At 44.3% G+C, this 72,089-nt stretch overlaps 1 protein-coding gene across 1 annotated transcript; it reads left to right on the top strand.

Annotated features, from left to right (window-relative positions):
- The first annotated feature begins 21,083 nt into the window (after nt 1-21,083).
- cdon (cell adhesion associated, oncogene regulated) lies at nt 21,084-67,757 on the top strand. The gene is made up of 19 exons (XM_083886037.1): nt 21,084-21,214; nt 41,499-41,638; nt 42,763-43,041; nt 43,534-43,680; nt 44,532-44,675; nt 44,762-45,052; nt 45,139-45,408; nt 49,547-49,803; nt 50,260-50,434; nt 52,577-52,693; nt 53,882-54,085; nt 55,315-55,496; nt 56,736-56,841; nt 58,475-58,597; nt 58,736-58,927; nt 60,917-61,215; nt 62,169-62,248; nt 64,196-64,467; nt 67,153-67,757. Exons 2-19 carry the CDS (start codon nt 41,566-41,568, stop codon nt 67,329-67,331), a joined length of 3,390 nt encoding a protein of 1,129 aa, XP_083742163.1. The 5' UTR covers nt 21,084-21,214; nt 41,499-41,565; the 3' UTR covers nt 67,332-67,757.
- Nucleotides 67,758-72,089: the final 4,332 nt, after the last annotated feature.

Here is a 72,089-nt window from a genome sequence, read left to right as displayed (position 1 = left end):
CATTTCATTCTCAGCAACTTCTCACAAAACACGGGATTGTCTTACGAGGTTACACAATAACAACAACAACCGAATGTCACGCACATGCCCCCCCCCCCAAGATGACTTTAATCACATTTCTTTATTTGCTATAAAGAATTTCCCTTTTTTTTAATATTATTATTATTATTCAATCTTGTGTTCCTAACACGCCAGATTCCAGAGGATAACACAAATGATGAACCAGGTGGGGTTTGTGGAGTTCTGGATCTGTGCATAGGCCACGTTATACTTCTCCGACTGCGTAACCACGGAGACCCCTCGAGCCTTCATACTTCTGCGTCGTGGTGACGGATATGCGCTGCAATTTCCCGCCCCGATCAGTAGGGGTCGCTGCGCAAGGTTGTTGTGCTTTTGGCTACAGTGAGCAATGGCGTCCGACAGAGAAAGACTGTTGTTGTTGTTGAAACAGTGGCCGTTTCACACTTTTCTGCTTCACCGAACGCAGTTTTAAGATAATTTGAGGCGAGAAATTGGCCATTTAGAGTCTAAACGTGTGCTGTGTGTGTTAAGATATGACGTATTTATAGTTTGGCAGCGACGTTGTCGGCGGTGATCAGCTCCGCCTCTGTGGACGCTCAGTGCGCACTGTGAGCCGGCACAGAGCAGCGTTATCTCGGCCTCGTCCTGAGGACCAATCGCAGCTCTTGCCGTCTCCGTTGTCCTTTGACGGAGTGACGGACACTTTTGTGCAGTCGGAGACGACGGACAGGCTCTTCGACAGGCTCTGCGTAACCTACGTAGAGCACGTTACGCAGGAGTATAAGTTGGGTCTGTGTGGTGAAAGCAGCCTTTGGACGGAGTGTGAATGTTGGCCTGTGGTTGATTGGGGGGGGGGGGTTCAGTCTGCGGGGGTGATAAGGCCCTGAAGAGAGCTCTTTCACACCCACACTGCTTCATAATCCACACTGCGCCACCCAAACCACCAAGCCCAATATTAGCTTTCCTGCAGCTGGCCAGTCCAGGTAATGAATATGAGGGTGTTTGTTTGATTGCGTGTGTGTGTGTGTGTGTGTGAGCGAGCTCACAGAGGCTCGTGGTTACAGACATTTTACTCTTGCGCAGATTTGGGAATTTAACTGGTTAACCAGTACTTAAAGCTCCCATAGACCCGGAAGTTCCAATTAACGCTGTTTTTTGGTGCGTATCTGTGCCATTACCTCGTTTATGAAGCCCTAAAGTTTGGAAACAAACAGATCAGCAGCTGCTGAGAACGCTAGGTTTTATTGTATTCTCGGGCTCTGCAAGCGCTCTGACGTAAGGACCGCGTCTCCTGAACAGCAGATCCTCCTGCCTCCGGGCACTTTTCAGTGATTTTGGTGTCAAATGATAGGTAAAATTTCCTTCTTATATCTCTTTCTGCCATTTATTGCCATATTTTCCTAAGATAACGTGCAAAAATATGCACAAATACAACATTTTTCCAGCAAAATGTTTATTACAAATGTACAAAAATGGTCAATGTATTTGCTCATGAGGAGCTCAATCCTTTGCTTACTACTGTATATATCATGTTATAACCTGAACATCACAGTCGATGTACAATTTTCACATTCACCTCTTTAATGCGAATAAAACTTTTGTTCATTATTTGAGGAAATATTCTGAGCTTTGAAAAGCGCTCTAGAAATGTAATGAATAATAATAATAATTTAAAAAATGGCAGAAAGTGATATAAAAATGATTTCTGATTTATTCATTAGAATTTTTACCTATCATTTGACACCAAAATCACTGAAATCGACCCAGGAAATGAAATTCTGATGTAAAAGATGGTTGGAAATGACCCAAAAGGTACATTCAGTCAAGTTTTGGTGCTTCTTTCCAGTTGTGAATGATTGTTTTGGGCTAATCTGCTCTACTAATGGGCTGATGTTGACATGATCCAGGCATTTGATTGATGAACTGGCAGGAGAATTTCTATAAAAAAAAAAAAAGAAGACATTTGAGGATGTTGTGTCACATACAGGCCTAAAGAAAATGTCCAGACTTCACTGTACGTCTGAAAGCATGATATATTTCCTTTTGTCCCCTTTTTAATAATCAAATTAAGTGTTGGCTGAGTCTCAGTGCAAAGCCCAAACAAAACCCCACGACAAGACCGTGGAGAAGCAGAAATGTGTTTGACATTTTTTTTGCTTCGTGATTAACTTGTTTTTAAAACTGTGGCTCAGCCAGTTTGTCAGTTGATTAAATATTCATTAAAGTAATGGTGAAGAACAACTATTAGCAAACACAGATGTTTAGAAAAGCCAGTCCAGAGTTTTTGAGTTGTTCACATTATGAAGACGGCAGAATTAGGACAAGTTATTCTTGGGGTTAGGGTTAGGGGTAGGGGTAGGGTTGGGGTTAGGGGTAAGGAGGTTAAAGTTCTGTTGCACAGGCCTACAGATCCGGCGTGTGGTGATGGTGGTCCAGTCCAGGTTTACCAGGGGACCAGCAGGACTCTGGGTTAGGGTTGGGGTTACGGTTGGGGTTAGGGTTAGGCACACACCAGGCGCAAGAGCAGTGGGCAGCACTTTTCTGCACTCAGGAAGCAGTCAGGGATTGAGTGCTTTGCTCAGGGGCACCCTAACCCTTGACCCTTCCCGGGAATTTTACCGGTGGCCCTCCGGTAACAAGCCCAACCATTCCTCTTGGCCATGGGCTGCCCCCATTGTGTTGGGGTCAGATATAAGTTAGCCAGAAATTTGAAAGAAGTGGTCCATTTTCTGAATATTTGAGCTGGGGTTTGGCAGGAAAAGTTGTGGAATGTGTGTGCGGAATAACAATCGAGGACATTTGCATTCTTCCATACAGCATCTCTAGACGATTTGAGAGAAAAATGTGCGGACTTCAGTGCAGATTTTTTTCACCGTCTGAGTCAAGTCCACGGCGTTTTTTCCATAAACACCTTCCTTGTGAAGATTTATTTGTCACGTTGATGAATTGCGACGGCAGCGTTTCAATCAAACAAAAACCAAAATCCCATTAAAACGGCCGAGGCCGCTGTGGTTCTCTGTGACATTTAAAAGCATATAGACACCGAGGCGAGGCAAAACTCGGCACTCTGTCGGGCTGTGAAGCTAAGACTAATGAAATAAAGGACCATTAAAAACGTGAGATATGAGATTGCGGTGCCTATTGTGGCTGTGAACTATTTTACGACTGCTGTAGTCTGCAGTTAAGCGTTTGTTAACACTCCATCTACCCTTTTTCCTAATCATTGACCATTAGTAAAGTCCAACAGGCCTCTCTTATTAACTGCATCAGGCTGACAGGTACGAGCCTTTCATTCTCTCCACATTTATTACTGCCCATACCTTAATGGGCACTTAAGAGGCATCACCGCCACGCTGTGATTTATAGCATCTTTAGCAGAGATCAGAGACTCGGAGCCTGTTAGATGCCGGCAGCCTTTCCTGACACCCTGGACTGGAGGGGGGGGGGGGGGGGCACAGCTGGACCCAACATGACGAGAGGTGTGAACTTCCTCGACTTAATGAGTCGATGGCCGGAGCAGATTACAGAGGAGGTCAGAGGTGATGGGACCAGGTCCGGAGGCTGGTCTTAATGTCCATGAGCTGAGATTAAAATGAAAGAGATTACTTCCATCCGTGTTTAGCTGAAAAAGAATTCCCATAAAGCACAATTCCATATATACTATATCAGGGATAATCAACTAAAATTCTAATAGGTCCACTTTTTTGGAAATTTCCTCAAGCAAAGGTCCGGAACATCATAATGTCTAACTTGTGTTATTATTTAGTAGTGGGATATATATACTGAAGTAGCCTAGTAGTCTACATGTAATCAACAACTGACTGTCAGATCAAATACAGAAAGAACAATTCAAAAACATTTCATAACACACAACATAACAACAACATAACACTGAAAATATGTATTATTTTCTTCTCTCTTAAAGGAAAAGAAGCTCTGAGAGTGCTTATTTCTGTGACCTTACCCATATTAACTTCGTCTCTGTCTTCTCTCGCTGTAAACGCACTTTTCTCCCTGTCTTCTCTCGCTGTAAACGCACTTTTCTCCCCGTCTTCTCTCGCTGTAAACGCACTTTTCTCCCCGTCTTCTCTCGCTGTATCTTCTCTCGCTGAACGTCGACGCCGTTAACGCACATTAACCGCAGCTAACAGCGCTAACATGCTTAAGACTAATTTATATACATATATATATATATATATATATATGTATATAAATGTGGTCATCAGTGCGTATGAAATCCCTGTCAAAAAAGGCACAAACATGAAATCACGTCACTTCTTTTCGCAATATCAAAACAGTGTAATCCACTTACGAGACGTTGGCGTATAAAGCCCGAGTCCAAGTGTATACAGTTCTGCCATCGCTCAGTCTGAAATGCTTGGATTCCACCTGTCTCTTTCTCCTTGGCTGCTCATATTTTCCTTCATGTCTTCGTATCAAAACAAAATCATTCTTCAGTGTTTCTTATTCTAAACAAGCGCATTCCTTTTTTCCCCTTCACCTGATCATGTGTCCTGCAGCCTGCTCGTGGTGCAGTAACGTGATATGTAGTAAGTTTTATATGTTAAACAAATAATACACATAAAGTATACTATGTCCTACTTGCTCTATCAGGTGATCAATTGCACTTTTTGGTTGCTTTATATGCACAACGAGCCCTTTTTTATATATATTTGGACATATAAACACGTGTAACTCTGCAAAATCCATTCACTGGCCAGTCTGCACACATCTGTAGCAACAGAGACAAACTTTAAATTCTTATGAACCCCACCGTCTTCACATGCGTACACACCAAATTACACCGCTCCGTTCCACTGCACCCCATTTCATTCCGAGTATACAACTCCGACTCGCGGTGACCTCAGTCCATCAGGGCACGGAACAGGCAGAACGAGGGAGGAAGACATTAACTGTGCGAGCACACAGGCCGTGAAATATACGGCTCTTTAGAGAAAGAGAGCGTGTTTTTATTCACCTTTAACTGGGCTGTAAAGTCATGTTCAGGGCCCTGATCAGGAGAGCACAGCAACACAGACACCAGCCTCAATCACAGCACTGACGCTCAACCAAATATCTGTCTCCGCCCCAAGATACAGGAATTAGACGTGAATTCAATGTTGAGGTCCGGGGGACTTTTGTCCACCAAGCCTAATTTGAAACAGGAGTGTTTTCAGACAGCTCTATCTGGCTCCCACTTGCACTGTCTTCCCAGTTTCCCCCCCCCCTCCCCCAGGGAGAACAACGATTTATGGAGCGAGGAGGCAGAACGCAGAATGGAGCAGATTGTTCATGGATTTGAGCTCAACTCTCCGGCATGAGGGGGAGACGGAGGCAGGAGCTGGGTGAGATGAGCATGAGTTACAGAGGCAACAGGGGGAAAAAACAGGGGGGGGGGGGGTTGTTATGAAGACATCAGTGTCTTCACTTCACATCTGCCGGAGATTTCCCCACGCGGCCCCGTCCTGTTCCGACAGCGCGGGGGGGGGGGTTGTGATCGAACGCAACAAAAACTCTTGTCAGTGATTAGATAGCAGCAGTCATTATCGTGCGGTCGCAGAGGACAAAACATGAATCCATAATGGCAATATTGGGAAAACAAACACACAGACACAGGCGCAGGCGACTGCTTGGGGCCCCGAGTCCATAGGGGGGCCCCCAACACTCGGAGCCTGAGCGCTGTTTTTACTGAAATGGATCAAAAATGTGCAGTGACCAGCCGCATCCCCGTCCCCCTTAAACAACAATTTGCAATGACATCTCATTAGGAAACCCCCCTAAAGGGGCCCCCACGTCACCTCACGTGAACCTGTGTGAAGTCATCGTTCTGCAAGTTGTAAACGAAGCTGATGGAAAATCAAGACGAGTTATCAACCAGGTGGTGAGAAGAAAGACAGTTGTAAGTGGTGCTAAGATAATGATATAATGATAACATTAACAGTAAACGACTGCTGTTATTGAACTGTTACTTTGTGTAGCCAACGGGAAAACAGACTTGAACAGCAGCTAGCATTGGCGTCAGAATGCTAGCTGAGGCTAACGGGTGGGTTCTATGCGAGTTATTCACAGTGTAATGTATTTTTTGTAGTTTATATACTTTAAAAAAAAGTTATCTACAGTATTTTATTGTCCTTTACATTTATATTTTCGCATACTTTATTTATTTTGAAAATTTTCAAATTTACGAGATTATTTATAACACACTGGTCAGAAGGGCCCCCTGGGAATTTTTGCTTAGACTCTAGGGGTGAATTCCAATTCCTTGCTTAACCCTCAATCTCAAAAATTATGATTGTATTATCTTAGTTTAGGCCCATATTATGGATTACTTACGTCATTGTTGCGTAACATTTATTTTTTATTTTACGATCTTTTGTCAATAGCCGGCCGGTGTGGACAAGCGATGGTTTGCTATGGTTTACTTTTCAATAAGCCGTGGTGTGTGGTAACTGTCAGCTGAATATGTCCGTGGTTGCGGTATTTGTATGAGTATCATCTTATAACTAACTGATTATTACGGTATTGTTTTTTTCTTGCAACCTAATAACTTGACAGACTGGACGCAGCTTTCGCGTTATTCTGCCCCCTACAGTCTGAAGACATATCTGCATTTAAGGGGTGTCCCATTTCTAAGTGACAAAATAACAACTCAACACTTGGTTTTGAGGGCCAGTTAAGATTAAGGGTTGAGCTTGAGGGTTAAGATTGAGGTGATGGAATCACCTCTGCATAGACGTAGGGAAATGCACGAGCAAAGTGTAACACACACACAAACACAGAGACATAAAATCATTTCCCTGTGGCTCCACAGTGATGATCTGCTGATATCCTGCAGTGATTGTGAGCCCGGCCACTCGCTGACAAAGCGGAAGAGAGATAAATGATATCTTCCCCGGTTTGGATGGTGTTGTGTGACCAGCGCGACGCGCACACTAACAAAGAATAGAAAAGAAAAAAACGGAAGCAGAGGGCAGTGGATTCTTTGACATTCTGTCAATCATCCTCCCCATCTCTGCATTCCTGCTCAAATCCTTGAAAAAAACAAACAAACGCTGGCATGTTTTATGATCCTCGGCTCGTACCAAAGCGCTCTGTTTATGGATTATTTTAGCACCTGTGGGAATGCCGATAATGTCCAAAGGCCACGACGAGATAAGTTTAACCATCCAAACATTCGGGGTATGCGCTCACGTCAAGGTTGTCAAACGCACGCCCGCAGAAGCCCGCGCTCAGGATGTGTGCGTTGACAGCTTCCTGACCTTGTCTCACATGCAGTGGCAACATGACGGATGGCGTCCTCCTTGACAATGCCAGATGGTAGATGGCTGTGTGTTTGTGTAATGACATGTACAAGCATTTATGCGTGTGTGTGTGTGTGTGTGTGTGTGTGTGTGTGTGTGTGTGTGTGTGTGGAGGTGGGGATATTAGCAGAGATTCCTTCCCTTCAGCCACCTGTCCTTGTCTTTGACCTCATCTCATCCACACACTCTGTGTGTGTTTCATTATGTTGAGATGTTTACGTCAGGGTCATGTTGTGTATTATACATATTTTAATTAAAAAAAAGGGACAAAGGGAGTGAAAGAGGTTAGAGTTAATTTTCCAAAGTTTCTTTGTATTTCTAAGTATCAGGAGTTGGAGGAAGAGGAAAACAACTGTTTTTTTACGGACGTAAATTTACGTCAATATAAAATACACTTGTTTTTTGTGCTCCCGCTCTGTTATTTATAATTTATATAATTGTAAGTAAACGTTACTAACGATACTCTGGTCCATTGAGCTGTCGCTCCAAAACTCAGTAGCCAATCAGCAGGCATCTAAGGCCCCACCCATGGTCAGAATTGCAAACAAAACCATAAAATTAGTGATGGGCACCAACGTTAACGCATGACGCTTTTCCACAACGACTCAACGGAAAAAGACGCGTGTGACGATATGTTTACGCGATTCCCGAAAGAAACGCTGGTTATTTGTAGCGCTGCTCTTTTTGTATAATAAACAGACCGCTCCAGTTCCACTGTAGGTGCGCTAACATCGCTAAAGGAGCTAATGCAGCTAATGGCGCTAACTGGTAAACGTTTTCATTTTCTGACATTTTACGGACCAAACGATTGATCGTGAAAATAATCGACAGATTAATTGATTATGAAAATTAGTGCTGGGCACGTTAACATCGCCAACGTTAACACACATTAGCGCATAATGTGTTTCCATGGCGACTGACCGGGAAAAAGACGTGCGTGACGTCATGTTTACGTGACTCCCGATTGTTAAAATGAGTCTCTAAAGTAACACTAAAGTTTAAAAACAGAGGCACACATATACATATATACATATACATACACAGATACACTAGTTATTTGTAGCGCTGCTCTTTTCGTTTAATAAACAGACCGCTCCAGTTCGACTGTAGGCATGCTAAAGGAGCTAATGCAGCTAATGGAGCTAACTGGTAAACGGTGCCTGGACTGCGGTGCCGTGGCACGAAAAACTGCGCTACTTTAGACAATTTTAGTCTTTTTCCGGTCAATCATTTGTTAAAGTTGACGCCGTTAACGCTGTTAATGTGCACAGCACTAAAGAAAATACAATATTTTTGAATGATTCAATCAATATTTGATTTGCTTCTTCAAAAGCGTTGTGTTAAAAATAATTGACTTTCCTTGTCGAGTGACAAATCACTAAAGTATTTATTGCCACCGACTCGGCCAGAAGACGAACCTGCGTCTTAGCCGTTTCGCTGGAATTTGCATCGCTGCGGGAAATAAATGAAGCAGAGGAAGAAGAAATCAGTGCATTCACCTGGGACTGATGTCGGAGAGTCATTTGACCAGGGAGTGAATGCCAATTTAACATTCCACTGGTAAAAGAGAATAAACTCAAGATGTAAACATTTTCAAACTCAGTGGGAATGGGGTGTGACACAAATTACAGACCGTGGCTTTAATCCTTTTACTTCCTGATGACCACTTTACGTTTTTCCTCTCCAACTGCTACATACTGAACAATGTCCCACTCGGATGATAATGGCGTCCTGAATCCTTACATTGTGAGAAGAGCGCAAACAAAACAATGATTAGAGCTCATTGAGGGGAAAAAAACATGCTGAATGTGGAATCCTGTGTCAGTTTTGTGTGTGTGGAGCTTATATGACCAGACGGCCTGCAAGTGAAAGAGAGTGTGGTGACCTGTAACAGCTCCATGACTCCAGTCTGGGGGCTTTAAAAGTCCACACGCCGGGGTCCTGGATTGAACCCCGCTGCAGACCTCACTCCAGTACAGACGAGGCCGCGGCCCCAATGGGAAACCGATTGTTTATTTAACTACTGTTTTATGGAATACCTAGTGACAGGAAGTCCTTAAAACAGCAGCAGTTACTATTTATATAGTCCCCTTTTCAGAGTAAACTCACCCGCCCGCCCCTCCTCCCTCTGTCAGGCACCCTGCCGTCGAGGAATGCGCCCATTCACAAGCTGGTGGCCATCTTGGAAGGCTTGCTGCTCACTTCCTGTTTCCATGGCTACACTCTAGTGCTAGCGGGCGGAGATGATAAGCGCTCTCCCTAATCCGCTTCATCTCGCTAATTTTCTACATCGCTTCATGCCATTCGAAATGAGGGTGAAAAGCCACTTAGCCGCAATAAACATCGCGTTTTTACGCACGTAATCTCCGCTACGTTCACAGAGGCAAGGAAACACAAAGGGAGGGGAGGAAGTGCAGATATACACTACCGTTCAAAAGTGTGGGTTCACATTCACTGAAATGTCCTTATTTTTGAAGGAAAAGTACTATTTATTAAATGAATATAACATTAAAGCCCTAACCCTACATTTTGCGCGTTCATGTGTAGGGTGGCGCAAGGTGGAGTGCGATTTTCCCCTTATAATCAACCCTCAAAATGTAGTGAGCCCCGATGCTGGCTTAAAATGAAGTGGAATATGAAATTACCCATAATGCTTTGCAAATTCAGCGAGCCGGGTGATATTTTTCAAAAAACATGGCGGCTACATCTGCCGAGGAACATTTACGTTACAATGTCGAATTGTGTTGGAATATGTTGCTTTGATATACATCCAAAGGACCTGCTAGCTAACTAGGTAGCTAGCGGCTGTTTTCCGAGTGCTTCAAGAGAGTATGGCCATCATGTAGAGCTACGTGACGAGCAAACGCGCTCGAAGCACTCGGCAAATAGCCGCTAGCTTGCTCTGCTACATCTGGGTAGTTGTGTCAGTGTTTGGATAGCGTTTACGAGGACGGAGAAAAACTGGCGTTGACGGAAAAACAAATACAGCATCAACGCAACAGGCAACAACAGAACAGCTGGATCCGCCGGCATTTTTCCTGATTGAATAGTAGCGCGCTCCACCGGTAGAGAGTAAAGCTCTCGAAGCACCATAATAACCGCTAGCTAGCTCTGCTAAATCTGGGTAGTTTTGTCGGTGTTTTGGATGTGTGTACCGGCGTTCACTTGAACGGAAAAAACGGCGTTGATGGAAAAACAAACACAGAATCAACGCAACAGCTGGATCTGCCGGCATTTTTCCTGAAATAAAATAGTAGCGCGCTCCACCGGTAGAATTGTCAACATGTGACGTAGCTTAGCACGTACGCTACGTTCGCTACGCTAATTTGCATGTAGTGGTGTCCCAATACCACTTCCCTCAACGAGGGGAATTTACGGTTGCCTTTGCGGAGCCTAAGTGAATCAGAAATACACACTTTATATATTGTTAATATGGGAAACAACTATTCTAGCTGCAAACGTCTGGTTTTTAATGGAATTGTAGGTGATCCCAAACGTTTGAACGCTAGCGTATTTGTTTTATTTCTTTTTCTGGAGCAGCTGGGAAACATTCAGCACACAACTGTGATCATTTGAGGATGTGGATTTCCAAGTGGCTGCGTACAGTGATACGTGGGTCGGCATGGAGCCGTGGGGCAGCTGTATTCTGATCCCGCTCCTCCATAAATCACACGGTCGCCATGAGCCTGTGGGACCAGAGGAAAGATCAGCGTTACACAGGAATGATATTTCACTTCGGCCTCTTCCTGCTCCGCGATTTCCCCAGACGCCCACTACGAGCGACTCCTGAGCGCTTCGTCGTGACAGCTCCACGTCAGTGCTGCTGTGGAGGTTTGGGGATGAGACCGGAACAGCACGTCCATGTGACCTGGAAATCCCAGACGTGATATAGTGCAGGAGTGGGGAGAGTTTTCATTGCTTCGCATCGAGATTACGGCTCATACAAGACCTATAGAGCGCAGAGGAAGTCGTTGACGTAGTTGCTGAAATGCGGTAGAGAGCGGCCTACTGTGTGTGTGTGTGTGTGTGTGTGTGTGTGTGTGTGTGTGTGTGTGTGTGTGTGTGTGTGTGTGTGTGTGTGTGCTTCCATTTCACCAGAACAAAGGATCCAACAGGTGGAATCTTCACCGCAAGCCAAGCAATCTTAGGATTCACTGCTGCAACAAGTGCAGAGGCTCAAAGTAACCATAGATGTAACGGGTGGAATGTGTTTGTGACACAAATAGAAATATCTATCTATCTATCTATCTATCTATCTATCTATCTATCTATCTATCTATCTATCTATAAGTTGGTGTGTGTGCTCCACGTCAAGCTCCGATCAACAGGACTATCTAAATTATTTATTTCTTGGTTGCTTGCTTTTTTGTTTGCTTGCTCTCTTGGTTGCTTACTCTCTTGATTTCTTGCTCTATTGCTTGCTTGCTCTCTTGGTTGCTTGTTTTCTTGGTTGCTTGCTTTTTTGGTTGCTTGCTTGGTTGCTTGCTCTCTTGGTTGCTTACTGTCTCTGTTGCTTGCTCTATTGCTTGCTTGCTCTCTTGGTTGCTTGCTCTCTTGGTTGCTTGCTCTATTGGTTGGTTGCTTTCTTGGTTGGTTGCTTTCTTGGTTGTTTGCTCTATTGGTTGCTTGCTTTCTGGGTTGCTTGCTTTCTGGGTTGCTTGCTTATTTGGTTGCTTGCTCTCTTGGTTGATTATTTTCTTGGCTGCTTTCTTACTTGGTTGCTTGCTTTTTTGGTTGCTTGCGATCTTGGTTGCTTTTTTTCTTAGTTACTTGCTTTCCTGGTTGCTTACTGTCTTGGTTGCTTACTTTCTTGCCAGGTTTCTTTCTTGGTTGCTTGCTCTCTTGGTTGCTCACTTTCTTGGCTGCTTTCTTTCTTGGTTGCTTGCTCTCTTGATTACTTGCTCGCCTGGTTGCTTGCTTGCTTACTGTCTTGGTTGCTTGCTCTCTTGGTTGCTTGCTCTATTGGTTGCTCGCTTTCTTGGTTGCTTGCTCTCTTGGTTGCTTGCTCTCTTGGTTGCTTGCTCTTTTAGTTGCTTGCTTTCTTCGTTGCTTGCACTCTTGGTTGATTGCACTCTTGGTTGATTGCTCTCTTGGTTGCTTACTTTCTTGGTTGCTTGCTCTTTTAGTTGCTTGCTTTCTTCGTTGCTTGCACTCTTGGTTGATTGCTCTCTTGGTTGCTTGCTTTCCTTCTTGCTCCTTGTGTGTAACTCTGTATTTGCGAAAGATTTGTGTGCAACATGTTGATATGCATTTATCTACGTATTAAACAGTAGTGTGTTTTTATTCACATTCACATACTGTACGTGTGGACCATATATATACAGTAGTTCTCAAATGAGAGGATATGGGGGGGGGGGGTGGCAGCTTCAGAGGTGACCAACAGATGTGCGGGGGTCACTGCAGTGTCAGGAGGGACGTCCGGGATTGTCGTACATGGTAAAGCCCGGGGAGACGTGTGAATAAGTGAGATGTTACAGACTGATGAAATTCCCAGAGAGCCTACGATGGATAATGTGATCCCACCACGGTGATGAAGAAACCAGATGGAGAGGAGCGCCTTCAACTTTCTCTTTCTCCCTCTCTCTCTCCGACATGTCTGTGCACACACACTCACACACTCACGCACACACACAACCGCAGCCATATACCCAAGAAAGACACAACACATACACACTGTACACACCTGTCCGAGTGGGAAGATATATCGCCCTCTGAGGGGAAATCCATTGTAAAATTGTGATTTTTCTCACTCGCGTATATAATTCTTCGCCCTGCGCAAAGTTTTCCTTGTCTTATAAAAACCAATAAAAGCTCGCAAACAAATGTCTGTCTCAGCTTTGTTGAAAAGAAAACAACATTGTGTGTATTTCCCCTCCCTTAATGCTTACAAAATCACAGTGGACAAGTGCTTTTCACGGCACTGCAATCAAAAAAAACAACATCTGCTTGTGGGTAAATTATGCAAATGTTAGTCATTACATCTGGAGCCTGAAAATAAAGCTGTTTTATTTCATCCTGCTGACCAATCCACAAAAAAAAAACCCTGACAAGGCCCAAAGAAAGGGATGGTACTCCTGTTATCTGAAAGTGCCTTTCAATAGTGCTGGGAGCCAGGCGTTGCTCGGGGGCCCCTGCTGACTTAGTCAACAGAACCTTGAGCTGCTTTGTTGGTCATAAAAAGTCTGTTGACTGTGGTCAAAGGCTTATTATCCTCAGCTCAGTGTACCAACTCCAAACAGCCCCCGCTCACAAAGACACAACACAGAACTCAGAAAGGCTATATCAAGTCTAAATTTGTGAAATTAAAATAGTTAACATAGGGGAGTAAAACAGATATTGATGATTGGTGACTCATCGCTAAACCCTTAGAACACACTTTTTTCACCACTATATTAAAACACATAGTCCTTTTTTTTCAGCACAACCCATTTTCACCAACTGTACAAACACAACCCTTTGTAAAACCTGAAGATGTGCCCTGTAAACACACCCCCAGGATGTCCATTTAAGGAATTGTGTGCTGTTCCCACAGCAATTCACCAAGGGTGCACCTGTGGCACTGATCCGTGCTGCGTGAGCTGTAGTTAAGGGTTAATAAAGTTGTCTTCTACTGCTGCTGCTGAAGAGCTTTTCTGCTTCGAGGTTTAACATCTTGCACATCTTAGGCATAACATTGTTGTGATGAGTGGTTATTGTCTCTGTTCTCCTTTGACCTCTGGCATCAACAATGCAAACCAACAATCTAGTTTTTCAAAGCCTAAAGCACGAAAAGTCATCTTTCTGCCCCATTCTGATGCTCGGTTTGAACCCAAGCAGCTTATCCTAACCACGACAAGTAGAACCATATAAGGTTCTTCGGCTTGTCCTCATCGGAGAACCCTTTCTGACTCCAGGTAGAACCTTTTTTTATAAAGGTTCCACCTGCAACCCTTTTGGAGGGTTCCACCAAGAACCCTTTTAAAACCCTTTATTCAGGAAAGGGGATTTAAAGGGTTCTCTGGATCAAAATGGTTCTGACTGGAACCATTAGTGTTACCAAGAACCCTTGAAAAGCCCTTTCTTCTGTAAAGGGTTTTTCAAGGGTCCTTGGAGGGTTCCACATAAAACCCTTATAAAACCTTTTTTCCGGAAAGGGGTTTTAAAGGGTTCTCTGGATCAAAATGGTTCTTACTATTACCAAGAACCCTTGAAAAACCCTTTATTCGGGGAAGGGGTTTTAATGGGTTCTCTGGATCAAAATAGTTCTTACTTTTACCAAGAAACCTTGAAAAACCCTTTCCAGAAGGAAGGGTTTTTCAAGGGTTCTTGGAGGGTTCCACCAAGAACCCTTTTAAAACCCTTTATTAAGGAAAGGTGTTTTAAAGGGTTCTCTGGATCAAAATGGTTCCTTTTTTATAAAAGTTCCACCTGGAACCCTTTTGAAGGGTTCCACCAAGAACCCCTTCAATATCCCATATTCAGGAAACGTGTTTTAAAGGGTTCTCATAATGGTTCTTACTGGAACCATTAGTGTTACCAAGAACCCTTGAAAAACCTTTTCTTCAGGAAAGGGTTTTTCCAAAGCAAATGGTTCCAGGTAGAACCTCAGCCCTTGTAGAAGGACCATTTTGGAACCCTTATTTCTAAGAGTGTACCATGTGATCGACTGTTTAAATATTTGCAAGCAGTTAAAAGTGTCATATTAATGAATTTGTAGAGTTTGGGGTTCTGAAGAAACAGTTAAAGAGCTGCTTCTTCAAACCGTCTAGTTCTGCAATTTACAGCCAGTATTTGATTTAAAACGACTTTGTTTTTAACAGCAACTGCTTAATCCCGTGTTGGGCTAAATGTGTCGTAATCTATTGATATTTGATAAAGGCTGATATGACGAAGGAAACAAGCGGCATATCAGTTAAATGTGGGACATAGGTCACCGCTTCATTGTGTACTCATTGTTTTCTGCAGCAGCAGCAGCAGCAGCAGCAGCTCTCTCTGAAGCTGCTCTGAAGATCAACAGTGTGGATCTGGCAGCTCCGCACAGATAAGTGAGTGTGTTACCCCAGGGGGCCAGAGACAGCCGAACCCTCGCTGGATAAGAAGTGTCTGTGCTGTCAGCTTTGGTTCCCAGCATGGCCTCTCCCCCTCGGTGGAATCGCCCTCCCGCCCCCACCGAGCCCCTCCCTGGCCCTTTGTGTGCGGACCCTGCTCCCTGTAGACTCACCGCTCGCTGGCCTTTCACATGCAACTGTGTCCAATCACCCTGCTCACCCTCCTCTGAACCCGGAGCCTCTGTCTCCATCTCCAACCAGCTCCTGACCCTGAGAGACAGAGGGACGGAGACACAGATGAATCAAAGGAAATCAGTCAATATAATCAAGGACGTTTTTGTTTTTTTTAAAGTGGGTAGTTTAAGGAAGGAAAACATACAACCATACAAGTCCTTTCTGGCTCCAGGTAGAATCTTTTTATAAAGGTTCCACCTGGAACCCTTTTGGAGGGTTCCACCAAGAACCCTTTTAAAAACCCTTTATTCAGGAAAGGGGATTTAAAGGGTTGTCTGGGTCAAAATGGTTCTTACTGGAACCATTAGTGTTACCAAGAACCCTTGAAAAACCCTTTCCTGAAGAAAGAGTTCTTGGAGGGTTTCACCAAGAACCCTTTTAAAACCTTTTTTTGGGAAAGGGGCTTTAAAGGGTTCTCTGGATCAAAATAGTTTAACTGTAACCAAGAACCATTGAAAAGCCCTTCTTTCTGTAAAGGGTTTTTCAAGGCTTCTTGGAGGGTTCCACCAAGAACCCTTGAAAAACCCTTTATTCGGGAAAGGGGATTTAAAGGGTTGTCTGGGTCAAAATGGTTCTTACTGGAACCATTAGTGTTACCAAGAACCCTTGAAAAACCCTTTCCTGAAGAAAGAGTTCTTGGAGGGTTTCACCAAGAACCCTTTTAAAACCTTTTTTTGGGAAAGGGGTTTTAAAGGGTTCTCTGGATCAAAATAGTATTACTGTAACCAAGAACCATTGAAAAGCCCTTTCTTCTGTAAAGGGTTTTTCAAGGCTTCTTGGAGGGTTCCACCAAGAACCCTTGAAAAACCCTTTATTCGGGAAAGGGGATTTAAAGGGTTGTCTGGGTCAAAATGGTTCTTACTGGAACCATAAGTGTTGCCAAGAACCCTTGAAAAACCCTTTCCTGAAGAAAGAGTTCTTGGAGGGTTTCACCAAGAACCCTTTTAAAACTTTTTTTTGGGAAAGGGGTTTTAAAGGGTTCTCTGGATCAAAATAGTTTTACTGTAACCAAGAACCATTGAAAAGCCCTTCTTTCTGTAAAGGGTTTTTCAAGGCTTCTTGGAGGGTTCCACCAAGAACCCTTGAAAAACCCTTTATTCGGGAAAGTGGTTTTAAAGGGTTCTCTGGATCAAAATAGTTCTTACTTTTACCAAGAAACCCTTTCCAGAAGGAAGGGTTTTTCAAGGGTTCTTGGAGGGTTCCACCAAGAACCAAACTGTTCCTCATGGTGCAAAACACTCTTATGGCCTTTCAATATCTGGCAGATATTCAACCGTTTAGTAATTACGGTAGCCTACTGAGAAGCTAACGCCACAAAGAGCTGGACGGTTCTTTCTGAGGGGCTACCGTAATGACAAGAATAGGGGCGCAACACTCTCTGCTCTCTGGTATCCATCCATCCATCTTCTACTGCTTGATCCTCCACACGTCAGATCGCCTGTCCATCGTTTTTTGATCTTCTATATATATATATCGCAAACGGTCTCGGAGTTATGGCGATGAGACGTGCGCGTGTCAAACAGAAAGGGTTAAACTGGCAAAAGTTCCGTTTCACGTCATTTAAACATTCTCGTACTGGAGTTGTTCAGCCCAGAGAGGGGAATTATAATCTGTTGCATTGTAAAAGCAAAGATGGCTGACGCTCTTGGCAGGCAACCAAAACCATCACCACCAGCGTCTGGCGGCACACCAGGGTCAGCAGCAGGGAAAATTGACTTACACCACCTTTAATAAATCGTGCACGAAAACTTTATAGCCAGTAATAAGACGTAAAGAAAAGCAACTTTTTATGTGGGGGGGGGGGGGGTTGTCTTGGTTTGTCAAAGGCCACTGTGTTGTCGTCCTCTGCCCTCAGGCCTCGCAGACACACTCACAGCCATAAATCTCCAAACAGCTCTATAGTAAGTCCATAATTGTCATAGCAATGATAGAAATGTTAAATGTATGGGGATGACTTGGTTCTCCTGAGGGGAAACTCAATAAGCATTCCCGTGTCCGTGATTAATTGATTTTGGGTTGAACTCCGAGCGCTGAGGTCAGACTTGTCTTCCTGCGTGATGAATTAAAGAGCTGGTTAAGTCCACACCTGCTTTATTAATGATTTATAAAGCGACGCGAGGATTTATCGTTATAGCAAAGACAGTTCATAAAGCCTTCATGTATGCGTGGTGAGACCTGTTGGTGTTGGGAATTGAGTTGAGAGAAAAACCGGACGGTCCATCTCTTGTTAAGGCCACGTTATGCTTCTCCGACTGCGTAACCACGGAGACCCCTCGAGCCTTCATATCGTGGTGCCGGATACGCACTGCAATTTGCCACCCGATCAGTAGGGGTCGCTACGCAAGGTTGTTGTGCTTTTGGCTACAGTGAGCAATGGCTTCCGAGAGAGATCGACTGTTGTTGTTGTTGTTGCAGCGGAATAACATTGAAAAAGTGACCGTTTCTCACCTGAAATAAATATTTTTCTTTTCGTGGAACGCAGTTTTAAGATGATTTGAGGCAAGAAATTGGCCATTTAGAGACTGAACATGTGGTGTGTGTATCAAGATCCATCCATCCATCCATTATCTGGATGGACGCGCTTCTGAGAGCGGGTGTGCTGAATATGTCATTTCCGGGGGAACTGACCAATCACAAGACAGTTGGGAAGCCGGGGTGAGAGTTGAGTCTGAAATATCGCGGCTGGGAAACAGCTTCAGAAAAGACAGATTTCTATCGGCTCGTTTACAGCAACTAGGAGGTTTTTGAGCATAAAAACAAGTTAATGTATGTAAGTCGACCTCCATAACTAACATATATGTGCAACTGGACCACTCTATGTGAGCTTTAAGATATGACGTATTTATAGTTTGGCAGCGACGTTGTCGGCGGTGATCGGCTCCGCCTCTGTGGACGCTCGGTGCGCACAGTGGCCGGCACAGAGCAGCGTTAGCTCAGCCCTTCCTGAGGACCAATCGTAGCCCTTGCCATCTCCGTTGTCCCTTTACGGCGTGACGGACACAGCCGGAGACGATGGAGAGGCTCTCCGGCGACGTAGAGGGGGTCTCCGTAAACCTACGTAGAGCACTTTACGCAGGAGTAAACTGTGGCCTTTAGTGAAAACAAAAGTTGAGGCATCCATCCATCGTCGGCCTCGTCTTCACCGATCCTCCTCCTCCTCCTCCTCATCCGTGTTGTTTTTCTTTTCTCCTCCTCCTCCAGTGTCAGAGGTTTGCTGGTTTGTTGGCTTTGGCCCTCACTGGGTCCCGAGCCGGGCCTTCGGGAGGATTGGATCACACCTTCCTTCCATCGGAGTCAGCTGTCAGATGGTTTGGAGCTGCACCTGCTGTCTGAAGCAGGGTGGGCCTGCCACCACCACCACCGCCGCCGCCGCCGCCCCAGCCAACGCTGGAGCACATAATTACTGCCTCAAAGATGATTACGCTGTTTACTCGTGCCCATACGCACAACAGATGACTGTTCCTCCTCACTCGCCCCCCCCCCCCCCCCCCCAAACGATGAGGAAACGGCTGCAGCCAACAACCAACATCCACGTCGTCCAACCAGCGAGCCCGATGCCAGAAATTACCCCGCTAGCTATTAGCTGTTCAAACACCCTCCCCTCACACATCACGTTAATTCAATTCAATGGGTCCAGTGAGAGCAGGATTAAGGTACAGTGTTTTCCACTGAAAAAAAAGTAGTAGAAGAAGAAGAAGAAGAAGCCTTTATAGCTTTAAGGTGAAGCTGGGATTAAGGTTTAAGGTTTGTGCTGTGGATAAATCTGAAAGACTTACACACTCTGACGCTTTCTCAAGACACAATATGGAGGTTTTTGGTTGACTGTATTTATGAGGTCATTAATAGAAATAGCTTCCGAGAAAATAATGTATATGATATATACTGTATATAATATATATATCTACAGCAGAACACATGCCATTCCATCTCACCTCTGCTTATACATACACATAAAAATTACTTTATGGAAAACATTATATATGACTATAATGTATGTAGTATACAATGTTCAAAAATAGCTTTCATGAAAATTATATATATATATGTATTTATGTATATATATACATATTTATATATATATACATATACATATATATAGATTATATATATATCTATATATAGATTTTTAAGACCTTTTTAAAATGTGTATTTAAAGGCGCCATATGTAAGAATGTGGCCAAAAACGGTTACTACATTCAAATTCAAAAATACCGAGGTCTTTTAGGTTTCGTTTTCTGACATAACTGGCAACCCGTGGTTGCTCGGCACCTGAGACTCTACTGACTGCAACGATTGGTAGACGGCGGTAGGTGGCTCCACATGACGCCAAAGCATGATTTCAAAACATAAACATGATTTGCAGTCTGCAAAATATATTCTTTAAAGGTGCCATATGTAAGAATGTGGCCAAAAACGGTTACTACATTCAAATTCAAAAATACCGAGGTCTTTTAGGTTTCGTTTTCTGACGTAACTGGCAACCTGTGGTTGCTCGGCACCTGAGACTCTACTGACTGGTAGACGGCGGTAGGTGGCGCCACATGCCAAAAACTTGATTTCAAAACATAAACATGATTTGCAGTCTGCAAAAAAATTTTTTTAATGAAAATATATTCGCTGTACTGTTGTTGTTGGTGAGTTCAGTTTGTTATATGAAGATTAATCCTGAGTCTCTGTGACATATTAGTAGGATTTTATGGCCAGTTGCTTTAGATTTATTACATAATGCACCTTTAAGACCTTTTATTGATTTTAGTAGAATTTTAGACATTTTAAGGCCTTAAATTCAAATTATTGGATTTTAGACTTTTTAAGACCCCGCGGATACCCTGGTATCATGCAGGATTATGCACTTGGAAATAAGGGGAAAAAAACTACAAAAAATAAACATGAGGAAACGTGTGGTGTGAATGTTAATTTCAAAAGATAATAATATATGAGTTGAGGTGGTTTGACCTGCAGTCTCTCAGGTAAAGTGTTGTGTGCTCAGAGGAGGAAGTTTTCCTTTTCTCTCCTCACTCTCTCCTTAGATTGTAAAAGTTGTTAATGCACAGTCTATATGGGGTAACACCCTCCTCCTCCTCCTCCTCCTCTCTCCTCCCTCCTCCCTCCTCCTCTCCCCAGGAGCAGAGCTCGGCTGCGGGGTTGGGACATTCCTGCTTTGACGAGCAGCCTCGCAGACTCTTCCATGATTTGCGGAGCAGCTCGACACAGACTGCCGTCAAAGATGCGAGTGTTTCACACGGAGAAGTTACAATAACGGAGCACACACACACACACACATAGACAGACAGAGTGTCAGTGAACGCAACACGCTCGGACTTCTTATTTTCTTTCTTTTTTTACGCGGAGCTCCAAACTTCCAGTGGAGACCAGACACAGAGAGAGGGGGGAAGTCGTCGCACCTTGGCCACCAGAAGCCGACGCTGCTCCGCGGCTCTAGGAAAACTCTCCTCCACAACTACCTCCACCGCCGCCGCCGCCGGCTGAGTTCATGTCCCCGCCGTCGCCTCGCACTTTTAGCCCGTGTCTAATGGAGGGCCCGGTGCGGATTCACCACCACCAGAAGAAGAATGCGTTTTGCTGCTAACTCAGCCGAGGACTCGCAGCGTTTGCGCTCCTGTACGAGAGGTAAGAGAGAGCGGGGAGGTGGGGTGGGCAGCCCCGGTCCTGGTCCCGGTCCCGGTCCTGGTCCCGGGGTTAGTGGAGGGTTTTACGGGGGAGGCTTCACCAGGCGAACCGAACACACTGAGAGAGAAAAGGTTGCGTTTAAAGACAAGAAACTTCGTGTTTCCTTGACTTTGTTTAGTGGATACAAAGCGGTCATTCTGACCGTGTATACGGATATTAATATTAATATTATTATTATGTGTGTTTTCATTCATAAATGAAGCTTTTTATCGTTCATGTTTCATTTAAACCTTCCTTTATTCCTTAAGATTCTCCTCCATGTGTCGGAATGTGTTGGGAATCTTTTTGTTTTGGTGCCTTCAGGGTTTTTAAGGAAAACGCTTATCACTTAATGCACGATATATTTATTTATATATCGATATAGGTATCGTCACTGCCGATACAGACACGATATAAACATTAAAGTAGCAGAAAATGTTTTCAAAGGATGTTGTGCTAATGGATATAATATATTAGATTTTTTAATATTCTAATTATTATTATTTCAATAATATTTGATTTATTGGCCTTGAAAATAATACGATATTGATATTATATAGAGCGGCAACTCACGATTATTTTCGCAAATCGATTAATCTGTCGATTATTTTCTCGATGAATCGCTTGTCAAACGTGGAAATGACGACGTCTTGTCAAAATGATTCAGTATTTAACGATTTCTTTGTTACGTGGAGCAAATAAACTAAGAAAATATTCAAGTTTAAGAAGCTAAAACGATCAGAAATCTTGTTTTAATCGTTAAAAAAAAGCTTCAAACCGATGAATCGATTATCAAAATCAGCTTCAGAATCAGATTTTATAGTATATACATGCAGGTGAATGCATTACTTATACAGTCGTAGGCTGACTGTCAGGGTCTATGTCATTGCCATATTCAACGGTATTTATCTGTTATCGTCTAATAATAATAATAATGATGATACTAATAATAGAAACGGTGCGTTTGTGTGGCAGCTGTCTGTCTCTGTTCTCTGCTCATGAGGAAGGAGAGCGCTCAATATTTGTTTGGTAAACTTCACATCCCAGTTGAAAACAGATGGCCTGCGGGCTGCATTTCTACTTTGAAACATGAAAGAGCTCTTTTTTCTTTGCTTCTTTCTTTCTTTTTCTTTTTTCTTCTTCTTTCTTTTTTTTTTTTTTTTTTAGAAATGGCAAACGCGTCCCTCGGTTGACACACACACACACACACACACACACACACAAAAGTGTCAAGTCAAAAATGGACTGGGACGACTTTGTTCCAAAGTTGTACTTTTTGTTTTGATTGCAGACGCTGGTTTAGGAACTTGGTGGCTAAGACTAATATTTGAAGTTTTTTTTTTTACCTCTAAAGACACAGAGAGCTGTGTCTTTATTGTTTTTCGATCAGTCGCCTGAGGGAGTGTCATAAAAGTAAGGGTTGGTAAAAAAAAAAATCTGTGTTAATATTCACCTAAAATCTACAGTACAGTCGTGACTTCACCTGTAGTATGAAAGTGTCACTGTTTACTAACCGGGAACATGTGTTTTTACATATATATATCTATACATATAGATATATATATTATATATATCTATATATATCTATATATATATAGATATATATAAGTCGCTTTATGAGATGATTCAAAACACGTCGTGGAATCTTTTTTGAAGTTGTGTGTGAACGATAGAGATCATCAAACAGCTCGGGCTTTGCTCCGACTTGCTCGGTTTCACGTTTCTTTGCTCGTCTGAAGCCCATTTTATACTTTATCCTGCGTAAAAGTGCTCTACGTCGGTTACGGAGACCCCTCTGCGTCGCCGCAGAGCCTCTGCGTCGTCTTCCGGCTGCACAAAATACTTTTTAAGTGTCCGTCACTCCCACGAGGGACTAGGGCTGGGCGATATATCGGAAAATGCATCGTTATCGAAATGCACGATGATAATCGACGTCATTTTGCCGTTATCGATATATTCGATAATAGAAAAAAAAAGAAATAATTATTTGTTTGTTTTTTTAAAGAAAACAAAATAAAAGTCGTTTTTGGCTGTGTGTGTGTAGGCAGGCAGGCTACCGGTATGTTCGTGTCCCTTTAAGACGCTCGGACGGGTTCAGCTTACACAAACATAACATATAGTACATACAGGGCTCAGAGGGCAGCGTGTGAGTGGGTATGAAAGATGAGTGATAGAAAAACGTATGCAAGTGTGAGTGAATGGGTGTGAATGGGAACTGTAGTGTAAAGCAGCTTTGAGTGGTCATCAAGACTGGAAAAAGCGCTATAAATACAAAACCATTTACCAAACCATATATATAACATATGTTATGTCTGATATGTGTCAGTACTGATATCTGTGTGTCACGGCGCACACGCTTATATCAGGCAAATTAGAATTTTAGAATTAAGAACCCTTTAAGTCCCGCAAGGGGAAATTTAATTCTGCAGTGAGTTAGTGAACACACACAGCGAGGTAGAGAACATGCTAACCCAGCGCAGTGAGCTGCCATGCCAGTGAGCGGCGCTCGGGGAGCAGTGAGGGGGTTAGGTGCCTTGCTCAACAGCACTTCAGCTGTGGACTGGTCGTGGATTGAACCGGCTACCTTCCGGTCTCGAGCTAGAAGCCCTAACCACTAGGCCACAGCTGCCTAATAAGGGTCAATAATGCAAATCAGGCGACCACATCGTCAGCAACTTCGTACTTATCGTTCATTTATCGTTATCGAGGTGAGCTGCTCAATATATCGCGATATTGATTTGTGCCATATCGCCCAGCACCTAACGGAGACGGCGAGGGCTGCGATTGGTCCTCGGGACAGGCCGAGATATCGCTGTGCCGGCCACTGTGCGCATGGCTAATTTCTCCTATTCCGGGAAGCAGAAAAATATTTATTTCAGGTGAGAAACGGCCACTGTTTCAATGTTATTCCGCTGCGAAAACAACAACAACGGTCTTTCTCTCTCAGACGCCATTGCTCACTGTAGCCAAAAGCACAACAACCTTGCGTGGCGACCCCTACTGATCCGGCGGGAAATTGCAGTGCGTATCCGGGCACCGCGACGGGGGAACTATGAAGGCTCGACGGGTCTCCGTGGTCACGCGGTCGGAGAAGTATAACATGGGCTTTACTCTCGATTTGGGGAAGAAAAAAAGTGTTTGATTCGTCGAAATAAACAACAACAACAAACAATGTCGGCGGAGCGCGCAGTTGTGTGAATGAGTTTATTTGCACAGGTTCTTTTCTCAGTTGTGATCTGCTCCGCTGCGTCTCAGGAACTCTGAGGATGAGATGTAAAAAACAACAACACAGATTTGGATTTTCAGGGACTGTAAATTGTCGTGAATCGGGTGAAATCGGGTGGATGACACCTTAAAAAAAGTAATGTAAAGTAATTTCCTCCTCCTCCTTCCTCCTCCTGTTCTTCACCCCCTTATCACCAGATCCTCACAGAGACTTCTGTTACATAGGGGTGACTCTCAGAAAAAAAAAAAACACTTAAAAGTTGTCGAGAACAAAGTCTCGAGTCGCTCTCGAATGCATGACATCCAGTGAGTGGGACACACATGGCCGCTCTCCGATAAAACACTTTCAAGTTCAAACAGTTACTCGTGCATTGTTGCGTGGGGGGGGGGGGGGAGTGGACACTTCCGACGGCTTCTTAAATCCTCACTCTCTCTCTCCAGTATTGGGTGAACTTTTTTTGACAGCGGCAGAAGGAGATTTGCTCTTTGTTAAGTGTAAACCAAAGGTTCTCCCTCAGCGTCTCATACTGCATTTTGTAGTGGAGGGTGGGGGGGGGGGGGGGGCGATTAGGCTTCGACCTCCCTAATTTTAACTTAATTCACTCCACAGTTTCTTTTTTTATTAGCCCCTTTTCCCTCTCTGTAACCACAATCTCTCTTGTGGCTGCTTTGAGTCTCCTGCCTCCCGATCGCTGCTTTTCTCCCCCGTAGCTTCGACTTTAGAGCTGTTAACAATTAATCGATTTGAAGCCTTTTCCATGATACACACCAAGAAAAAAGCAAAAGCAGCTTTTATTATTTTATTTACTCATGATAACAATAACGTGAAATTAGACCCTACAGCAAGGCTATTCAACTTAAGGCCCGGGGGGGGCCTTCAAGCACTTTGGACCGGCCCATGGCCCATTGAACTATAAATAATGAACGTATTATTGAAAAGCCAATAAAACTGTAGCTTCGCCCATTTCTGGCACTTTGCGACACCGCGAGTACCTTTTTGGAAAATACTAGTACAGCTGTAATTGTATGGATGGAGCCTATGCATGTACCACAACTATAGCAATTGTACCTGAATATTATTGTAACTGTTACTTATATTTCTGCAAAAATAGCCTATTGTGGCCATAATGCACCTTAATGTTGTTCATATTGTTACCTCTAATTCAATAAAGAGCCAATTGTGACTGTTATACCCAAATGTTGGTGGTTTTGTTACTTACCTTTTTTGCACAAAACTAGCAGCCATCTGTGCTAAAGTGCTAAATAAAACATTTTGTATCTATTTGTATCCGTAAGCTGTAAGCTGGCCCTCCGGAAATTTTAGTTGAATAGCCCTGCCCTACAGTATTTCAGATACAGGCCTCTACCAAACGGTTGAGACGTCTGTTCATAATAAACCTGGTTTGCATAATTCTGCATAATAATAAGTACAACATTCAGAATAAGTCACATTAAAGTGTCAGTGAGTTCAGCTTGATGCATTTTTCAATGACATATAGTGACTTAAAGTGTGGTCCACCAAACGGTTGAGTTGTACCTTAAAGCATTGGTTCTCAAAGTGCGGCCCGGGGGCCAATGGCGGCCCACAGAAACAATTCTGGCGACCCGCAATGAATTGCAGTTGATAGTTTTAATCCAGCAGCTACTAAGCTTTTTAAATGTTTGTTGGGCCTTACTGGATACAGACCAATAAGTGTAAACTGTAGAACTGCAATCTGGTCATTAAAATTAGTACAAATGGGATTTCCTTGTGGGTTTTTTTCTTCCTTTGGCGGCCCTCAATCCAATCTCGGGATTCTAAATTGGCCCTCAGGTATCAAAACTGTGAGAACCCCTGCCTTAAAGGGTTAAAACAAGATTTCTGATTGTTTTAGCTGAATATTTTCTTTGTTTCTTTGCTCCACGTAACAAAGAAATCATTAAAGGTGCATTATGTAATAAATCTAAGGCAACTGGCCATAAAATCCTCCTAAAATGTCACAGAGACTCAGGAATAATGTTCATATAACAAACTGAACTTTCATCAGTAGAGTCTCAGCTGCCGAGCAACCACGGGTTGCCAGTTACGTCAGGAAAACGAAACCTAAAAAGACCTCGGTATTTTGAATTTGAAAGTAGTAAGCGTTTTTGGCCACATTCTTACATATGGCACCTTTAAAAAACCAAATCATTTTGGTTTGCGGACAAAACAAGACGTTCGAGAACATCGTTTTATTTTTTTAGCGTTTTCTGACATTTTACGGACCAAACCATCGTTACTTGCAGCTCTAAAGAAAACATAAATATGCTAAACAGCTGTATGACCTTTTATTTTGAGCTCAGCATAAAGATCCGTGGAGTATTTTTAGCGTAACTGACTGTGTCGTTAGCGTGTGGGAATTTCTCCCCCGGCAGCCACTGTATGTATTAAGGATGTGATTGAATCGGACAACAACGAACAATCCCCCCCCCTCCCCTCCTCTACATTTAGTTTCTCTTGCAGGGAAATTAATAAACCATTAGCGCCACAGCTCTTATCAGAGCGGGCGACCCCGGCACAAAAGCGCATGCCATTAAGAGCCCGAGTTGGAATAATGTTTGAGCCATTAGCTTTGCCTGCGTAATGATAAACACATGTTGCTCCAGGAGAAAGAACTATGTTAAGTGGGGGCAATTTGAATGTAAGCATGTGTAATGATACCAGCCCCTGCTCTCGATAATAATGGCTCTCTTGATTTCTTGTGGTGCGGTATTTTTAATCATGCAACCGCACACACACACACACACATGCGCCGGCCACTGACAAATGAGTGAAGGTGAAACCAGGAAGTGAGGGTTGTGCGTAATTAGTCGATCCGCTGATTGACAGGCTATTAACTGTCATCATTTGTCAAACAATTACGAGTGTTATGTCACTGTTAATTCAATTTATTTGAGTTTTTGAGGGAAAACAAATCACTTTTTTTTATAGACTTAATGATAAATGACTTGATTAAAAATGAATGCAGCCTTACATCTGGACATGGATGAGTCTATGTGAGGTGAGTGCGGTGGGAGAGGGTGTGTCTCAATGGGTCGACTCAAGTGTATTTCGGGCACCTCCCACATTCTCTTCTCGCTTTCTAGCGAGTGCAGATTTGAGGCCAGGCAGCAAAAAAAAAAAAACCTCAGCCCTGGCCTTAAGCGAATGTAAGTGAATTTAAAACCCAAATCACAGTGTGGCTTGGTTGTTTATTTGGTTTTCGTGCTGTGATCCGTCATATTATCACTCCGAAAGATCAACCTTTGGCCGAGAAAAATGCACGGAGAGTCGTAAAACAAGAGGTGGGGAGCGGAGCGGAGCGGAAATGTGAATTTCAAGCAGCCACATTATTTTTCATCATCCTCAGTCAATATTTTGACCGTTGAGTCGTTGAGTCACACTCGTTCACTTTGTTCATCTCTGACGGTTTATGGTTGATGCTTGACCCACAAGCTAAAAACCTGGCTTGTTCTTGAACCCCTGAAACATAGCCATCCTTTTTTTTTTTTTTTTTTACTCTCATTGCTCAGGGATTGAGTCATACTGCGCTGCAGCGTTGGCCTTTTTACTCTGAACTTCGGCTCTCATTCGTCAAGGACAGAACGTGGTGCTCAGGCCCCCATTAGATGGACAGAAGCGAGTTTCAGGCAGAATGCCAAACAAACGGCCCCCGATGTTCAAGAAGCCTGGGTGGGGGGGGGGGGCGGGTGCTGAGTGACAACACCCAGCAGCCACGAGCAAAGGGGGTTGATGGGAAAGATGGCCAGGTCAGAGAAAGACTCTGGGTTGGTGAGTGCACCCTGCAGCTGCAGAGCTAACGGGGAAAAAAAGACTTTCCAGAGCTGCAACTAAAGGTTATTTTCATTAGTGCTGGACACGTGAGCGCATGACGTGTTTCCATGACGACTGACCGGAAAAGGACGCGCGCAACATCATGTTTACTTACCACGGCACCAGAGTCCAGGCACCATTAGCTGTGTTAGCTCCTTTAGCGCCGTTAGCGCGCATACAGTCGAACTGGAGCGGTCTGTTTATTACGAAAAAGAGCAGTGATACAAATTACTAGCATACTGCGTATGTTTTTAAAGTTTTGCGTTACTTTAAAGTAGGAGTGGGGAAATAGGAATCAATTCATTAACTTCAAAAATCTATTTATTTATTTATTTATTATTATCTTTTTAAAGTTTCTATTTTGAAAAACCACACAACACACCAGTTTGTGTTATTTGTGTACAGTTTATTTTCATAACTAAGCTAGCCTAAGCTTTTATTTATGCAAGTTATGTTTTTGTACAGTAAGTAAGTTTTTATTAAGTTTGCCTTTGATCACATCTTCGCATTATCTTATACAAACTGTATTTTTTGATGCCATAATTTGCCTCAACACACTATGCATTGTATACATTTTTGAATCGTATAATTCAAATCGGTTGAATCGAGAATCGGAATCGACTCGAATCGTGAGACACCCAAAGATTCAAATCCCTACTTTAAAGACTAATTTTAACAAACGGGAGTCACGTAAACACGACGTCGCGCGCGTCTTTTTTCCGGTCAGTCGCCATGGAAACTCGCCGTGCGTCAATGTGCGCTAACGTTGACGCCGTTAGCGTGATTTCTTTGTTATGTGAAGCAAAGAAACCAGAAAATATTCACATTTAAGAAGCTAAAACAATCACAAATCGGCTTCGAACGACTCACACTTCCCACCCTCTGTCTGCCTAAATGAACACAGTGGACGAGCTGTGAGTGAAGTAGCCGCTGCGGCAAACGCGCGGTAGCCGAACGCGTCAGCCCGTGTTTACGCGACGCTGTCATTAGCAGCGCTTTCTTATCTGCTCCGAGCTCACGCCGTCATTACTTTCACCGACTGTGACAGATGATCCAAACTCGCTGTGTACTCGGCAAGCATGTTCCTCCAGGAGGTTAGCGATCGGCTTCCTCCACCGCAGCTCCTTCTTTTTTTTTTGTAACGCCAAAGGTGAGGCCCGCTGTAACCCGACGCGTATGCCCCGGCCCGGCGTCTTTCAACAGATGCTGGCGTTGAGTTTTTTCGACAAATCAGAACCTTGAAGGACCTGAAACTGGATAATGACTTTCGAGAGATTTGAGAAATGAAATGAGAAACATCGGGGGGCTTAATTGTTAAGACAAACAAACAGTTTTGGGTGCAGCAGAAACAGATGTTCCAGCCAGCCACTGAAATGCAGCATGGGACAGAGCTGAGAGATGGGCAGAGGGTCTGCTTCTTGTTTTTCTCTTAAAGGGATAGTTCAGAATTTTGAAGCTCAGCCGGTGTGATGGAGACGTTTTCAAGAAATTTCATTCAGTTCTTCTAGTTGCCGATTTCGCTGGTGCTATGGCTAGCGCAAGTCAATGGTACGAGCTAGCATGGCATTAGACTCCACAGTGCACCCGAGGCAAATCAATTGTAACGGCAGACTATCGATGTACATATCTGTGTTGATAGAATGTTTGAAATGAAACCAACCTTGCAATTTGAAGGATTTATGTCTCAGCAGCAGCAGCAGTAGCAGCAGCAGCAGCAGCAGCGCGTCTTACTTCCTGTTAGCCTATGGCAGCGGCGGACTGATTCCGCTGCTGCTGAGAAAGTAGTCCCTCAAAAATTCACGCGATGCGAGGTTAGTTTTCTTTCAAATATTATTCTATCAACACAGACATGTACATCGATAGTTACAATCTGCCGTTACAATTGTTTCTAATGCCATGCTAGCTCGTACCATTGACTTGCGCTAGCCATAGCACCAGCGAACTCTGCAACTACAAGAACTGAATGAAATTTCTTGAAAACGTCTCCAGACGTCTCCATCACACCGGCTGAAAAATAAAATAGGAAAATAGGTCTTATGTCCAAAATTCCGAACTATCCCTTTAATGAAACTGAAATGCAATGTAAACCAATACCACACATGGTGCGGTGCCTTTTTCCCCCCCATTATTTTATTCTCCTTGTGATTCAAGGGAGTACGTATATGCCTCAAACATGATGTTTGAGAGAAAAGAACAACCAAAGTCTCTCCTGGAGGTTTTTGACGTGGAATTTAACACTCTCTTTTTTTGTCATCATTTTCAATTTTCATGAGACCCCTTGTCTTTAAATGATTCATCACAGCCTCGGGGAGGATTTCAGCGAATGAACTCCTGAACCGCAAACTTGCTGACAGCTCTCGAAAGCAAAGCATGCAAGGATGATTTTTTTTTTTTTTTTTTTTGGTGCATCCTCAACAGCGATTTCCTGTTTGCGAAGATTCATTTCTTTTTCCTTTCCTGAAATTGACCCGGCTAAATATGCTGTATGACTTTAGTCTGCCGCCTCAGCGCAGGCTCAAAGAGTTAATCGTCTTTTCTTCTCGGTAAAAACCACAGTTTTCTATTTCAAATGTTGAACCAATAAGTCACAGCTGACATGTTTTTTTTTTGTTTTTTTTTGCGAACTCCAATGTGAGCGCTGTTGAAAAGGTTCAGCGAAGACTATATTAAGGCAAAACTAGTGGCTGGCACTCCCCTCCGTCTGACAAACGGGCTTCTTGTTTGAAGGGCTGTTTTGCTCCCAGATCAGAGTCTAAGTCAGTGTGGGTACTGCTGCTGCTGCTGCTGCTGCTGCTGCTGCTGCTGCTGCTGCTGCTGCTGCTGCTGCTGCTGCTGCTGCTGCTGCTGCTGCTTGCCTACAGACTTGTGGTCATGGGTGCCATTTTGGGCCTTCCCTCCTCCAAGATGCGGCCCCTCGGGGAGCAAAAGGAACCCCTTATTTGTAAAAGATGTTCAAAGTGAGTGGAGGAATTCACGTCAGGAGGGACGGAACATATGGTTTGGTCCAGCCTTCTGCATTGTTCTGGGTTAGGGTTGCAAACTGTTGAATGAGTAAATAAACGATAAATTGTGGTTAGCTTAAATGTTAAGACATCGCGAGCATGCTTGAAAAGCTCTCCCCGTTGATAGTCGGATCTTCACGCGACTTCCACAAGGAACCGGAAAAGCTTTTGCCGTGTTTCCACCGGCTCTACTCGCCCCGCCTCGGCATGTCGCGGTAAAGTTGCGTTTCCACTAGCATAGCACCTGGTAGCGGGTACTTTTTTTAGTACCTGGTCTGGCGATGTTCCAAGCGAGCTGAGGCGATACTATGCGTGACGTCGCCAGATTGCCGGCCACTGATTGGCCAGAGTGCCGTCACAAGAAGAGACATCCGACACAAAAATTAAGCCCAACAATGCCAAACTGTAACGGCGTCAACGATAACGCACGTTACGCGCTTCCATGACGAATGACCGGCAAAAAGACGTCATGTGCGTGACGTCATGCTTACGTGCGGGAGTCCAGGCACCGTTTACCGGTTATCGCCGCTAGCTGCGTTAGCTCCTTAAGCGCCGTTCGCGTGCTTACAGTCGAACTAAAGCGGTCTGTAGGTACCTGTGTACTACGTATGTGTGCCTCTGGGTTTTTGTGTTACTTTAGAGACTAATTTTAACAATCGGGAGTCACGTAAACATGTTCCAACGTTCCCTCCTCACGTAAACATTCTTAAAGGTAAAAGTGCTAAGTAGAACCATATAAGGTTCTTCGGCTTGTCCTCATAGGAGAACCCTTTTTGGCTCCAGGTAGAACCATTTTATAAAGGTTCCACCTGTAACCCTTTTGGAGGGTTCCACCAAGAACCCATTTAAAACCCTTTATACAGGAAAGGGGTTTTAAAGGGTTCTCTGGATCAAAATGGTTCTTACTGAAACCATTGGTGTTACCAAGAACCCTTGAGAAACCCTTTCTTCTGGAAAGGGTTTTTCAGAAGCAAATGGTTCCAGGTAGAACCTCAGCCCTTGGAGAAGGACCCTTTTGGAACCCTTATTTCTAAGAGTGAAGAAGTACCCGCATTTTTTTTTTACAAATTTCATAGAATAAATTGTGGTTTTCCCGATAAGGCTCGGGTAGCCTGGGTAGCTTCGCTTCCTGCTAATTATGCTAGTGCTTTATCTGAAGTGGCGCCCTCTGCTGGTACATATACGTATGCGAGATGTAACCACACCATATGTGCGGTCCCTCGAAATGACGCGGCTAAAAAGAAACAGATGATGTCGGTTAATGAATTATTACATTCCTATCAGCCGAATTCTGAACAGCAATTAATCAGTTCATCGTTTACAGCTCCACGCTCTGAGTTCCTTGCTCAACACGTATTGAACAGACCTATAGGCACAAACCTACATTTTCTGTATCATCGCAATGTTTGCTGATCGTCAGAGCTCTAACGTCATTTACTTCTCACCTCCCTACCCTGCAGCAGCAGCAGCAGCAGCAGCAGCAGCGTCGCGCGGCCTTTAAAAACCCTCAACATGTTTTTATGATTTGACCGAGAGCCAGAAGTGGAAACTCGGGGGACGACGATGATGATGTGTGTCGTGTTGACGTATCGCCGCCGAGTTTGTTTTGCGATCACTCGAATTGCCACACAACAAGCGCCGAGTGTTACAAGGCGAGACGGATAAACATTTAGACAAACTAAATAAAGCGTTTACTCGCTCACTGTTTCGGGGGGAACTGCGTATTTATCTTTGGGTCCTCCAGACTTGTACATACAAGGGATCTGGTTTTTGCTTGTTTGGGTTTTTGCAGGAGATTTGCGGAATCAGTTGACGGAGACTAATTATGTTTTAACCCCGTGACGTGTGTTTGTTTTTTCTTCAAGCTTTTGCAGGCAATATTTTACACCCCTCCTCCTCCTCCTCCTCCTCCTCCTCCCTGTGAATATATGAGCGTCGCTGTATTATATCTGCAAAGTCAATTCATCATGCGGTGGAATGAATGTACTTTCACTCTCAGTTTGTCTGGTTTTGATGCTGATTTTTAAAAAATGCACTCTCTTGTTTGTGTCTGCGTGGACGCCCCCTTCCAATGCTGCACATGTTTGAAATTACATTATTTTAATATACCGTATGTTTTAGTTTGAAAGTGCTTTTGGTCGGCAGCCAGCCGGCGATCAGGAGAGGAGACTGAGCAGAAGCTGTTGTCTACGTCTTTGCCGCTTGTTGCCGTAGAGACGCGAGCAGTGATGGAATCCAGGAGAGCTGGGGAGGGAGGCGGGGGGGGGGGGAGGGCAGCTGGATCAGATCACCACATGCCCATAGTTCACGGCCTACACAAGAGCACTGAGAAACACAGCAAGTGTCTTTAACTCCCCCGGAGAAGGTGGATATTTGGCAAACTCGGTCATTTTTCCCTCCCCCGGCATCGACGTCTCTTCCTCTCATCTCTCTAATCGACGCTGATGTGGAAGAATGTGGATCTGTGGCGTCCTCTGCCCGGGTGCCATGGCCGCCGCTCAATCCCCCCCAGCTCCCTCTCCTCTCCTCTCGCCTTGCCTGGCGTGATGAATCAGACTCTTGGCACATGTTGGAGATCAGTGTTTTTAAACACACCCCCCCGCAGGCAACAGGGTGTGCATTCCACCTCCTCTTCCACCAGCATTACCTTTACCGTGCTGAACAGACGTTCCCCTGTGGCCTGAAAGGCCTGTGAAATCAGCCAGAAGGGCCCAGAGAGCGCCGACAAAAGCGAAGGGGTTGTTAGTTACATGGGCTTTGCAAAAAAAAAAAAAAGGTCTCGAGGTGGACTTGTATGGCGGCGATACCCGGGGATCCGTTTCCAGTGTCCGAGGCCGCTATTGAGTTTCACTCCTGGGGCTAATCCCGCTGTTCAGGAACCTTGGGAAACAGCCGCACCTCCCCGCCCCTCTCGTCCCACCCCCCCCTTTCGCAAAAATTCCCAGGGAAAAAAAACAAGACAATCTTCAATTAAGATGGGTCTTACATACTGTACCATTCAGTCTCCCTCAAAACCCCCCCCCCCCCCCGTGTTTGTGTCCCTGGCCAACAAGCCTCAGGGCGGAATTAGCGCTGTCTCCCAGGTCCCGGCCCTGGCACTTTGGGAGGGTCAGGCTTTGGTGAACGGTGGTGTTGAGGGGTGGTGGTGGGGGTAGGAATGGAGGAGAAGGGGGTATGTGTGTCCTCGGTAAACAGGGCTTTGTGGGATGTGACTGTCTGATCCCTGGGGGCCTCTTCTTTCATTCGTCTTCTCATCTGATCCCACAGCACCACGGCAGTGTCGTCAGGGCCGTCGCCGGGTTCTGGGATGCCGGGTTCTCGCTCGTGCACAGACACACACACAGAGAAACAGCCGTTGACGATGACGATCTCATTCGTCTTCTGCTGTCCCCCTTTGTTTTTATGATTTATCCAGACTTCGCTTAAAGCGGACCTCGACCGGGAGTTCTAATTAACGCTGTTTTTTAGTGTGTATCTGCGTCATTACCTTGTTTAAGAAGCCCTGAAGGTTCAAAACAAACAGTTCAGCCACTGCTGAGAACGCTGTGTTTTATTGTAATCTCGGGCTCAGCGAGATCTCTGAAAAAACCCGGTCCGGTTACGTAAACAACGGTTCTCCTGAACAGCAGATCGTCCTGCTCCGGGCACTTGTCCGGGTGCATCCAGTTGCGTACATTGAACCATGTTTTTAAAACAATGTTTTGATAATGAGTAGCAGTGCATCGACCGTTCCAGAGGGGGGAGCTGCGCTTCTGAGAGCTGGTGTGCTGAATATGCACTTCCAGGTACTGGCCAATCACAAGACTCTGTCATCCGGGGGTGAGATTTATGTCGGAAATATCGCGGCTGGGGAACAGCGTCAGAAAAGAGGATTTCTATCGGCTCGTTTACAGCAACTTGGAGGTTTTTGACCATAAAAACAAGTTAATGTATGTAAGTTAGACCTCCATAACTCGCATATATGTGCAACAGGACCACTCTATGGGAGCTTTAACTTTGTGCAGGATGCCAGGTTCAGACGAGGACAGTTCCTTTTCTCAGTATAAAACAAAAAGAGTCCTAATTCCCTGACTTGATTCCAAATCATGTCCCTTCTCTCTCTCTTTCTCCAGCTCACTCCCTTTCTCTAAGGCTGTTCCAGTTTTAATAAAGTCTCAGCCTTTAATCAGACAGTCTTTAGGCCACACCACTCATTAGCTGGGCTCTGTGGGCCCCATGCTGCCTCAGCGGGGCTTACGAAGCCCTGTAATGGTCTCGATATAGAGCCCTCCTCTCTCTCTCTCTCGCTCTTGGGAGGCTCTTCCCCGAAGTTTCTCGGCCAAAGCTGAACCCAGTTGGGCTGATTCATCAGTCACTTTTTTTTTTATTTGGCAGACGCGGACGCGAACGACGCAGCCATTATCTCCGCGTCTTTATCTGCAAGCCAAAGAAAGAGGGAGGAGAAACTAAGGAGCTTTGGCAACTTTTCACCTCGCGGTGAATGTTTCACCTCCCAATACCCCCGTCTCCTTTTACTCCTCTCCCAGAGTTGTTCTTTCTTGTATATCTTGTATATTTTTCTTTCCATCGTCACCTCTCATCTTCTTGTTATGGATTTATCTCCCATCTCTTATGTGTGTGTGTGTGTGTGTGTTTGTGTCTCTCTGTGTGTGTGGAGCTGAGGAATGTGTGTGTGTGTCAGTGAGATGTGGGGCGAGTGCAGACAGGTTAGGGGTATAGCATGTGAATCAGCTTCAGCACACATGTCAGATTAGACCATCATACCAGAAAAGACTTGCTCTTTTCCGCTGCTCCCTTACACCCTTCAAGTCTTTATCTCCAGCTCCTCAGGCTTCATGGCTCGCTACCAACCGTTCTGATTTATTGAATTTGTACCACACTCCGCGCTGTATTGATCAGAATTGACCACTAAGCACAGGAGCAGCAGCAGCCGCCCGCCGCCGTCCACCGCCTCCGTTGTCTCTCGTTCAGCTGTGCAGTGGCGTGAAGCGCAGAGGCCAGGCGGCAGCACCAGTCGTGACCTGTTCTTCCTCTGCCCTCCAGGTTCTTTGATGCTACGCCGCGTTGCCTTTTGTCCCTGTTTACCCAATATGACAGGGATATGGGCCCCGGCCCCACATGGGGGCAGATGGGGCTTTAAGTAGTTCCTGTGCAGAGAAGGAGGGCTAAAAAAGAAATGCAGGTGCTAACCCTCCGCTAACCCACCTCCACCTCCGCAAAACTCAAACCCCTTTCCCTTCCCTGAGGGCAGCCTGTCAGGTGTGCTTATTTTTCCCTGTGTCATCACCAGGCATCTGCCTCATCCTGTTTTATTGTTTTATTTAACAGTCCAGTATGTATTTACAATGAATTCACATGGAAGGACTAGTGACTGATATTATAATAATAATAATAATAATAACACAAAGTAAGTTGCAAAGACTAAAGGAGGCTTTTTTTCCCCCCTCCTCACTTCCACCCTTAAGCCAAGTGTCAGTCAAATATTTCCCAAAAATACACTTCCACACCCAAAACCTCCTTTTATTTTCATAAAGTGTCCCTTTTGTCTATATATCCTATTTATATTTTTTGGAATTGTCCTATGGTACTATGGAGTTTGCTAATGCTAATCGCGGACACTAACCGCGACTGCTAATCGCGGATGCTAACCGCTAATGCTAATCACAAACGCTAAATTAGCTTCAGCTTTACCGCTTTTTACTGCCGTTGTTAAATACTGTTTTCATAGTGTCACAAGATTATCATTAATTCTCATTAATTTCCTCATTAATTCTCATTAGTTTGTGTTAAAACTACTATGCAAAGACTACTCACTTCCACACACTGAAGCCAAGTGTCAGTCAAATATTTCCCAAAAATACAACCTCCACACCCAAAAATTTAAATTTTCCACTTGAACTGACTTGACACAAACCTCCTTTTATTTTCATAAAGTGTTCCTTTTGTCTATATATCCTATATATATATATTTCGGCATTGTCCTCAGTTTTGAAGCTGGTTGTGTGAGAACCAGATGTAATTGCGGACGCTAACCGCTAATGCTAATCCCGGATGCTGTCCGCTACTGCTAATCGCGGACGCTAACCGCTAATGCTAATCGCGGATGCTATCCGCTGACACTAGAAGCTAATGCTAATCGCAATACTGTGTTCATAGTGTCAGAAGATTGTCATTAATTCTCATTCATTTCCTGTATGGAAATGAATCACCTGTATCCTGGACTTTTGTGGGAGTGTTTGAACTGAATGGAAGCAAGTCCATGACAGGTAACACAAGATCAGAGGTCGGACATGAGAAGGAAAATCTTCTTTTTTTTTAAGTTATAAAGTCTGGAGGTTTAAGGAGAGCAGAGGAGTTGGGGAGTGGACCCGGATGTTGATGGACAACCGGACCGGAGGAGACGCCCCTCATTTGATGAGGACTTCCCCGTTTTTGTGTAACGGTCGCTCCAGCTTTCGTCTGGAGAGTCTGCTCAGGAGCGAGCAGACTTTTACCTTTTCTGCCAGCAGCAGCAGCAGCAGCCAGATGATGACTCTGACTGATGAGGGATACGAGATATCCGCACAGTGTCTGTCTCCACTGAGGCGGCTTCATGGTGGCGGATGTCGGAGGAAAGCCAAACAGATAAGAAGGAACGATGCCCCTGTGTTTCCTCGTTGCGGCAGATCAATGGGATAGATATGCAGCTATGAGTGTGTGCGTGTGTGTGTTTACACGGCGCTGCCTCCTTGCAAGGAAGTGAATGGTTAAAATAGCGGGGGGGCATAAAGCGATAAAGAGAGTGTTACAAAAGCAACGCTGGGTTCTCATCGCACCGTGCACCAATGTGCCCGTGCGTGGCTGTGTGCATTTTTATCGCACTGTTGTTAATTATTGTAATTATATATCATTATTTCAGCAGAGAGATAGTTTCCACTGATGACATGAGGGCAGTGTGCAGGGCCTGTTATAACTCGTGGGCTGCAGAAATGCAAAGCCGTTTAGATGTGGGTTTGATCGGCCTGAACGAGAATGCACAGACTCTGTAACTGCAGAGCATGCACTCAGATGCATACGTAGCGTAGCATCTCCATAGAGTGTCTGTAAACATGGATATAGTCTTCTGTGAAGCTGGATGGAGGAAGCAGTTTCGCCACCTATCTAAGTTTCTAGATTTTCCTGTAGTAGTAGTAGTCTCAAATTGTCCTTTTTAGGACATGATGGCAGTTTTGTAAATGATGGTCCCATATATGTGTAAACACCATTATTGTTCTATAGGTGGATTTCTTGTTGCAAAAACTGACGATGGCGAACGTCATTGCTTCACAACGGGCGTCTACGTCCATTTTTTTTTACATTGTCCAATCCTTAAGTCCAAAAGATGTGTTTTTGGGTACTTTCACACCTACAGCATTCGGTGCGCACCCAACGCGTTTGGTCCGTTGGTTCGGTTCGTTTGCGCTGGTGTGAATGTAATCTCTGTACTTTGGTGCGCACCAAATCAACCGGTCCAAGACCTGCCTGAAGGGGTGGTCTCGTACCACGCTTTCTGCTCTACTACCGGTACAGTTCCTCTGGTGTGAAAGCAGACAAACTTAACAAAATTAATTAACACATTCTCACTGGTGGTGGTAAGCTACGTGTAGCCACAGCTGCTCTGGAGCAGACTGACTGAAGCATGGCTACCAATGTGCGCCAAACGGCCCGTCCGACCACCACCATCAGTCATACAGCGCATGTTTTTTCGAACTTTGGGTGGAAGCCGTAGAACCCGGAGAACATGCAAACTCCTTGCAGAAAGCCTCTTGTTCCAACTCGGGCCTTATTGCTGCAAAGGCGAGAGTGCTAACCGCTACACCAACCGTGGGCCCATGGTTATGAGACGAGATACGGGATTACCCCGAATTTCCACGCGCCCGGTATAGAGCGTTAACCCAACACGGCGAGTATAAACGCCTCCGTGCGTCCACGTAAGGCGCATTCTCACAATTAGCCGCGGCGTGCCCGGTGGAAATGCTCACATTGATTATAGTAGCAGTGATCCGCTCCGGTGAAAATCGGGGGTTAGTCCGGTTCCGGTGCCGCCTGTTTCCTACATTGTAACATTTTCCTGACCGGTGCAGACCAAAGCAATCGAACTATAGGTGTGAAAGTTGCAAGAATTCCTTCGCACTCCTTAATAAACTTTGTGGAGAAAAGTCACGCGATTGCTTTTGACGTGTTCTTCAAAGCACTTTTGTTTTGTGTGAAACTGTGTCTGAGTGGAACAGAGAGAGTGTGAGCCTGACCTCTGGGGGCCGGTCCAGGGCCACCAGACACCCGCTGCTTCACCCTCTCCCTCTGCTCTTCCCCGACCTTTGACTTTCGGGGTGAGAAGGGGGCGTGGGCCCAGGAGCTGGGAGAGTTTATTATTTCCTGCCTCTCCTCCACCTCCTCCTCCTCCTCTCATGTTGCCCTCTGAGAGAGGGAGAAGATGAAGAGGGTGAGAATGAGCCATGTGAATAAAGCATCTGTGTCTCATTGGTTAGATCACAGAGGAGTGGACGTCTGCTCAGCATCACTCACACGGCCAGCGGTGGAGCAGCTGATAATTGATTAATCACTCGGGTCATTTATCAAGCAAATTGAAAAACACTCACTTGTACGACTACATTATCCAGATTTGCTGCTTTTGATGAATGTGGATTGGATATCTTAAAGGTTTGGCAGTGTCAAAGCAGACCAGTGTTTAAAAAGAAATGTATCTGTTGGCAAAACAGTGATAGGGCTTTTGACCACAAATCAAGATAGAAGCCAGGGAACATTCACAGTTAAGAAGCTTAAATAATCAGAGAACTTGTTTTAATTGTTGAAATTAGTTGGTAATTCATGTAAAGCTAAATTAATCGGCAACTATTTTGATAATCGATCATCAGTTTGAAGCTTTTTTCATGATTAAAACAAGATTTCTGATTGCTTTAGGTTCTTAAATGTGAATATTTTCTTTGTTTCTTTGCTCCACATCACAAAGAAATCATTAAAACTGAATCATTTTGGTTTGTGTACAAAACAAGACTTTCGAGAACATCATCGTTTCCAGCTTTGACAAACACTGATCAACGTTTTTTTTAAAACATTTTCTGACATTTTATGGACCAAACCATTCATCGATTCATCTAGAAAATAATCGTCAGATTAATCGATTACGAAAAAATAAACGCTAGTTGCGGCTCTTAATTCATGTAATAATCAGTCGTTGCAGCCCCAAACGATAGCAAAAAAGGAACATTTATGTTTTTATTCAAGTGATCAGCCGACAAGAAGTATGTATTTTGATTTTTTCGTCTTAATTCTAAAGTGGATATCTCTGGTTTTGCTCCACAAACCGACCTGCACGATTGTGGAGCAGATGGAGCAGTGTTATGGTTCAACTTCACTGATCCTACGCAGGGGTTTTTTTTTTTTTTTTTTAAATACGACCCACCCTTCAGCAGCGCTCGGCCCTTTCCGCTAACGTCTGCGGAGCCACCGAAGCGCCAGTGTGAATATCACAGCTGGACGTTCCATTGTCCCTCTGGCCTCGGGCTCAAACCCTGGTTACCAAACCAGCAACCTGGGATCAAAGCTCACATGGATTACTCTTGGAAAAAAAAAAAGGAGGAGGAGGTGCCACGGTCGGAGGGGGGGTTGAGTTGAAAAGGGATCGAGGAATGCTCCTAATTACGTGCCCCTCCACTTCTTTTCTGTCTCTCACTTTGGCTTCGCTCTCTTGTCTCTCCCCCCCCCCCGTGTGCGTCTGGGCCTGCACTTCAGGCCACAGTGAACCCATGAGGAAGCAACACGGTGTGACAAGAGAGTGATATTGAGAGCGAGGCGACAGTCTCTCCAGAGCCACTCCATTAGCGCCAGATCTCTGCCTCCATGGAGACGGTGAAAACGGGTGAGAGGACGGGTCAGAGGAGACGAGTGGGAGGCGGAGATCAAGGAAGTGTGCAAAAAGCGGATGTGTTGCCAAAGATTAGAAGGATTGACGTATAGAATTCATTCGGATCCCCGCACTGGATTTCCGTCCCCTGCATCGAGCTTAAACGCGGGGAAATCTACCCTCATCTCGTTTTTGCAGTTTATTTCCGTCTGGCGTCCTCTTTTGTTGGCGTGCGTGCTTGTCATGTTTCCCGGCAAAGCTCCGGTTTGATGTGTCTCTTGTCTTTTCTTCTGTGTCTCGCAGGTTTGCCCAACAGACGGACGCGTACGCGCCGGAACAACGCGGCTGCTGACAGGGGTCAAAGTGCACCATGGACAGTGGCCTAAGGGTCCTCCTGTCCACTTTGCTGTGTCTCAGCCAGACTCTGCTCATCAGCTGCTCATGTATGTTGTGTTTGATGAATGTTAAAAGTCATTTTTGTGTCGTATTTGTTATTGTATTTCATTAAATGATGAAAAAAAAATCCGGAATAATAGCACAACATTTGCAAAGCTAGCACTTAACTTAGCTTAACTTACCTTAACAGCGTCAACATTAACGCGATTTAACTCTGACCGGAAAAAGACGTGCGACGTCATGTTTGCGGGCCCGCGGCACAGTTTACCAGTTAGCTGCATTAGCTCCTTTAGCGCTGTAAGCGTATCTACAGTCGAACTGGGGCGGTTTGTTTATTAAACGAAAAGAGCAGCGCCACAAATAGCCAGCGTACCTGTGTACTGCGTATGTGTGCCTCTGTTTTTAAAGTTTTGCGTTACTTTAGAGACTCATTTTAACAATCGGGAGTCACGTAAACATGATGTCACACGCGTCTTTTTCCAGTCGGTCGTTTGTTGTGTCTTACTTATTATATTTTATTAAATGAAAAAAATCCAGATTAATAGCACAACATTTGCAAAGCTAACACTTTAAAGCTTTAAAAATTTCTCCTTGTGTCCCCTAAACAACCATCCGTGACAAAAATACTAGTGCTGGGCATGTTAACACCACCTTTAACGGCGTCAACGATAACGCACATTAACGTATGACGCGTTTCCATGACGACTGACCAGAAAAAGACGTGCGCGACGTCATGTTTACTTGAGTCCAGGCACCTTTTACCAGTTAGCTCCGTTAGCTCCCTTATCGTCGTTAGCGCGCCTACAGTCGAACTTTAGCGGTCTGTTTATTAAACGAAAAGAGCAGCGCTACAAATAGCCAGCGTACCTGTGTACTGCGTATATGTGTGCCTCTATTTTAGCTTAGCGTTACTTTAGACCCATTTCAACAATTGGGAGTCACGTAAACATGACGTCACTTGCGTCTTTTTCCAGTGAGTCGTCAAGGAAACGCGTCATTGTTGCTGTGTTATATTTTATTAAATGAAAAAAATCCAGAATAATAGCATCGGTAGCAACAAAAAAAGTACAAAGCTAACACTTTAAAGCTTTAAAACTTTCTCCTTGTGTCCCGTAAACAACCATCAGTGACAAAAATCCTCACCTTTTCTCTGCTCTTGTCTCCTCACCAGCTCAGTATCCATCCTTCACCTCTGAGCCGTCCTCCCTGGTTCAGAATCGAGGCTCTCTTGCCCGCCTGCGCTGCTCCGTGAATCCTCCGACGGCGACCGTGTCCTGGCGCTTTCGAGGCCTCCCCTTGGAGCGAGACGCCCTGCCCGGCGTGCAGCTCGACGGAGACTCGCTCGTCATCTCCTCCCTGACGTCCAGCCACGCCGGGCTCTATCAGTGCGTGGCACGCTTACGGCATGGGCCGGCCGCAGCCAGTCGGCTGGCGCGCGTGGACGTAGCAGGTAACGGATGCAGTGAATGACCCTCGTGTGTGTGTGTGTACTTCAAAGCAGCGCGGCTGAGAAAGAGAGGAAGTTGCCTTGAGAAAAAGGAAGGTCATTTTCTAAGTGTTGAACACTTTGACTGAATGCTTTTCCTCGGCTTGCCTGCTGCTGAGCGGCGGAGGGGAAGGAAGCAGTAGGACGTTTTAGTCGGGCGCTCGGCCCAGATGCCTCTTGACCGATATCCTTAATGAGCCTTGGGCTTTCCTGTGTAGTGTGTTATGTTCCTGCTGGGATGCTTCGTGCTGTTGTTAGCAGTTGACCCCCCCCCCCCCCGTTCTGCAACTGTATCAAGCTGAATAGAAATCGCTCGCTGCATCAATAAACAAACTCAGCGATCCAACACAAACAAGCTCAACTCGAGTAGCTCAGTTGGCTTTGATTCCCTGAACCCAGCTGCTCCTCCAGAAGGACACTTGATCTGAAGAAATCTCTCTCTCTATGTTTCTGCAGAAATCGCACAATACGAGGACGGTCGACGGCGGTCGTTGTCGGTGCAGGAAGGCAGCACGGCTCTCATAGAGTGTCCTCTACCGCACAGTGTCCCTGCAGCGCGGCCCAGACTAAGAGTACGAGGGGAGTGGATGGACGTGTCGACAGGTGTGTGTGACCATGAAATCTCAAGAAACGCTTGAGGGAGTTCCCCCGTATGATGTTAGTCAGACATTTAGATTTAAAAGATTGGGGTCACTTAGAAATGTCCTTATTTTTGAAGGAAAAGCACTTTTTTTCAATGAATATAACATTAAATTAATCAGAAATACACTCTATACATTGTTGATTTGGGTGGTAAACGACTATTCTAGCTGCAAATGTCTGTTTTTTTAATGGAATATGTACATAGGTGTATAGAGGCCCATTTCCAGTGTTCTAATGGCACATTGTGTTTGCTAATTATGTTAGCACAGCTAAAAGCAGTTTTGCTGGTTCTTTGACACAAACAAAATGATTATTTTGAATAAAAATCATCATTTCTAATCTTGTCAATGTCTTAACAATATTTTCTATTCATTTTGCAACTCTTTTGGTGAATAAAAGTGACTTTTAATCACAAACAAATTGCATAGGTGACCCCAAACTTGGAACAGTAGTGTACAATGTAGACACATGGAGGCGATGAAACAATAGGAGGAGTTAATTTTCCTCAGAAAACAAACCCCAAACTTCCCCCAAAGAAGTAACTGCTTGAACTAAATCATTTGGAAACCCTTCATTCACCCCATCATTATTTCTAATCTTGTCAATGTCTTGACTGTATTTTCTATTCATTTTGCAACTCTTTTGATGAATAAAAGTGTGACTTTTAATGGAGTTGTATAGGTGACCCCAAACTTTTTAACCACAGTGTAGTTATTTCTAAAAGATTTCTTTTTAAAGCAAACAGAAACTTCTTCTCTCTTCTGTTTCTAACTCTAAATTAAAACCGTGCCATCTTCTTCTTCTTCTTTCAGATGACTATCTGGTTTTTCCGTCTGGAAACCTTCAGATCATCTCCGTGTCGGCCCAGCACCAGGGCATGTACAAATGCGGCGCGGTCAACCGCGTCACCGGGGAAACGGTCGTGCAGTCTCACGGTACAAAGCTGTTGGTAAAACGTAAGTCTGACCTCCATCGGAACTCAAACGTGAATTGCCTCCATTTTCTGTTTCCGCAACTCAAAGTGGTTCATTCCTCTGTGCAGATTTAGTCGCCTCGTCCTCGGTGAGGATCGTTTACCCCACCGCTCCGACGACCGTCACGGCGCGGGAGTCCGAGCCGCTGACGCTGGAGTGTGTCGTGTCTGGTGTTCCCACGCTGCCGGCCAAATGGTTTAAGAACGGGAAGCAGGTGACGCCGGGGCCTTCGCGGCAACAACGGCACAACAACCTTGTCTTTGGTGCGGTGACGAGCGGCGACGAAGGGTGCTACGCCTGCGCAGCTGAGACCAAGCAGGGGATTGTGATGAGCGCAAACTACACTGTGAATGTTCTCGGTGAGGAAACGTGAGCGTTACAGCGTTAGTTCGCTCCGCAGACGATCGCAGCGACATTAACGTCTCGCTTTGCTCCTCCCACACAGAGCCCGTGTCTATCGTGAAGGGCCTGAACGACCAGCTCGTCTCCCCTGGCTCCTCTGCTTATTTTACCTGCTCGTCGAAAGGACAACCCTCGCCAAACATCACGTGGCTCTTCAACGCCGAACCCATCGCGCCATCGCGCCACTTTCAGATCTCCGAGTCGTCGCTCGTTGTTGCAGACGTGACGCCGCGGGATGCAGGCGTGTATCAGTGTCTGCTGGACAACGGGATTAGCACGGTGCAGTCACTCGGAATGCTAACAACACAAGCAGGTATGTAAACATTATTCGTCTTGCACTGATGTGTAATTAATAGTACTGGGCACGGTTAGCGTTAGCGCACATTAACCCATGACACGTTGCCATGACGACTGATCGGGAAAAGACGTCATGTTTGTGACTCCCGATTAAGTCCCGACTCAACTTAAAAAACGCTGTTCTTTTCGTTAGATAAACAGACCGCTCCAGTTCAACTGTAGGCGTGCTAACCGACGCTAAAGGAGCTAATGCAGCTAACGGAGCTAACTGGTGAACGGTGTCGCGGCACAAAAACATGACATCACGCGCACCTTTTCCGGTCAGTCATCACGGAAACATGTCGTGCATTAACGTTGGCACCATTAGCGGCGGCGTTAGCGCGCTAATCTAGTGCTTTATCTACTTGGCTGGTAATGGTAAATAAATAAACTTTACTAAAAGACATTTTTTCGTTAAGTTATTCAGTCCTAACAAAGCCAGTTAGCTATTCCCAAGATATGCAGTTTTACAAAACACTGTTCAAAATACTATTTAAGAAATTTGGATTGAAAAGATTGGGGCTCATCCTCACTATGATTGTTTTTTTTTATATTTTATTAAATGAAAAAAATCCCAAATTAATAGCACAAAATGTGAAAAGCTAACAGTCCTTGTGTCCCGTAAACAACCATCAGTTACAAAAATACTAGTGCTGAGCATGTTAACACCGCCGTTAACGCAAGCCGCGTTTCCATGATGACACCAGATCGCTCCATTAGCTGCGTTAGCTCCTTTAGCACTGTTAGCGCTAGATACTAAAGGAGCTCAAAGAAAAACCTGCTGGTGTTTGACAGAGTTAAGGCGTCTTTTCAGGCAGGTTCTCTGTGGGCTTGCGTCTACAGTATCCGCAGGGAGTCCTCACTGTGTGTGTGTGTGTTTGTGTGAGGCTGCTAGGAAAGGTTTGGCTAAGGCCGCCCTCCTCCTGAGCCTTGAACTGAGGCTCGAGCGTGAGAGTGAGCTTTGTGCACGCCGCCGGGGATAAGCCCCTGGACCATGGAATGCAAAGGAGTAGCCACGGCGAGAGGGTTATGACGAGGAACAGACCACCCAGCTGTCATCGTCGTACACAACTGCCTTTTATTTATTAACACATCACAACCCCTCCCGTTCCTCCTCCACCACCACCACCCCATTCCTCAGCTCGCTCGGCCCCCCCTCGTCGATTAATACATTTACATGTGGTGCGTAGGGAGTACAGGAAGAAGAATGAGCTTTAAATAACAGATGATATCTATATACAAAACACAGAATATGCAGCTGATAAGCAGCAGACTGTGCCCTCTCTGACTTCAGTGTGTGCTGGGCTGGTTTTTTACGTACCAGGCACTGGAGATTATCGAACTTTACGTACATGAAGCGTAAAATAAACTCAAATGGAACTGAATCAGATTTATCAAAGTGGGTTTTAACGCTGAGATAAAGGGAGTCGGATTACTACTTTATGTATACGTTCAGTCAAAGTTAGGGTTTAGGGATTACTAAATTAATCATCAACTAATTTGATAATTGATTTAAGGGTTTTTTCAGCTACTTAAATGTGAATATTTTCTCTTTTTTTGTTCCATGTTTTGTTTTGTGGACAAAAACGAGACATTTGAGAACATCATTACCAGATTTGAGTGACATTTTCTGACATTTTACTGATCAAACACCCAATTAATCTCAGATTAATTGACGAATTCTCAATTAATCTCAGATCAATTGACAGATTAATTGATTATGAAAGTTAGTTGCAGCCCTAGTCAGACGGCAACAAGGCAGAAATGGCAAAAGGAGACTGAATTTATGCTCCGTCATCTTAAAGAATTAAACATGCATGCTAGCTGTTAGCTAACGTTGTTCTGGACTGTGATGTGATGCAGGAACTTTGAAATTGCTAAGTCCTCACGCTCATGGGGGGCCATATCGCCACCTAGCGTTCCAAGACAAACACATTCATTCAAATGAATTGACCCCCTTGCTAGTGCTAATGCTAGTGCTAATGCTTGTGTGCTGAGACAAGGACAGAAGCCTAATTAGCTGGTGTAGCCGAGCTACAATAACTGTGCATGGAAACATGCTGACTGGTGTGTATGTGTGTGTGTGTGTGTGTGTAGTCTGTTATTATAATTCATCACAGACAGCAGCCCGGGAATATGTTGGGGTTCTTTTAATGTTTGTTGTTTTCGTTTATTTCCGTCGCCATGACGACGACTCGCTGCTTTCCTCGTTGCTCGTTGGGATGTACTATACCTCTGGGGAGATGTGGTGTCCTCCTAAATAGCGAAGCTAGCATAAAGAAAAGTTAGAGCAACAAGTTATAAATGGCTTTGATTAGTGGTTATTGTTTATTTAGCATAAACACCGCTCCGATCTTTTTAACCCTTTAAGGTACTACTCAACCATTTGGTCGACCACACTTTAAGTCACTATCTCTGCATCATGTGCCTTGTTCTGAATTATGCAAACAAGGTTTATTATGAACAGACGTCTCAACCGTTTGGTAGAGGCCTGTATCTGAAATATTGTAGGGTCTTTTTTCTCGGTGTGTACCTTTAAAGGGTTAAATAATCATTAACTGGATGTCTTTGTTTTTTTTATTTGCTAAATCTGAGGATTGATGTTAGCATCAGGTACACTCTCCGCTAATGGACTGACCCGTTTTTTGGGGGGAAAAAGCTGTGGAGTGATACCCGCTCATCTCCGTCATGAGGATGCCGTGGCCTTAAATGCCTCCTCCTGTATCGGCGTGTTAGAGGAGGATTCTGTCTCTCTGTGGTGAAGCCATGAGTCAGAAGTTTGCGGAGAGGCGAGAGAGTTGTTGGAGTGGAAAGAGCCGGGGCGAGGGTGTAGAGGACTCCGTGTAGCGCTGGGGTCCTGATTCTCTCCGGTATTTTAATGGTTGGCGTGTGGAATGTGTGGCAGCTGGCCGCAGTCCCAGGATCAGTTCTACTGTAACCAGCTTTGGGCCTGTTTGTTTTACAAAGCGAACCCCGGTGCTGCGCAAAAAAACCCCCGAAACGCTGCGAAACTGGACCCCAGGATCCCGCAGCGCGGTCCCTGTGGCAAGGCCTCGCCGATTCGACTCGCTCATTCCCGCGTCTAGGTTTTAATATTGAATTATGTTGCTCTTTAACCTCACACTGGAGAAGTCGCTGCTCTTGTGGTTCTGTGCTAAGTGTTCCCTCCTCCAAGCTCCTGTGAAAAAAATTCCACCCGGGGCTCTGCCAAACCGGTGTCAGCCATAATAAAGCTCCACGCTCGCATGATTTGCTCAGGTGGACTTCTCTGGCTCTGGAGCAGGTTTAATGAAAAAAACACAAACAAAGCGTGATTATGTAGCGCTGTAGCACTGCGCGGGGCTCCAGGTTTTTCGTGTTATTTTATGCAGATCGAAAAGGCTTGTTCCAAAATGTAAAACTTTCCAGCACTGGCCGCCCTCTGTCTGACATGTAGGGCCACCTCTGTTAGTCACTGGCAGACACTGGTGCCATTGCTTCAGCTTTTATGATGAACTTTCCAAAACATGTTTAATACAAGGACCAAGCCTGGCTAATAAAAATATGCCATTGCTAACGCTAACGTTATCCAGGAAATACAGTAGATTACTGCAAACGTTTATGCAGTTTAAGCAGCTTGTTTCCATGTGTACTAAGAGTTACTTGGTAGAACAGCCAACAGGAGGCGCCCTGTCTTGGAATTGACCCGTCGGGAAGTCTGGTTCTGTCTTCTCTCGTGATTTATTCTAGCATTAGCGATCAATAACATCAGAAATATGTTGCGTACCTTAGCCTTATGCTTGAAAACAAGACAGATACCCACCAACGAGCTCTGATGTTAGTCTTTTTAAGAACTACATCTCCTTTGTTGACACTTCCGTAACGTAGGAAGCTTTGTTTACGTAATCCCAAAATTGAATGCAAAATCTTATCTTAGAAGAATTGCTGTTATTTTCACATACGACAAAGTTAGGTGAAGATAGTCAGGGTTGAGGTTCAATGGCGGCATGATTGTTAGCCAAAAATTCGACCAGGTAGCTAACAGACAATTTTGGAAACGTACCTTAAAGCAGCTAAAACACCAAACTATGCTTCTTCTATACGATACTTATACTCCGCTCCTTGTTTTCCAACAGATCCACACTCCACTGCTGCTGCCGTACTGCTGGAGCCGTCGCCGTCGCCGTCTTCCCATCCCATGCAAAGCGACGAGGGCCACGACGGCAGCAACGCCAACGCGCCGCCCGAGCGCAGCGGCAACCGCCCGACTCCGGAGGCGCCGATCATCACCAGCCCACCGCAGACTCACAAGCCCGATCTTTACGATCTCGAGTGGAGGGCGGGGCGCGATGGCGGCAGCGCCATTGTCGCCTATTTTGTCAAATACCGTAAGGTGAGAGAAGGAATGCACTTCTGTCTTTCCGTTTTCAGTTTTACGGCAAATTCGTGACCTTTTTCGGAGTGTAATTAGCGCACTAAGTAAAACAAGGTAAGGCCCGAACGTAGACTGATTAAATTGGAAATGATTAACTGTTGTAAGTCCCAGCTTTGCTTCAGTCTGACTGTGAAACTGCAGCGATAATAGTTAAGACTCAGCTGGCAGCGAGAGTCACTTCTGCTGCTGCAGTTGGAAATAGTGGCAGAAACCTCTCAGGCATTGTCTCGGAGGCCGTCCCCCCTGTTGTTGTTTAGACTCGGAAAGAGGCTGAGCTGTGGAAGATTACAGAGCGACAGATGATTCTGTTTTTCTCTCTGTCATTTTGACTCATGTGTTTTTATTTGTCTCGTTTGTGCGTCTGTGCCTGTTGTGTGTGTGGCCGTCTGTGTCTGTGTCTTTCGCTTGCGTCAGGTCGACGAGATGGGAACAGTGGTGGGGAGCTGGCACACCGTCCGCGTCCCTGGCAGCGAGAAGACCCTGCGGCTGTCGGAGCTCGAGCCCTCCAGTCTCTACGAGGTGCTGATGGTGGCTCGGAGTTCGGCGGGCGAAGGCCAGCCGGCCATGCTCACGTTCCGCACGGGCAAGGGTCAGTCCACCGAAACATGGTCAAAATCGTTTGCTGTGTAACCGTCAGTGTTTTTGGGGAACAACTGACCAAGTGGAAGACACCACTTTGGGCACTCCCCCCCCCCCCCCCCCGTTTTTCAATCAAGCCACAAGAGGATTAAGAAAATGTTCAGCTGCCTAGAACATCAACAGTAAATGTCAGGTTTTTGGTGTCAGTTCCTCTGAGCTGCAGAGCATCTGGCTGGTCTCTTCACTGATTCGGGGCAGAATTTTACTGCAGAAGAAGCAGAAAACACGCATCCGCTTCTCTGTCCGTGGCAGCCCTCGCGGGAGCGCAGAGATATGCTAATTGCGACAGCGTGTTTTCCAAGTTAGAGGAGGGCGTCGCTGGAGTCAGCCGTAGCATTTCAGAGCTGATATTTGGCTTTCTGTCTTGTGTTCAAACCCCGTGTAATCACATTATGTTAAGTGATTCATCGAAAAGGAAGCATAATGATGTGTTTTTAGCAGTGCTGGGCGGCGGTTAAAGGCGTTAGCGGCGTCAACGGTAACGCACGTTAAAGCATGGCGCTTTTCCATGACCACTGACCGGAAAAAGACGTGCACGACGTCACGTTTACGTGCCGCGGTACCGGAGTCCAGGCACTGTTTACCAGTTAGCTCCTTTAGCGCGCCTACAGTTGAGCCGGAGCGGTCTGTTTACTAAATGAAAAGAGCAACGCGACAAATAACTAGCGTACCTTTGTACTGCGTATGTAACAACGGTTAGCGGTGTTAACGCCGTCAACAGTAACGCACATTAACGCATGACCTGTCGGCGGCAGACTGGAAAAAGACGTGCGCGACGCCATGTTTTCATGCTTACGTGCCGCAGTACCAGAGTCCAGGCACCGTTTACCAGTTAGCTTCGTTAGCGCGTCTGTAGTTGAGCTGGAGTGGTCTGTTTATTAAAAGAAAAGAGCAGCGTGACAAATAACTAGCGTAAATGTGTACTGCGTATGTGTGCCTCACATACTGTCTGTCGTCAACGCGTCATGTGTTAATGTTGACGCCATTAACATCGGTTAGCCGTGTTAACGGCGTCACCATTAACGCACATTAACACATGACACGTTGGTGACAGACTGTAAAAAGACATGCGCGATGTGATGTTTTCATGTTTACATGCTGCGGTACCGGAGTCCAGGCACCGTTTACCAGTTAGCTCCGTTAGCTCCATTAGCTCCTTTAGCGCCTACAATCAAGCTGGAGCGGTCTGTTTATTAAACGAAAAGAGCAGCGCTACAAATAACTAGCGTGCCTGTGTACTGTGTATGTGTGCCTCACGTAAACATTAACATAAACAACACGCACGTCTTTTACCGGTCTGTCGCCAACGAGTCATGCGTTAACGTTGACGCCATTAACACCGCTAACCGTTGTTAACGCATTAGCGTGCCCAGCACTAGTTTTTAGATTTTCAGCCAAGTGAATTCCCAGTCTAAACCATTTAAATGTATTCAGTGTATAGTATTACATAAAGCTAAATAATCCAGTTCTAATGCTAAATTTGTCCGTTTTATTTGTTTTTTGAGCTGCAAATGCTCAAAAAACAAACAACGAACAATAATGTTGTACCACAGCAGGGTTTGAAAACAATGTCCCCTGGTCAGAAATATGTCTAAAGCTGCAGAGAGAGAGAGAAAATGATCATAACCCAAGGGCGGTTATTTTACAAGAGCTCGTCCAAAACCAGACTCTTGTGTCCAGATGTGGCTTCAAACTCGCTTTGACATAAAAAACAGACAAATAAAAAACCAGTACAGAAGATAAAAATCAGGCTTTCATATCTCACTCGTGTGAAAATGGAGAATCATGACCTGAATCTATATATTTTTGTTTAATCTTTTGAAGTGTACTTACCCTGCGTTGGGAGAAAGTGTTAAATTGCACACAACATTCGTCCAACTCATCTGCATGGCTCAGTTGTGGCTGCACGAGTTGTCAAAGTGAAAACCCAGAATCCGCCCGTCCTGAGAAACCAGGAGGAAGTGTTGGATTTCAGAGCCAACATCCGGAGCTGTTCCATGTGCTGTCGGTGGAACTGATAGCCCTGAAGACCCATTCTAGACCTTGTTTTTTCTTACTCCTTCTTTTCTTTTTCTCCCCCCCCCCCCTTTAGAGAAGAGCACCTCCTCCAACAAGAACCCTTCCAAGCCTCCCGTCGTCCTCATGCCCCCCAAAGCTCCCGAGGACAAAAGCCCCAACACGCACTTTGGAGTCATCATACACGACCGAGGTAGATGTAAACACGATCACGGATCACTCTTTATCGCTTAGCTTAGCTTAGCTGTCGTTTCTCCGCAACTATGGGATGTTTCTGATGACGTACATGCAGAGCTGAATCAGTCTGAGACAGATTTGAGCCGCGGGGCTGTTTTGTTTCTCTGAGTGAAAACAGTGAAACGACAGTTGACACTCACAGTAAATGACTCTGTGGATGCCGTGTGCACAGAGCAGTGAGATTTCACACAGCTTTAGGGCCTGACTGTGTGTGTGTGTGTGTGTGTGTGTGTGTGTGTGTGTGTGTGTGTGTGTGTGTGTGTGTGTGTGTGTGTGTGTGTGTTCTTGTACTTGCAGCATACTGAGGACCAGTGAGGGTTTTTAACCAACAAATTGAGGTAATTTTTACGGAGTGAGGACATTTTGGCCGGTCCTCACTTTGTTTTCATTGAAATCACTTCCTTAGGTTGCTATAACATGCTATACTCAATTTGTCAAAAAAAAAAAAAATCACATTTTGGACGACATAGTGTAGCATGACGTTTTGTCAAATTTTGGACCATAATTTTTTTGTCGAAGATTTTTTCAAATTTTGGACAACAGTATAGTATGATGGTTTCGTCACATTTTGGACCAAAAATAATTTAAAAATAAATAAAAAGTTTTCCAGACCTTTTTGCTCTGGGGCTCCACCTGCAGACGTTTTATGGTACTGCACCCAGTAGTTCTTTATAGATGTCATTCACGAAGTAGATATTTGTAATTGTTTTGATTTATATTTCGTGGAAATGCTGGTCCTCATTTTGTCAGCACTTTTACCCGGTCCTCAGTATGCAGCAAGTACAAGAATGTGTGTGTGTGTGTGTGTGTGTGTGTGTGTGTGCATGCTTTACTCGAATTACAACCTCTTTTTTTTGGCCTTTTGCACTAACCCTCCACTCTCTTTCTCTCTCCTGCCTCCACTAACTTTGTGGCTAAGAGGCCGTGCAGTAAGTACACATTCTTCCACGACATGCCACATCACTGTGATGTGTGTACTCCCCTCCTCCCTTCTTTCTCTGTCTCACTCTGTGTGTGAAATTGTTCCATACTCACATGACATGGGATGACTGATGTGAATCACTTATTTCTCCTGTCTGTTTTAACTGCGTTTATTAAAAAAAAAAAAAAAAAAACCTAAGACTGACACAAACTTATTTCGCAGTTCCAGAGGCCCCCGATCGGCCGACCATCTCCATGGCGACCGAGAGCTCCGTCTACGTCACCTGGATCCCGAGAGCCAACGGCGGCTCTCCGATCACGGCCTTCCGCGTGGAGTACAGGCGCGGCCGTGCGGCGGAGTGGGTCGTGGCTGCGGATAACATCTCTCCTCTCAAGCTGTCGGTGGAAGTTCGTAATCTGGAGCCCGGTGAGTTCTCTGACAAGATGTGATTTTTTGATTGTTACCAGTGATCCTGAATTCAGACATAAATTCATACTGCTGCGAAAAATAATAATGACTCCATTCATGCAGCTGTTAGAGCTGTCGTCTGATACTGATCTCACTGTTGTGTAGTGTTATAATCCAGCTGTTATATTTAACCATTTTAATGCAGCTGCTATATTTAACAGTTATAATCCAGATGTAATATTTAACTGTTATAATCCAGCTGGTGAATGTAACAGTTTAATCCAGATGTTACATCTGACTGTTATAGTCCATCTGTCATAATTACCTATTATAATCCATTTGTAATATTTGACTGTTATAATCCAGCTGTCATATTTAACCACTTTATCCAGTTATCATAACTAACTGTTATAATCCATCAGTAATATTTTACTGTTTTTGTTTTTGACTGACATATTTAGCTATGTTAATCCAGCTGTTACATTTTTGACTATAATAATCCATCTGTCATAACTAAGTGTTATAATCCAGATGTAATATGTAACTGTTATAATCCAGTTGGTATATGTAACATTATAATCCATCTGTCACAATTACCTACTATAATCCATCCCTAATCTTTGACTGGTATAATCCAGCTGTTGTTTATGACTGTTATATTTAACTGTTTTAATCTGCCTGTTATATTTGACGATTATAATCCAGCGGTCATATTTAACGAATTTAATCCAGCTGTCCAACTAACTGTTATAATCCGTCTGTCATAACATAACTAATTATAATCCATCCATAATATTTAACTGTTATAATCCAGCTGTTATATTTAACAACTTTTTAATCCAGATGTTATGTTTAACCATTTTAATCCAGTTGTCGTTACTAACTATTATAATACATCCATAATCTTTGACTGTTACAATCCAGCTGTTGTTTTTGACTGTCATATTTAACGTTATTAATCCAGTTGTTACATTCCACTATTATAATCTGTCATCTGTCATAACTAACCGCTATATTTGACTGTTTTAATCCAGCTGTCATGTTTAACCGCTCTAACCCGGCTGTTACATTTGATTGTTCTAATTTTACGCATGACCACAACATATGATTACAATGTCAGCACGTTTTGCACCTCTGGACTTCTATGACTCTCCTATGAGTATATTGACAGATGTGTATTGACGCCACTGAATTCCAACACTGTTTTTAATCACATCTCTTCCATCTCTTCCATCTCGCTCTCTCAGGCTCCACCTACAAGTTCCGCGTCGTAGCCATGAACATGTACGGCGAGAGTCCTCACAGCATCCCCTCCAAGCTGTACCAGGTGCCACAAGCTAGCCCGCGCATGTCGGAGCGGCCCGTGGTCGGACCCCACATCTCGTCCACGGACGCCATCAGCGACACGCAGATCATGCTGCGCTGGACTGTGCGTACACCACTGACACACACCACCACGCACACGGTACTATAGATCCTTACGTAGCTTCATTCGTCGTCACCTCACATTTCAATTAGGTATTATAAGTAAAAGTAAGATTTACACTGAGTCAGGATCCATCCATAGCTGCCCTTTAGCCTCCTTTGCTTTAATCAAGCTAGTTTAGCTGTGAGTGAAATTATGGCTAATCTGAACTGCTCTCAAACTACCACATATACATACTTGACAAATCACGTTTGTTGGTCTGGAGTTTAAAGTGTTCAGTAGCATAACATGGAAAACCCCAAGTGTAAAGATCAGTGCTTTAGTGGTTATGTGACAAAGTTTGCCATTTCCAGCTAGCTAACGTGTGCTAGGAGCTGAGACTCAATCAGATCTTCACAGATTATTAGCGCTGTGCTCTAACAGAGATTAAGAGGTCCTCTCCTTCTTCAGTTGCAGATGGACACAGATAGTTTCCCCACGTTTAGCTACTCTTTAGCCTCCTTTGCTAATCAAGCTAGCTTAGCTGTGAGTGAAATTATGGCTGATCTGAGCTCCCCTCGAACTGCCACATATCCATGAAAGTGTTCGCATAAAAAGTTTAGCATAAACTCCAAGTGTAAAGATCAGTTCTTTAGTGACCATGTAAAAATGTTTCACATTTCCAGCTAGCTAACGTGTGCTAGCAGCTGAGACTCAATCAGATCTTCACTGATTAGCGCTGTGCTCTAACAGAAATGAAGAGGTCTTGTCCGTCTTCAGCTGCAGATGGACGCAGATCGTTTCCCCACGTTTAGCTACCCTTTAGCCTCCTTTGCTTCAATCAAGCTAGTTTAGCTGTGAGTGAAATTATGGTTTATCAGTTCTTAAGTAACTATGTGAAAACGTTTGTCATGTCCAGCTAGCTAGCATGTGCTAGCAGCTGAGACCCTATCAGACCTTTAGTTAGAGCGATTGCGCTGATTAGCGCTGTGCGCTAACAGAGATTAAGAGGTCTTGTCCGTCTTCAGCTGCAGATGGACGCAGATCGTTTCCCCCCACGTTTACTCGACCTCAGACAGCCTCGTTATTCCCTGAATTCAGACGGACACTGCAATCACAACAGTCTCACTGTACATCTGCTGATAACAAGCCCCGTCATTAGTTGCCCGGAAAGTTTTCCTCTCTTTGTACAATAATTGCCCGCCACATTGCTGCAGTCTAATGTAATCTCTTTCTTTTTTTTTTTCCTTCCCCCCCCTGCAGTACAGTCCCTCGAGTAACAACAACACTCCCATCCAAGGTTTCTACATTTACTACCGGCCCACCGACAGCGACAATGACAGCGACTACAAAAGAGATGTGGTCGAAGGTGAGCGGAAAAGAAATATGTGTGTGTGGCTGGTGCAGAGTGTGTTGTTGACAGCGTCATCCGGTCCCGGACGTCGGGCCCATGCTGTGCAGATAAACTCGGGAGCTGCAAGGGTAATGGATACTGGATTCTAAAAGAGCGGGGGGGGGGGGGAAGTAGTGACGAGGGGGCATTTCTGCCCCGTTTGATTTATAGAAAGTGCTGTCCCTGGGCAGCAGGGCTTTTCTGAAATCTGTTTTTAATAAATGGTTGCCAACTAATGGGCCAGGGCTGAAATACGAGCCCAGCGCAGAGGACAGGGGCTCAGGTTGCTGCGTGGAATGCTAACAGTGGAGCCTGGTGCAGGCGGGAAGGCTGAAGGGGGAAAGGAGGGATGTTCTTCAACTCCGCCCCCCCCCCAGCGTTTTTAACATCTGAACTTTTCAGCTTTCCACCGTCTCCTCGCTGTCTGGGACAAATGATTGTAGAGTTTTGTTTCCCCCGTCTGCATAGTTCTGGTGAAATGAATGGTTTTTAGTTGTTGGGCTTAATACTTTGTGTTGTTTTTCACCTGCATTTGACCTTTATATACAAATACACTTGCTACACTCTATGAAATACACTTTTTGTTGATTCAAATCCAACTTTATTTATAAAACACTTTAAAAACAACAACAAATAAACCTGTAACCTAATAGACCTAAGAACAAACAATAAAAAAATACTGTAGAAAATATAAAAACAACACAAATAAACAGGGTTATACAATAAAACTATAAAAAAGGATAAAAAGCCAAGGACTAAATATGTGTTTTACGATGCATTTTAAAAAGTAATTTTATTTTGAATAGACAAGCCAACCTATTACAAGAGATATTATATAAAATAATAATAAAATCCATTAATTTTGGCAAGCTCTTGGGCCTTTCTGTGTCAAGGAAGGAGTTAATGATTTTATTATGTTTTGTTAAGATTTCTTAACAAAAAAGTAACACCCTAGCTTGTCATGGTCTTTGGAATATGATGTTGTTGGAGTCAAATATGATTCAGAGTGAGCCTAAATGCGTAGATTTTTTTGTATCGTTCCCTCTTTCAAGAGTTAAAACACGTGTTTTTCATTTTAATTCTCTGTATTGAACAAAACATGACAAGAGCAGCGGCTCGTTTGTTGGAAAAGGGAGAGTTTGTCGTCTCATCTGCGACTTCAGAGCGCGTCGTGGTGCGATTTTGTGTGTGTGTGTGTGTGTGTGTGTGTGTGGAGTGGGGGAAAAAAAAAAAAACTGGAGGCTCGCCAGGACAAACATGGAGCTGCCTTATATGGAGCTCACGCAGAGTAAAGCAACTGTCTGGGCCCTCGTGGGACTGATGGAGTAGGAGAGAAGGGTGGCGGGGGAACTGAAGCAGAAAAGACGTGTGTGTGTGTGGGGGGGGGGGGGTTGACGGACGGACGGACAAGTGAGAAAAGCGTGAAAGAGCATGACATCAGCGAACATGTGAGACACAAAGAGAACGAGAGAGAGAAAGCAGGAAATTGTGAGTTTGCACATGTGACACGACGAGTAAACACTGACTCACAGAGGAGGTGGTTTCTCACCTTTGTTCCCCTTCCTCTCTGTTTATGCCCTTTCTTTCTTTCTGTCTGTCTTTATCTCAGGTGTAAAACACTGGCACCTGATCGGACACCTGCAGCCCGAGACCTCCTACGACATCAAGATGCAGTGCTTCAACGACGGCGGCGAGAGCGAGTACAGCAACGTCATGATCTGCGAGACGAAAGGTGAGAAAGAAAGAAAGAAAGAAAGAAAGAAAGAAAGAAAGAAACAAAGAAGTCCAGGCGTGTGTTTTCCTCTGAAGTTTGACAGGTTTGGTCACAGCTGTGTTCAAATACTCATTCTCTTGTTCCTCTCTGCCGTAGCGCGTCAGTCGCCCGGGTCGCCCAGTCAGCATCCCATCACCCCACCTGGCCCTCATCCACCGGATCCACCCAGTCCTCCCGGAGGCCTCCTGTACCTGATCGTGGGCTGCGTCCTGGGGGTGATGGTGCTCATCCTGCTGGCTTTCATCGCCATGTGCCTGTGGAGGAATCGCCAGCAGAACAACATGCACAGTGAGTTTGGCGAGCAAATCAAAGCAGCTGAAAGTGATTGAATAGCTCCGTATTGATTGTCACAATATAAAAAGTTTATTTTTCCACACACACATGCAAATCCTTACAGTCAGACTTGTTAAAAACATACTTTTATCCTTGGGAACAGACATGGGACCAGTGTTGTTTTTGACAACCATCTTAGATTTAGTCTTAGTCTTAGTCTTTTGGACGAAAATGCTTATTATATTATTTTCGTCACATTTTAGTCACTACTATATGTGATAGTTTTAGTCCAGTTTTAGTCGACAAAAACTCAAAAAGGATTTAGTCTAGTTTTAGTCGAAAAAAGAAGTATAGTCTCTTAACAAATTTATTTAGGTCAGCTTGGTGAGCTTGTAGATTGGCTATTATAACACACAAAGAGATGACCACACCGTCACTGAATGTAAACATGGCTAAACATGCTGCTAAAGAAACACACACATAATTAATTGACGTTAGCGTAACAAAAGCTAACTTTAGCCACTACTACTAACTACTGTGTCCACTTATTGTCATGTCCTGCTTTCTTTCCGCCGCTAAATAATCCATCTGTTTGTTGTTTGCTAAAATGTTAGCATAAAGATCGCTAGCTTAAAATGCTAACGAGTCCACTTACATAAGTGTCGGGTTAGAAGAAGCACAGCCGCAGTTCAGTCCCTCTGTGGGATTCCTTATCCATCTTCATTCAACGGTACACACACACACACACACACACACTGCGGGGTACGTGCATATTAAGTAGCCATGTGCTTTCTCCGTGACCTTCAGGTGATTGGCCGAAAAAACGAAATGTCATGCGTTTCAAACGTCTGACAGACCACCCACTGACATTTTCGTCCATTCTCGTCTCATCAACGAAAACTCACACAAGTCTCGTCATGTTTTCATCATCATAGAGTTACGTTTATCTCGTCACCGTCTCGTTATCGGCATGAAAAAAAGTGGCGTCAACGAAAAGATTTCGTCATCGTTGACGAAAACAACACTGCATGGGATCAGTGTATATTTGAATAAAGGGCAAAGGGTGAAGCCAGATCTGATCACGTGGTCACAGGAGATGAGTTTTAATGCACAGTGCAGTACTTAACGTGGTCTACGTGTCTTTGGATCCTCTCAGGACCGACGTTAATGTCAGGGCCTAAATATAGGAGAAACTTTAGCACCGTCCCAGAAGATTTTATAGGAGGAGGTTTTTCGCAAATGACTCCTTGAATATTTTAAACTCCAGCACATGAGAGCTGGTGGAAGCAATGCAGATAATGAGATGCATTCAAAGACCCCGGCAAATTTCATCAATTCGCTGGGATTCAGTGGGTTATGCACAGAGGAGCAGCTACAAGATGCATTCAAGGAACCTCTCAAGTTTCTTCACTTTTGCAAACACTTAGGAAGCCCACTGACTAAAATGAGATAATAGATGAACCACAAATTTAGGTCATTTGTCACAGTAACCGATCAACATTTTTCTATAATCAAGTAAACAATTGCATAGTCCCCATCCCGACCACAAATTTGCCACGTCCTACATTAACTGCGTTGTTTTTCCGGTGTTGCGCAGCGACGGCTAACAAACAGTTAACTTCACTTGTCTCATATTCAAAGATCATTGGCCTCGACGCAGATACGGCTCCCACGGCGGTTGCAAAACGTTTTTTGTTTTTTTTGCCATTGTTGGACGACTCTCCAGCAGACCTCTCGGATGAGTCAGTGGTTTTGTAACTTTAATATGTGGGAGAAACCTTTAGGATTGAGTCACAATTTAGATTTTTCTGGCAGCGCGTTATCTGAGTTACTGCGCTTGTGCCATTTTTCGAAAAACAACAACGCAATTTCCTGATTAATTGTGTATTTTAAGGCAAAAACAAACACAAAAATCTGTCTCTGGGTTTTTTTTTTTGGTTAAAGTTATGACTGTTGCTAAGACAGAATGAAAACATTGATCTGTTGCCTCCTCCCCTTCTTCAGAGTACAACCCTCCCGGTTACCTGCAGCAGCCAGCAGAGATGAACGGCCATGTTCTCGATTACACCGCTCTGCCTGGGGGCCCCGGCCGCATCAACGGCGGCGTCCACGGCGGCTACGGCCACAACGGCCCCATGTTGCCCCAGGGGTGCCATCACCTCCACCACAAACTGCCCAACGGTTTGGCGCTGCTCAACGGCACCGGCGGCCTGTTCTCGCCGGGCCACCCGCACACCCACGACGGCACGCTGCCCCACGCCGTGCGAGACTGCGAGCACTCGCACCCTCACCACCACCACAATGTGAGTTTGATGGAGTTTTTCCAGACACGGCAGAGTCTGCATTCTTTATCCATGCTGCACAAATATTAAATGACGTGGTATTTTAGGTTATACACTTAGAAATGTTAGAGCAGGGGTGTCAAACTCATTTTCACCGAGGGCCACGTTAGCATAGTGGTTACCCTCAAAGGGCCAGATGTAACTGAATATAATGTAAAATTAAGGTAACTACTCTGTAACATAATATGCTAAATAACTTTCTGTATTTATTACTTATTCAATTTCACTCGTCGTTCATGATGCTTATACCATGATACAATGCGATCTAGTGGCGGTGCCGTCACTTTGCGGGTAGCGCAATCGCCGTGCATTGTGGGAAATGTAGTTTATGGTCAACGCACGCCTTAACGCAGCATAGACCTATTTTAACACAGATTTATAAGACCAATTAATCACTCGCGGGCCACATAAAATGACGTGGCGGGCCACATCTGGGCCCCGGGCCTTGAGTTTGACACGTGTGTTAGAATGTTGAAGGAAAAGCACTTTTTTCATTAAATATAACATTAAAAGAATCAGAAATACACTCTATACATTGTTAATGTGGTAAACGACTATTCTAGCTGCAAACGTCTGGTTTTTAATGGAATATGTACAGAGGTGTATAGAGGCCCATTTCCAGTGTTCTAATGGTACATTGTGTTTGCTAATCGCGTTAGAAGACCATTGAAAACCCTTATAAAAATCAATATTTCTAATCTTGTCAATGTCTTGACTATATTTTCTATTCATTTTGCAACTCTTTTGATGAGTAAAAGTCTGACATTTTTTGTGTGTTTTCCATTAAAAGTCAGACTTTTAATGGAAAACACACAAAAAATTGTATAGGTGAGCCCAAACTTTTGAACGCTAGTGTAATTCAGTTTTTGACTAAAATCTGTGTGTGTGTGTGTGTGTGTGTGTGTTGTTGTCAGGGTGGAGGCATGTACACAGCTCTTCCCCAAACAGAGTCTCCTGACTGTATGAGCTGTCAGAACTTCTGCAATAACAACAGGTAAGAGGAGGAGAAGAAGAAGGTGTTTATGATGTTGTTTGTGTTCATGTGTTACCAGGTTATAGCTGACTAGTGTGTGTCATTGTTATTGACGGATTCATTTTGCATCGTAAATGTATAAAAGTGTGCGATATCACCCTAAATATCCTTTAATTTCAACATTACGATGTATTATTAAGACATCGTTTTGATTTCTTATCACTAAATCGTTCATTTCCCACTCCTGACCAGACCAGGCCCCTGATTTAGAGCTCATATTGGTCAGAAAATTATTTAAAATCTTATGATGAAGTTAAGTCAAGAGCAGTTAAGTCAGAAAGTAACAAGACTCAATATTAGTATCATCCAAAAAAAGATATTAGCATCAAAGGACACATAAGTCATATTTTGACACCTGTAACAAAGATTGATGAGTTATTATTATTAGCAACGAGCCAATGCAGTTCTGAGTGTCACTCTATGAGTGTGATACTGATTAAAATAAACTATAATGACTATCAGGAGAGGGGAAAAGTCACATTTGATTCACTCCAAAAAGCCAAAATATCACATAAATGCTTCAATAAGTCATGACACGCTATTTCTTTTTTTTTTTATGGGAGCGTCACATTTGTTGCAGTTCAATAGTTTAAAATATCTATATAAACAAAAAAATGACTTTAGAGGATTCAACGGACAGTAAAACAAGTGATTTCCTGTAATGGACTCATCTGTGTCGTCTTATTTCAACAAAATCTCACATTTGAGTTTGTTAAAAACCTGTTCAGTTAATTTTAAAGTCTCAAAATAAAATGAGTCCATAAAAAAGAGCATTTCTTTGTGAAACAGAAGAATTAAATGTCACAAGCTGCAGAGCTGACCCCTACACACTCTTTGTGAGGACACTTACCCTAACCCTAACCCTAAAACCAGCCCTTAAATCCCAAAAAGCCTGGTAAAAAAACATTTGCTTGACTCACGTTCACCTAGGTTAGGTAGCCAACTATTTTGATAATCGATTAATCACTTTGGAACTTTTTTCATGATTAAAACAAGATTTCTGATTGTTTCAGCTTCTTAAATGTGAAGAAATCATTAAAAATTCCACATTTCCATGTTTGACGAACTCTGATCAAGGTTTTTTTTTTTTTAGCATTTTCTGACATTTTCTGGACCAAACGATTCATCAATTAATCGTGAAAAAAATCAGCAGATTAATCGATTATTAAAATAATCGCTAGTTGCCGCTCTAACTGGTTCCACGTTGCCTGCTAAAGACATGTACGCACGCTGATAGGACGCTGCTGCTGCTGCTGCTGCTGCAATCTTAACCTAACCGAAATGCTAATCTTAACCATAAACTGAGGTTGTACCTCATCAGGACCAGGTTTTAATCTCCATGACGACGCCCGGTCAGCAGAAAAAGGTCCTAAACAGGTAGCAAGTACAAGTATTCCCACACACATACACACACACAGACGCATCGATTTGCCTTCCTCCTTGTCGTGTTTATGTTCTTAAGGGTCTCCAGCATCACAGTTTACCCTGTGTGCACCCAGCCAGCAGACCTAATGAGCCCACTGTTTATTTACCTCTGGCTGCTGGGAAAAAGAAGGGGGCGGGGGGGGTGCGGGGGCCGGATGGTTGGCGTCCAATCATGGAGTAGAGTCGAGTTTTGGGGGGAAAACATGGTGAAGAGCGCTGCTGCGTGCAACCGTCTGCTTTTTGGTTAACTTCACCCGAGAGCGAAACCACAATGTGTCACAGTTATTGAGAGGCAGCGAGGAACCGGACCTTTAATCTGCAAGCGCCACTGCTGGGTGCTTTTTCGCGGCTGTAGTCGTCGCTGTTTTGCACGCTGTTGGGATTATTAACACAACAGTTCAGCAGATGCAGGAAAAAAAGCCCCCCACACTGTATGAGAAAGAGCTGCGCATGAACCGGTGTGTCCCACGTTTCTCTGTGCAGATGTTACAACAAGACCAACGGCACCTTCTCCAGCGGCACGCTGCCTCTAATGCACCGCGTGGCGCCGTGCCAGCAGGACGGCCTGGAGATGGTTCCCCTCGGACAGGTTTCGTCCCGGTGCCAAGGCCCCAACGGCCAAATGAGCTGCGGAGATCTGGAGGAGGACGGCGGCGGCGGCGGCTACCAGGCGCTGGAGCACGGGGAGTCCTCGCCCTCCCAGCATTCCTGCTGTCTGGTCGGGAGCAATGAAAACTGTCCAGGAGACAACAACGGTGAGAATTTATATCCTCAATGTGTTTCTATCCTGGAACATCTCTCTGTTTTTCTTCTCCCTTGTCCTGGTGATGTCATGTTTGAACTATTTGAAAGAAAAGTTATGAGTTATAGAAAGTTCAGGCAGAAATAAGCTAGCACCTTTTTAGTAGTGACTACACGAGTGCCTTTAAAGCTGCAGTACGTAACTCTTACATAGAAATAAGGTCCGCAACTAACAATAATTTTCATAGTGTCGATCGTTTTCTCCGTTAATCAAGTATTTTGGTCCATAAATGTCAGAAAATGTGTTCTTTTGTGTCCGTTTTAATGATTTTTTTGTTAAATGGAACAAAAAAACTGAAAATATTCACGTAAACGAAGCTGAAAAATCACAATACTTGTTTTAGTTAAAGGTGCAGTAAGCGTTTTTGGCCACATTCTTACATATGGCACCTTTAATGAACCTGTCCTGGAACATCTCACTGATCCGCCCTGGTGATGTCATGTTTGAACTATTTGAAAGAAAAGTCTTCTGAATTATGAGGTTATAGAAAAAAGAATATACAAAAATTGGACCATGTTTAGGCTAAAATAACCTTCTACCTTTCTGATAGTGACTACACAAGTGCCTTTAAAGCTGCAGTACGTAACTCTTACATATAAATAAGGTCTGAAACTAACAATAATTTTCATAATGTTGATTGTTTTTTTCAAGTATTTTGGTCCGTTTTAATGATTTCTTTGTTACATGGAACAAAAAACCCGAAAATATTCACATTAACAAAACTGAAAAATCAGAAAGCTTGTTTTAATTATTGAAAAAAAAAAAAAAAAACTTTTAAATCGATTATCAAAATAGTTTTACAATTCATTTAGTAATTGAATAATAATTGACCGCCTCTACATGTAACCAAATGTCTGTTACATTCAAATTATTGTCACACAGTCTCATAATCTCATTGTTGTCATGACACACAAAGGCAACAGCAACTTTGCTAACAGGTCGGATTACGACCCCAAAACTCAAAGAAAATCCTGTGTGAGAAGTCAATTCTACTGCTTAAAAATCCCAGTAGTTAGTAGTCTGTCGCTGTGCTGCTGGATTATAATCACAAATAATCTCTCAGTCAGAGACAAAATGAAGTCTTACTCTGAGCAAAAGTTGCGTAAAAACCTGCATACGTTTCAGAGTCACTTGACCCGAGTGTGAATGTCTCACAAAAAAATAACTTTAACATGGGATTAACTTCTTTTTTGACCAGTGGGATTAGGATCTAAGTTAAATATGAACCCGTCTGTAGCCTGAGATCCTCAGGCAGAGTCTTTTATCTGTTCCTGAGGCGCAGATGAAAACCAGAAGTGACAGAGTTTTACAGTCGGAGCCTGGAGCTGCCTGAGGGAATCACATCAGCACAACCAGTGACCTCTTTTTAAAATTGCTTCTTAAAACATACTCTTTTTTTGGAAGTTCTCCTGGATTTATTTTTCCCTCTGGCTGAAAATGTATCTTTGGTGTTTTTTTTAGGTTTAATTTTAAATCAAAATATCTGTTTTTGAGCAGCAATTTTGTTATAGATTTAGATTAAAATGTGTTAATTGTGTGAGATAGTGAGGTTTTTGTTGCTAACTTTTCACTCTACATGAGAATTGTACTTTCTAAATGCCTTAAACTTCATTTTGTGTGGACATGAAACATCAAAATTGCTGTTTCCGTACTTTTTCCCAGTCTAGCTAGCAGCTAAGCTAAACTACTGCTAGCTAGCGCTTCACATTTACCTTTCCTGTAATCGTCAGTGTTATAGTGAGTTAGCACATTAGGAGATTGGTTCAGCGCTAATGTGAAATCAAACTCTACAAGTTCTCTGCGTCACTGCCAAGTTTTCACTTCCTTGTGTTTGTTGCAGACAAAATATGTAGCATTGTTGCAAAATGACACTGTGGAAATGCATCTTTGTTGTGTTATTTCAACAAAAGCTCACATCTTTAAGTTGTATGGGGGGAAAAAATAGGTTGAAAAAAAAATACCTCCATACCTTTTTCCCAGTCTTTGTGCTAAGCTAAGCTAACCTACCTAACCTAACCTAACCCCATACTGTATTTATTGGCAACCGACAAATATGTGCTAAGCTAAGCCAACCTACTGCTAGCTAGAGCTTCACGTTCACCTTTCATGTAAAAGTAAGTAAGCACATCTCACTTAATGTTGTCCTTTAGGCATTAGACGATAGGTTCAGTTCATTTTAAAGTCTCAAACCAAAATATAAGCCGTATAGGTTTCACGAAGAAATGCATTTCTTTGTTAAACATTAGAATTGTTGCTAACTTTTCACTCTACATGAGAATGGTACTTTATAAACGCCTGAAACTTTATTTTGTGTGGACGTGAAACGTCAAAAGTGCTGTTTCCATACTTTTCCCCAGTCTTTGCGCTAAGCTAAGCTAACCTACTGCTAGCTAGAGCTTCACGTTTACCTGGCACTGACCTTTCCTGTAATCCTCAGTGTAATAGTGAGTAAGTAAATGTCACTAAATGTCATACAAGTTCTCTGCTTCACTACCAAGTTTTCATATAATAACCAGTCCTTGTGTTATTTGCAGACAAAATATGTCGCATGGCCGCAAAATTACACTGTGGAAATGCACCGGTCTTTTTTTAATATGAAGCCTAAACCCTAAACTCTTCTCTGTGTGTGTGTGTGCAGCGGAGGAGGAGGAGGAGGAGGAGCTGGAGTGTGTGGACATGGACATGAACATGGACGGACCTGTGCTGTGCTGGGAGAGTCTGGGACTGCCAGACTTGGACTGTGACGAAAAGCACGGGTGGATCTCCAGCAGCAGCCTGGCAGGAGAGCTGATCCAGCCCGGCCCACAGGAGGTCTGAGCGCTGCTGCAGCAACAAACACATGCTCTCCTGCAGCGACGGAGACAAATATACGGCTGCGGAAGTATCGCAGAGGAACGACACAGGATAGTCAGAGACACTGCGCGGTGGCGAGCAACCGAAAACCGTCGATTTGAGACTCGGGGGAAAAAGACAGTGACGACACGAGGCTGAGAGCAAAGCCAGATGGAAGGAAAAAGACTTTAAAAAAAAAACACCCACTGGAGGGAAAAGACTCTCATAAAAGAAACTCTTTAGATGACTTATTTATTTTTTTGTAGTAGTAAAATATTATTTCATATGAATGTATCTGTTTCAAAGAAAAAAAGTTTGTCTTTTATATTATTTATGCCTTTTTGGATTGAGAAATACTTTTTATTTTTTTTTGTTGGGTTGTTCCAAATTCCTCTGTCCCCCCCGCCCTCCCCCCACTCGAGCGTGGAGGAGATTAGCAATTGTCTGTGTAAAGTTTTGTAATAATATAAAGAGAAGATATGGAAGAGTAAACCACGACCTATTTTCAGCGTCTTTCCTCAACTCCTTTTATATGAATTTCCCAGCCTCGGTCAGAACCATCAGGATTCCTTTGATGTGGCTCCGTGATGGGCCGTTCCACTGCAGTGACCCCTGAACAGGGTGAACATTCCCCCGCTCGCTCGCTGCTCAGATTAAGGGCTGCTCGCTCTTTGCTTCAGTGAATACTTGATAGCTCATCACTTCTTTCTTTTTTTAACGCAAAATGCACCGTTTGCTCCGAGAGGAACCGTTGACCTACTGACCCCAATCAGTCTGGAGGGACGGGTTGAGCGTGGAGAAGCATCACAGACCTCTTGTTGTCACTCAGATGCTTAATTTTACGACATAAAGTGCTTTATAATGACAATAATATGGGGGGAGGAGGGGGGAACACCTGAAATGACTCTGCAGTGTCTCTGGTTCAGTTTCCGCTCGGGTCTTTGTCGCGGTTCTACCCCCTTCATCCCCCATGATGCTTAATATTTCCTCTCCTTTCACATGAAGGTGAAGGAACTAAAATATTCAGCATAAAATATCAGGTCTAAAAGTGTGTTGTTGTTTTTTAGAGAGCCTCATTTGTCGAAGAAAGATCTGATAAAACATTCCAGGAAGTAAAGTAAAGGGAACAGGAAGTGAACACTAGTTTCACAAAAAACTGTTCCACAAACGCTGTGCTATGATTTGGATAAGATGACCCACCTTAAAGGTCTAGAAATTGACGATAAAATTATAATAGGTAAGTGTAAAATCGCCTGATTATGTGAATTATGTATTTATCTCAGGAACTGGGTCAGCTCTACGGAGCTCCGCCATTTTGGACCCAAATGTTTTTTTGCCTGGGTGACACACGGTTGCCGTAGTGTTTTGCGCTCTTGCCTTTGCAGAAAAAACAACCGGTAGTTTGAGCTTCGGTCGGAACAAGGGCTTTTCTGTATGAAGTTAGCATGTTCTCTGGGTTCTCCGGCTTCCTCAAACATCCAATATGGGGATTCGGTAAATTGGTCACTCTAAATTGACCGTAGGTGTGAGAGTGGATCATTGAATGGTTGTTTGTCTCTATATGTGGACCTGCGATGGACTGGCGAACTGACCTCGCCTATCGCTCTATGTAAGCTGAGATAGGCACATCGCCCCCTGCGACCCTCCGGTGGAGGAATAAAGCGGTAGATAATGGATGGATGTATGTTTTTTTGCTGGGTCGCACCGTTGGCGTAGTGGTTAGCGCTCTTGCCTTTGCAGCAAGAAGACCCGGGCCTTTCTGCAAAGACTTTGCATGTTCTCCCCATTTGTGCGTGGGTTTCCTCCGGGTTCTCCGGCTTCCTCATGGTCCTATGGTCCAAAAACATGCAATATGGGGAGTGGTGTAAGAGTGGATGGTTGAATGGTTGTTTGTCTCTATATGTGGCCCTGCTACTGTCCAGGGTGTGACCCCCCGACATCGCCCTATGTCAGCTGAGATTGGCACAGCGCCCCCTGTGACCCTCATGTGGAGGATAAAGCGGTAGAAGATAGATGTTTTTCTGCTTTCATAGGTTCACGGATGCCCTCCTGTTGTAGTGGAGGCGTCTCATTCATAAAAACAGCTGGAATATACTTTTTTCCCTCTGCTCGCGTCCTCAACTCACCCAAACCCCATTTTTCTCAGGGCTCAAAACCTCCTCCTCCTCCTCCTCCTCCTCCTCCTCCTCCAGTGGTTTTTAAAATAATCTCCCCGTGTTGGTTGCTGGCTGATTGGAGCTGAATGGTGGAGCGCTGCAGTGGCTGTGGTGGTGCAGGCTTCACATGCCTGGTGCCTGTCTGCCTGCGTTTGTGCCAGCGTCGGCTGCCAGTCCTCGGGCCTCCGGCTCGCCTGGCATCTCCTCCTCCTCCTCCTCCTCCTCCTCCCTCTCTCTCTGATGGTATACGGGTTATTCCTGGCACATGGATTTTTTTTACTCGCCTGCTGCCGAGGCGTGTCGTGGCTTCTTCCGACTCTTATTTTTAGGCTCGACGGAGGCTGTTGTGCTGCCATTCTTTTCCCCCAGCTGACTTGACTTCAACTCTATCTCCAAGAATAGCTCGCGCAAGTTTCTCAGGCCTCTCATTCTTCTTTTTTTTCTTTCTTTACTCCGATAAGGCTTTAGAGGAGGGGATCCACAAAACGAAGCGATAATGGGACGAGAGTCTTACAGGGTATCCGCAGGGTCTAAAAGTCTTAAAAAGTCTTAAATCCAATAATTTTAATTTAAGGCCTTAAAATGTCTTCAATTTTGCTAAAATCTCATAAAAGGTCTTAAATACAATTTTGAAAGGTCTTAAAAATCTATTAACGTTACTTTTATTAAAAAACGTGCATAAACTTCAGTCTCGCTTTGAGGATGCGCCAGCATAACTACAACACGGAACTAAATTAGGCCACTTGTGCTGCCCAGGGAGAATTTATCAAGCACCACTAGCTAGTGGGCTGTGCACGCGCCGCGGTCTGTTATAGCTTAGCATAGCATAGCAGCGGAGAAAACTTAATGTAAGCCCACAGCTAAGGCGAATTGCAAGTTCAACGATTTGTGGCTCCAATTTTCCTTCATGTCTTTTGTACTTTTTTTTTTGCCAGTATGGATTTTGAAATAGGTCTTAATTTGTTATTCATTATGGTCTTAAAAAAGTCTTAAAAAGTCTTCAGTTTGACTTGTTAAAACCTGCAGAGACCCCGATCTTATCTTTTGTTTTATTTTTCACTGATTCGTGTCCCGCCGTCATCAGCGAGGGAAAAAGGAAAAAACTCGACAAAGGAGGAGGAAATGAAGCTGAAAATGAAAGAGAACCAGAGAGAGAGAGAGAGAGAGAGAGGGGATGCTGACAGATGCAGGCCGGGCTGATGAGGAGGAGATAAGGCCGGGGTTGTCTCCAAAACGAGCGGCTTCTCCATCTCCCACGTCTGTCAGTCGACACTCTCCCTCAGCCCTACGCTGCGCCCTCGGCCCACGCAGCTACACCCCTTCATTAAGGAGCCCATGGGAACAAGAAAGCTTATTGTTCGCCCTGGAATTTCTGCCCCTTGCTGCCGAGCCGACCTGTTAACGCCAGTCCCTTCTCCGCCCACCATTCTTCCTCTCCGGCACAACCCTTTGAATGAATGCGATTCTTGTGAATCGGGGGCAGTGTGTCTCTCTGTGTGTGTGTGTGTGTGTGTGTGTTGTTAACTCACTCGATTTTTTATCCCTGAGATGTCACAAACCCCCCAAGTGAAGCATGTTGTGCTTGGACGAGCTCCAGCAGGATTCCAGCAGTGTCCCCGCAGATGATGATGAGCTCACATGCACTAAAAGACTAATAATCTAGACGCTTCCTCCCCAAGAGGATATCCGCAATTTATTTGTAATCAGGCTCAGGCCTCGACGCACGGAGACGCCGAACTGATGCGCTTGTAAAACTGATGCACCTGTCGGATTGAATCATCTTCATTTCCAGCTGCATCTATAAAAAAGCCCCCCCCATTTCCTCCTGTCAACAAACCGAGGCCTTGTTCAAACTGCGTTTGTACATTTTTATCAAAATTGTTATCGTAAACTCAAAGATTTGTGATATGACGAACACCATGACCGTGTTTATGCAAGCAGAGATTCACCGACAGGAAAATATCGTCTCATTTGACACTAAACTGGAAACGATCTATTGGAGAAGACCCGAAACGAGCGATTGAGACGATTGACTCCTCAGGGAACTTTCTCTGTTGTCGCCTCCTAGTGGCAGTTCACTATATTATTACCTCTGTTTTGGCCTCCTCCAGCAAACTGGAAGACTACATCCACTTTTTATATACATGTTCTCAATAGTAGTCAAATTTGGCTGTTTTAAAGCTGATTCCATGGTGTATTTTGCATAAATCTTAGAGTGAGACACAATGATGAAGTGCGATCATATAGTAAACGGACTCCTGTCACACAAGACAAATGGTTTGTTTCCAATGGTGCGTCACGGTTAAGTTGTGTTTCCACTAGCGTAGTACCTGCTACCAGGTACTTTTTTTTAGTACCTACTCTGGCAGCGCGCTGAGACGATACTATGCGTGATGTCGCCAGACTAACCCTAACCCCAACCCTAATCCTAATCCTAACCCTAACCCTAATCCTGCCATCACAGGAAGAGACGTCCGAGGCGAGAATCAAAGCCGAACTATAGATCAGTTAAAAAGACTGGGTTAATCTCCAAAAATTAGCAGAGAAATCTCTAAAATCTCAATATTTAACAGTGGAGTCTGGCGTG

This window comes from Microchirus variegatus (assembly GCF_963457635.1).
Source record: "Microchirus variegatus genome assembly, chromosome: 3".
NCBI lineage: Eukaryota > Metazoa > Chordata > Actinopteri > Pleuronectiformes > Soleidae > Microchirus > Microchirus variegatus.
This window is presented reverse-complemented; position numbering and strand designations above follow the sequence as displayed.

What these genes read in the sequence shown, in the direction of transcription:
- cdon (XM_083886037.1), top strand. Translation starts at nt 41,566, where the DNA reads ATGGACAGTGGCCTAAGGGTCCTCCTGTCCACTTTGCTGTGTCTCAGC. An exon ending in AGTCATCATACACGACCGAG is followed by an intron (nt 52,694 to 53,881) that starts GTAGATGTAAAC and finishes CTTATTTCGCAG; the next exon opens with TTCCAGAGGCCCCCGATCGG. An exon ending in CAAAAGAGATGTGGTCGAAG is followed by an intron (nt 56,842 to 58,474) that starts GTGAGCGGAAAA and finishes TCTTTATCTCAG; the next exon opens with GTGTAAAACACTGGCACCTG.